Raw genomic sequence first — 71,712 nt, 5'->3', positions numbered from 1 at the left:
GACCAATATAAAACCAACATAAAGCTAATAGAAATGATTAGTCGTTACAATTGTCACAGCCTAACAAGAGTAGAACGAGAACTGTCTTAAAATGCAAATGGTGCATTTGCATTAAGTAAGGGCCCAATAATCCCACAGCTAACTGAGAGACTGAAGGTCTTGAGAGAGCTTGTACAGAGAAGATCCGTGAAAGAAGGAAAACATCACGTGGCAAATGAGATTTGAGAAACTAGGCTGTAGCAATCGGTACCATATTAATGTTGGAGCGAAGAATTCTTCAGTAAAGAAATATCGTGCATTACATTAAACTACTGCTGTTATTTCTAACGTTATTGGAACAGTAGAGCTTTAAGCTCTACAAGAGTTTATACTTCATTTTCTGTTTCATATATATTTACTTTTAAGCCAACACGGCGAGTTCTCAAAAAATATCTTTTCCACCTGGGCATGGTGGCCCACGCCTGTAATCCCAGCTCTTCGGGAGGCCAAGGCAGGTGGATCATCTGAGGTCAGGAGTTCAAGACCAGCCTGGGCAACATGGTGAAACTTCGTCTCTGCTAAAAATACAAAAATTAGCCAGGCGTGGTGGTGCATGCCTGTAATCCCAGCTACTCAGAGGCTGAGGAAGGAGAATCACTTGAACCCAGGAGGTGGAGGTTGCAGTGAGCCGAGATTGCACCACTGGACTCCAGCCTGGGCGACAGAGTGAGACTCTGTCTCGAAAATATATGTATGTCTTTTCCTTTAAAGGGGCTTATCACATAATTCTGAGAAACATCAGTTTAATATTTATTTAATCCAATTTTTTCACTTTAATATTTTAATTTATTGTTCTGTGTTTCTGACTCTGTATCATAATAGTACAATTCCATTATTTAACACTGGCGGTGATGCTGCTCATAGTTATCAGTAGTGAGTAAACAATAATCAACTGTCTTCAAATATCTTTGATTCTTTGGTTTTTGTGCTGAACTTCTCACAGAGCTGTTATATCCAATGCCCTGGCCTTGTCTATGGTCTTAGCCATCATTCACAGGTGCATGAATATGGTGCATTTGCATTAAGTAAGGACAAATCTCTTCTTTCAGGCAGGACTTTTCTCTTACTCAGAGATTAGGTCTGGACTTCGTGTCCTCATTTCACACCGCGATTGATTAAGAAGAGACTCGTTTATTTGCTACGGTGGCCAGTCCCAGACAGGTGCTCATAGATATTTTCTGAATGACCAGTTGACTACAACCTGTAAATGTGACCCTTTGGCCTGCGTGGTAGGAGAATGCAGGTATAGTCCTCTTAAGAGATAAGTTGTATCCTTCAGCTTACAGGTAGACTGAAATAGACAGACTGGGAGACACAGAGTGTTGAGCTCATGCTAGGCACTTAATAAATATTTTGTTAAGGCCGAGCGCGGTGGCTCATGCTTGTAATCCTAGCACTTCGGGAGGCCAAGGTGGGTGGATCACCTGAGGTCAAGAGTTCGAGACCAGCCTGGCCAACACAGTGAAACCCCTGTCTCTACTATAAATATAAAAATTAGCCAGGCGTGGTGGCGTGCGCCTGTAATCCCAGCTACTCCCGAGTTTTTTTGTTGTTGTTAAATGAATGAATGTAGAGATATGACCCAGACAAAAATAGATAAAATTTGCTTTATTGATTTTTTTTTTTTTTTTTTTTTTTTTGAGACGGAGTCTCACTCTGTCGCCCAGGCTGGAGTACAGTGGCCGGATCTCAGCTCACTGCAAGCTCCGCCTCCCGGGTTTACGCCATTCTCCTGCCTCAGCCTCCCGAGTAGCTGGGACTACAGGCGCCCGCCACCTCGCCCGGCTAGTTTTTTGTATTTTTTAGTAGAGACGGGGTTTCACCGTGTTAGCCAGGATGGTCTCGATCTCCTGACCTCGTGATCCGCCCGTCTCGGCCTCCCAAAGTGCTGGGATTACAGGTTTGAGCCACCGCGCCCGGCCTGCTTTATTGATTTGATCAGACTTAATGGATATCTCTTATATCTGAGCTGTGTATAATTCCTCGAAACCTGGCAGATAGGTAAAGGCGATTGTCCGGAGGAAGTAAACAAGGCCAGGCAGAATTAGGAGACACTCAGAGCAGATGAGCATCCTTCTGGGTGTCCTCCACATGCTATTCCAGGGGCCAGCTGCCTTCCTCATGTGGTGGTCCCAGGGCTCCAGACTGGGGTGGAGAAGGGGAGGCCTGAGGACACATCATGCTGCATGGTCTTGCAGAGGCGGACAAGGGGTCTGCTTTTTCTAGAACCAACTGTAGTCACTGCTGGGGTCCTCTTTATGGTGTACTCTAGTCCATGACCTGGGGATGATAAATAACCCTGGTGGATGGATTTAATGGAGGCAGGAAACACTCTTTCTAGGGAGGAAGAAAATGGTTTGCTTTTAAGACTCTGTTCTTCTCTTAACCCTGGTGGTTTGTAATTTATCACTGCTGCCCAGCCTGTTTCCCCGGCTCTGGGAGTCTGCTAGATATCACTGTTTTCTTCAGATTCTGACACTGATGATTAGAGATTAATACTTTCTTTTTTGTTGTTGTTGTTTTTTGTTTTTTGTTTTCTTGTGTTTTTTTTTGAGACAGAGTCTCGCTCTGTCGCCCAGGCTGGAGTCCAGTGGCCGGATCTCAGCTCACTGCAAGCTCCGCCTCCCGGGTTTACGCCATTCTCCTGGCTCAGCCTCCCAAGTAGCTGGGACTACAGGCGCCCGCCACCTCGCCCGGCTAGTTTTTTTTGTATTTTTTAGTAGAGACGGGGTTTCACCGGGTTAGCCAGGAAGGTCTTGATCTCCTGACTTCGTGATCCGCCCATCTCGGCCTCCCAAAGTGCTGGGATTACAGGCTTGAGCCACTGCGCCCAGCCGAGATTAATACTTTCCAAAAATGTGGACATCATTTAGAGGGGAAGAAAAGCCTTTTTTTTTTTTTTTTTTAGATGGAGTCTCGCTCTGTTGCCCAGGCTGGAGTGCAATGGCACCATCTCAGCTCACTGCAACCTCTGCCTCCTGGGTTCAAGCAATTCTCTGCCTCAGCCTCCCGAGTAGCTGGGATTACAGGCGCCCACTACCACGGCTGGCTAATTTTTTTGCAGTTTTAGTAGAGATGGAGTTTCACCATCTTGGCCAGGCTGGTCTTGAAGTCCCGACCTCATGATGCACCCACCTCGGCCTCCCAAAGTGCTGGGATTACAGGCGTGAGCCACCGCACCCTGCCAAAAACAGCCTTAAAAAAACAAAAACAAAAAAAACTTAAACAATTGAAGTTTAAACAAAAACGCATTTTGATAAATGGAACTTGGGAGGAATAGTAATATAGTTCTTATTTTTAAAACTTTTCGAGTTAAAGGTTTAAAAGTCAAAAATTTAGCAAGTTTGGGAGCACAGACTTTCCTCTTCCCACACCCTGAGCCTTTTGAGCCATCTCTTGTTTTAAGTCTCTACACGAAATTAAGAAGGTGTTAACACTAGTGACCTCTCTGGGCCAATGCCTGGTTTGGAGGAAGGAAAGCATCTTTCGTTCTAGAGCAAGAGTGACGGACTTTTCATGGTGATCCACATGATCAGAAATCCAATTTTTTATGACAACAGCGAAGTCCAGAAAGTCCTCCCTCTACTGGTGAATATGAACATGACTCATGCATGAGTCAGGTACATGTGGATGCTTTCATTCCATTTTTCTCTTGTCAGCATCCTTCAGAATGCTCTAGTTTCATGGTGTCATTTTAGCAGAATTAAATGTGAACACCTCAGCTGTATCACGCATTACTTTCGGCTTTACTCACACTTACAAACTGACCCAAAGCTGTGGATTTGCATCTTAGACCGGGGTCAGCGCACAATGGCATCAATGACCGGCAAGAATTAACGAGGCTTTAATGACCTGCCCAAGTTGACTAACCCTGCAAGCCGCCACTTGTTAAAATTTCAATATGCACTTAATCCTTAGGTCAGGATGGCCAAAAAGGACCAGCCCTTCCCCCTCAAGCAGCAGGTCAGAAGCAGAAAGCTTGGGTTTTAGATCAGATGTCAGTGAGAAGAAGCCACAATGTGGGGTCCCCCAGATGACCTCCTTTTCTTTCTGATCAGACTGACCAAAAATCACAGATTGCCTTGACCATTCTGTGACCCAGCCAGCTGCAGGTTTTCCCCAGCAGGCTTGAACTCAAACCAGGGCCTTGAACACTCCCAGGCACTAACAAAGGTATCTAGGTTGTTGCCCAAAACATTGAAAGAAACTGGCTCCAGCCCTGAGTCAAATTCCCTAAACCCTCATATAAAGTCCATCCCCTGACCCCCTTGCTACAGACATGCCGAGGCAGAACAGCCCTTTTCCCTCCCTGCCGGCAGGGAGGACTGCTGCAGCCCTCTGTAAGTTCCCCTAATAGATGCTTTGAATTGATCACCCTGACATCTGAGCTTCTTTCTTTGGAATCCCAATTGGCCCCATCTCTGGAGGGTTTGGGCCTCTCCCTGGGGGAATTCCCCTGCTGCTGCTTTTGTGATGATTCCAGCTGCGAGTTTGGTGAGATGAAACACGCAGGGCTGGCGTGGAATTCTTTTGTCTCCTCTCGTAGAAACAGCAGGGACCCTCAGAGACAGAAAAATACCCAGAGCTCCTCTTTGAGAGCTGGTACAAACTGTCTCTTTGGTATAGAGTAGTGGCGGCTCATAAAAACCCACTCGATTTTGGTTTTAAAAAAATCTTCTGCAGAACTTCAGAGTGGGTAGTAATTAACACAAGAATGTGTAATTTCCGATATGAGTGGACCACCCAGAAGGTTTCGAATTCATCCACTCCTGTGGTCCCCAGTTCCTTGTTTTCTTAGGAAAATTTCCTCTTTTACATCCATCTGTACCTAACAGTTCATGCTTTGCTCTGACTCCCACTGTGTCTTACCATGTTTGTGTTCTTATGTTTCTCACTCTCAGCCTCTCTTCCCTTTCTCTCCTTCCCGTCTCTCACAGCTTCCTCTGTCCCCGGTGCTTTCTGCATCTTTTGTGCCAGGTACTCTTTTCCTTTCTCTCCACTTCTGAGCCTTTGCAGAGCTCTCTCTGTGTTGGCTTCCTCACGCCTGACGATTTCTTGGGCCTCTGTGCCTCAGCTCTCCATGCCCGCCCCTCATCCTCAGATGGCTTCGTTCCTGTGATGCCCTGAATATTCCTAGAACAAATACTCACCACAATGAAGCCCAATCCAACAGAGTGCAACAGTAACTGTGGTTGCGGTCAGGGATATGAGGATAATTCCCATGGGTGTCAGGAGCCTGGTAGGTTTCACTGCTGTGACTGAAGTAGTTCGCAGAAGGTGAATGTCACCATGTTTAGTGATTTCATCTTCTGTGGTCCAAGAGCCTGCAGTGACAGAGTCCTCAGTTGTCCCTGGGTCTGCAGTGATGGAGTCCTCGGTGGTCCCTGGGTCTGCAGTGACGGAGTCCTCGGTGGTCCCTGGGTCTGCAGTGATGTGGTCCTCAGTGGTCCTTCCATCTGCAGTTACATCATTTTCTCTTATTCTTGAGTCTTTAGGACTGGTCTCTGGGTGCTTAGTGGAAATGCTTTGACTTAGTCCTACTAAAAAGTAATTCCATTGAATGTGAATTGTTGATGGCCTCTCCTCATCTGCTCTGCTCAGTATTTTCATAACTATCCTCACATCCAAATGATACATCTCCTCAGGTAATGTGGTGAGGTTTATTCGAGTTAGGGACCATTTGGCACTTTTGGTTTAATTCCGGTAAAACATATTCCACAAAGAATCCTCTTGCACTACAATATGGATTATCTTTGCTTAGCCACGCCCTTGGAAGGCCTGCTCACCCAGCTTTGACTCTGTCTTTTCCAGGTCTGGTCTCTTTCCATGGGACACTAAACCTGACTCTTTCTCGAGCTCACTCCTCTCTGAGCTGGGGTTTCCGCCACTGGGGTATTCTGGCTCCATGTTCATAGGTGTCTCCTCTCATCCAGTTGTGCCTGGGGTTCCGGCAAACCAATGAGGCAGAAGTGGTGATTCATGTTAGAGATTACACTCAGGTCATGCTTGGTGTATGATTAAAAATGAGACAGCTGGCCGGGCACTCTATCTCAAAAAAGAAAAAAAAAAAAAGAATGAGACAGCTTCTGGGTCAGATCTGGGGCTAACGTGGTAGGCTTGGAGGCAGGGAAGATTCAAGGTGGTATGGGGGCAGGTTTAGGGGAGGAGTCATGGGAGGTGTGGGTGTGATCTAGTTGGACTGAGGGCAACACTGAGTCAGGTACAAGTACAAAGAAGAGATGAGTCTTCTTCGTCTCCAGCCCTCACTGCCATAGGCAGTCTTCAGGACTTGGGAGTATTTATTCTTAGGAATACATGTAGCCTACATGGCATAAATTTTGAAATTTTGGGACTCTGCCCAAATCTAGTCATCTCTCCCTACTGCTGATGCTCCACATTTTTGTAATAGGGTTCAAGTCTTCCTTCCTTTGTTCCTTCCTTCCTTTCCCTCTCTCTCTCTCTCTCTTTTTTTCTTTTTTTCTTTTTTTTCTTGAGACGGAGTCTCCCTCTGTCTTCCAGGCTGGAGTGCAATAGTGTGATCTCCACTCACTGCAACCTCCGCCTCCCGGGTTCAAGCGATTCTCCTGCCTCAGTTTCTCAAGTAGCTGGGATTACAGGTGTGCGCCACCAGACCCGACTACGTTTTGTATTTTTAGTAGAAACTGGTTTTCATCATGCTGGCCAGGATGGCTTCAAACACCTGACCTCAGATGATCCACCCGCCTCAGCCTCCCAAAGTGCTGAGATTACAGGCATGAGCCACTGCACCTGTTACTTTTTTTTTTCTTTTTTTCTTCTCTTTTTTTTTTATTTTTTGAGACGGAGTCTTGCTCTGTGGCCCAGGCTGGAGTGCAGAGGCGTGATCTCACTCACTGCAAGCTCCACTTCCCTGGTTCACGCCATTCTCCTGCCCCTGTCTCCTGAGTAGCTGGGACTACAGGCGCCCACAACCACACCCGGCTAATTTTTTGTATTTTTAGTAGAGACAGGGTTTCACCATGTTAGCCAGCCAGGATGGTCTTGATCTCCTGACCTTGTGATCAAGTCACTTTGGAAAGCAGGGTGGCCTCTGCCTTCCAAAGTGCTGGGATTACAGGCATGAGCAACCGCGCCTGGCCCTTTTTTTTTTTTTTTTTTTTTGGACACAGGGTCTTGTTCTGGTTCAGGCTAGAGTTCAGTAGCGCAAACATGGCTCAATGCAGCCTTGAACTCCTGGCCTCAAGTGATCCTCCCACCTCAGCCTCCCAAGTAGATAAGACTATAGGCATGGACTACCAAGCCTGGCTGATTTGTTTGGTTTTTGTAGAGATGGTGTCTCACCGTGTTACCCAGGCTTGTCTCAAACTCCTGGACTCAAGGGATCCCACTCCTTCCCAGCCTCCCAAAGTGCTAAGCGCTGGCATTACAGGAGTGCCAAATCTTTCATTTCTCAAGGAAAGTTGAAACAAAGAAACTGAAATAAAATGCACAAAATCAAAAGCAGCACATTTCCTTAAAAGGGGATATGAGAAAGATGCTGGGGTCCCTGCTTCCCTGTGGCAGGTGATTGAAGGCAGATAGCAGGGTCCAGAGCTTCCCGAGGTTCACTCACCTATTCCTTACCTTAGCTCAGGACTGGCCCTGTCTGAGTCCCAAGAGGTTCCTTCTCCAGGGACCCTGACTCCATCTCTCCAGGCCCTGGAAACTTTTGCATCCTTCTCACCAAAATTAACTCCCCCACCCCGTTCTGAACACCTCAGGAGAAGCTGGAGCAGCAGAAGGGGGGATGTAGCCGGGCATTTTCTTCTCATCTCAAGAGAATCCACGCAGTGCTAGCCAGGACAACTTTTCCTCCCTCCCTCTCTCAACCTTCTTCCACCCTGCCCTTCTCCTTCCGCCCACAGTGGCTGTGGGTTTAGATGTGCTTTGCCGAGGGAAGCCAGGGCTCCACGTCTTACTTCTTGGAGGGAGGAGCAGCTTCTCGATGACCCCCTGTCACTCAAAGGAGTGGTTGGGCCGGGCAGAAGCGGCTGTCACGAGGGGGACAGGGGCTCTCAGCTTTGGACCAGAGCCCGAAGTCGAGCAGTCACAGGGGATCAAGCCTGTCAGTGTGAGTGCGCTGCTTTCTGATGTGGAGCCTAGTTGAAAACAGTCCTCCACCTGGTGTTTCAGTGCTCAGGGAGGGCCTCGGCCTTCCTTCCCACAGGTGGCCACAGTAAAGTCAGGATGACCAAGGAGGCCATAGGCCAGGCCTGCCTGGGGGACGATGCTTGGCAAGAGGAGAGCTGGGTGTCAGAAGGTAGAGGACATTTGGTAAGGACCAAGAGGAGGTCCCCCAACAGAAGGAGAGGAACACTCATAAGGGGGCTATAAACACCCAATCTCTCTCTCTCTTAAAGCCCGCTCTTCGCTCAATCATCCACCCAAATCCTCTTCCTTGGCTTCTCTCCAGCCCACAGATCTCTCTCGTTGCTCCCCCTACTCGAGTGCCCTCACCCCAGGGAGCTTTCTCAATTACTGCATGTATTAGTCTGTTTTCACGCTGCTAATAAAGACATACCCAAGACTGGGAAGAAAAGAGGTTTAATTGGACTTAACAGTTCCACATGGCTGGGGAAGCCTCAGAATCATGGAGGGAGGCAAAAGGCACTTCTTACCTGGTGGTGGCAACAGAAAATGAGAAAGAAGCAAAAGCAGAAACCCCTGATAAACCTATCAGATCTCATGAGACTTATTCACTATCACGAGAACAGCAAGGGAAAGACTGGCCCCCATGATTCAACTACCTCCCCCTGGGTCCCTCCCACAACACGAGGGGAATTCTGGGAGCTACAATTCAAGCTGAGATTTGGATGGGGACACAGCCAAGCCATTTCACTGCACAAAATTAGTCTGCTTGTGGTGAAGTCAGGCCTGAATGAGAATACCCACATCTTTTCCTTCTTCTCTGACCCTCATCTCTGCCTCGCCCGCCCACTCTTTAGAAGATCATTGTTGGTTCCCATCTTCATTCAGAGGTGTCTCTCACCATTTGTGGGGCCTCTCTCTTTCCCAGTGTCCTTCTAACTAAAAGAGAAGTGTGAAATTGCAGGTGGGCCAGGAACTGTCCCCCTCTTAGAAGGCAGCTGATTTCCTGAAAATCAATTTAATGAGTGGCTAATTTACCAAATTTAATTGATTATGTTAACTACTAGTATTATTTGAATGTATTAAATATTTTCTTCCTCCCTCCCTCCCTTCCTTCCTTCCTTCCTTCCTTCCTTCCTTCCTTCCTTCCTTCCTTCCTTCCTTCCTTTCTCTCTCTCTCTCTCTTTCTTTTTGACAGAGTCTTGCTGTATTGCCCATGTTGGAGTGCAGTGGTGCTATCATGGCTCACTGCAGCCTTGATCTCCCAGGCTCAAGTGATCCTTCCACCTCAGCCTCCTGAGTAGATGGGACTATACGCGTGCACCACCACACCCAGCTGATTGTTTTTTCATTTTTAGTAAAGACAGAGTCTCACTATGTTGCCCAGGCTGGTCTCAAACTCCTGAGCTGAAGAGATCCTCCCTCGTCAGCCTCCCAAAGTGCTGGGATTACAGGTGTGAGCCACGTCGCCCAGCAACATTTTCAAACATAATATTTAAACACATTCAAAAGTATTTGTATATATTTAGTATAACTCATGAATAGATTTCAAAAGAATATAGTAAGGAAAATATATGATTTTCTAAGTCAAGAGGTATAATTTGCATATGATAAAATTCACCCTTTTTCATGTACAAGTCAATAGAATTATTTTGGTTTGGTTTGATGTTAGAATTTTTAAAACTTCATTTTGAGATAATTTTAGACTTACAGAGAATTACAAAAGTAGTTATAGAGTTCCCATATATTTTTCCCCTAGCTTTTCCTCATGTCAATATCTCATATAGTACAATTATATTTATAGAAACTGAGAAATTATATATACAATTATAGAAGCTAAGAAGTTATTGCTGGTAAAATACTTTGTTGTTGTTGTTGCTGCTGCTGCTGCCCAGGCTGGAGTGCAATGGCATGACCTCAGCTCACAGCAACCTCCACCTCCCAGGTTCAAGTAATTCTACTGCCTCAGCCTTCTGAGCAGCTGGGATTACAGGTGTGTAATCCTAATGGTGATAGATTGGATTCCTTCTACATTTATTAATTGAAATTCTTCTGTAAGAAAAAGTTGTGCCCTTTCCCCATTTTATTTATTCAACTATTTGTTTATATCAGTATAGACTCATAAATGTTCATTTTGTTCTGTGAGTTATGATCCAATACTATCGCTATTTATTTTGTTGCTCAAACTTTGGCCACTGGGAGCTCTTTCAGATGGGCTCCAGTGCTGTTTTAATATCCTCCATCCTTTTTTTGTTTTGTTTTATTTTTGAGACAAGACTTCACTGTGCTTCCTAGGCTGAATTACGGTGGCCCCATCATACAGCCTCAGACTCCTGGGTTCAAGGGATCCTCCTGCCTCAGCCTCCTACAAGTAGCTAGGACTACAGGTGTGAACCAGCCCACCCAGCTGATATCTCCATTGCTATTTTGTTTTGTTTTTTGAGACAGGGTCTCATTCTGTTGCCCATGCTATAGTTCAGTGGTACAATATTGGCTCACTGTAATCTCTGTATCCTGAACTCAACTAATCCTCCCATCACAGCCTTCCAAGTAGCTGGGACAACAGGTGTGTGCCACCACACCCAGCTAATTTTTTTTTTTTTTTTTTGTAGAGACAAAGTTTTGTCATATTGCTCAGGCTGGTCTTAAACTTCTGGGCTCAAGCAATCCACTTGCCTTGGCCTCCCGGAGTGCTGGGATTACAGGTTCAAGCCACTGTGCCCAGCCTTTCCATCCGTGTGTGTGTGTGTGTGTGTGTTTGTGTGAGATGGAGTTTTGCTCTTGTTGCGTAGGCTGGAGCACAATGGTGCGATCTCAGCTCACTGCAACCTCTGCTTCCCGGGTTCAAGCCTCAGCCTCCCAAGTAGCTGGGATTACAGGCACGCACTACCATGCCCAACCAATTTTGTACTATTTTAGTAGAGATAGGTTTCTTCATGTCGGTTAGGCTGGTCTTCAACTTACGAACCTCAGGTCATCCCCCTGCCTGGGCCTCCCAAAGTGTTGGGATTACAGGCATGAGCCACTGTGCCTGGCCCTCTCCATCCCTTTTAAAAACATTTTCTTGCGTTCTGGTATTACAAGATGCTTCATGCTCATTTTGCATTTCTTCTATCCGGGCCTTGGAATCAACTATTTCTCCACAGAGCTCTGGCTCTTCTTTGTATTAGAGAATAATATTTAGAAACCAAGATTTGGGTACTAGGTGTGCTCATTCATAATGGGTGTCACTGCTTCTTGCCCCCACGGAAGTTAGAGCTAGGAAATGTATGTATGTATACTAACTCATGCATAAACACGTCTGTATTTATTTCTGTAATTATCTGTCTGCGTATATAGGTTGAATCCCTTATCTGAAATGCTTGAGACCATAAGTGTTTTGGATTTTCGATTTCTTGGATTTCAAAATATTTGTATATATACAATGAGATATCTTGGGGATGAGACCCAAGTCTAAATATGAAATTTATTTATGTTTTATGTATACCTTATACATGTAGCCTGAAGGTAGCTTTATGCAATATTTTAAATAATTTTGTGCATGAAACAAAGTTCGTGTATGTTGACTTGTGGTGTCATGTTGGTGCTCAGCAAGTTTTGGACTTTGAAGCATTTTGGGTTTCAGATGAGCATTGCTCAACCTGTGTGTTAAACACAAGTGCGGGTGCATTTTGACACCTCCAGTTTTAATCCAGCAATGTGGGGTTCATTCTAGTCTTTCCCTTTTCTTTATTTGTAACTCCTTTCTCTGACATGGTTATGAATACCTATAAAAATATTTTTTATTTATTTTTTCAGCCTTAATAAACAAACAGTAGTTTCAGAACTGCTAATTCATACCCTTGCCAGAAACACATTTACCAACTACAGTACAGTACAGGTTTTCTGTATTATTATTATTATTTTTGTCTTTAGCTTTATGGTCAAAACACAGTTTTTCTTTTTTAAATTTGAGACAGGGTCTTGCTCTCTTACCCTGTCTGGAGTGCAGTGGCACTGCAGCCTTGATCTCCTGGACTCAAGCTATCCTCCCATCTCAGCCTCCTGAGCAGCTAGGACTACAGGCACACCATCATGCCCAGCTAATTTTTAAATCTTTTGTAGAGGCGGGGGTCTTGCTGTGTTGCCCAGGCTGATCTCAAACTCCTGGACTCAAATAAGCCTCCTGCCTTGGTCTCCCAAAGTGCTAGGATTATAGGCATGAGCCACCATGCCTGACTCAAAACACAGTTTTTCAAAGTTACTTAGGCCAGCTCCTTCTTCTCCATCCCCTTCACTATGTTTACATGAGTCATTTGTCAGAGTCTGCATTCCATCTTTCCCTCCACATCCTGGTTGATTTGCTGACTTTCCATACCTTAAAAATCACTTTTTGTAGTGTACAGTTCTATGGATTTTGATAAATGATAGAGTCACATATTCGGCATACTGAATCCCTTCATCCTCCTCAATCTCCCACAGTGCTGTTCCTTTAGAACCAACCTTTACTCAACTCCCAAGCCCTGGCAACGTGGATCTTGTTTCTTTCCCTATAATTTTGTCATTTTCAGAATGTCATATTAAGGGAATCATATAGTCTAGCCTTATAGCTTTGGATATAATTTATATATTATTCATAAGAATACTATTTGCAATTATTCATCAGAGTCAAGAAAAAATTTTTTCTTGCACGTATTTTTGAATAAAGTCTTTCATGTGAAAATTATTATAAATAAATATGTTTATCTTGAGTATTTTCTTAACTAGAAAACATGCTATTAATCAAGAAGACATTCTTCAGTCTCCCTGTGTCTCCCAGCCTGCAGCAGGAAGGAATCACATTGAATATGATTTAAAGAAAATTAAAAAATTCAAAGAATTAGTCATTTGATGAATTAGTTTTAAGAAAATTGCCCAGATAGAGCTTGTTAGATGAAGACCTCCCTGAAACAGGACTTTTAACAAAAGTCACCAATCGTTCTGGCGCTGGGGATTTTTTTAAAAGTGCTAGGCAGAAATCTCTTGAAATCCGCATTTCTTCTCTTTTTTTTTTAAAAGACAGGGTCTCACTCTGTTACCCAAGCTGGAGTGCAGTGGCGCAATCACAACTCACTGAAGCCTTGACCCCAGGGGTTCAAGTTATCCTCTCACCTCAGCTGGGACTACAGGTGTGCACCACCACACCTGGCTAATCTTTTTAACTTTTTGTAGAGACAGGACCTCACTCTGTTGCCCAGGCTGGTTTCAAACTCCTGGGCTCCAGCAATTTTCCCACTTTGGCCTCCCAAAGTGTTAGGATTACAGGCATGGGCTACCGTGCCCAGCCTCCACTTCTTTTCTTCATTCCCATTTCCATGTTTTGTGGTCTTAGATTTGTCTATTTGCTTCTTTCTTTGCTGGGACATTACAACACCCTTTTTGGTTTCCAGCCTCTATTTTCTACTTACTCAGCTGATTGAAGTGTTCTTCTTTGGGAAAAAACTGTGTCCCACTACACCTTAAAGTGATCTGTTGGCTTTGTGCTGTTAAAGGATGAAATCTGGCCTCCTTGGGGCGGCGTTCAAAGGCACGCATTAGCCCTCAGCCCCAGCTCCCTCTGCTGTGCTCTCCAGCCCCACGGGTCTTCTGACCTTCGCTGGCCGTGCCACGCCTGGTCTTGTACAAGCTGTTCGTTTGCCTGGCGTTTCCTCTTCTGCTCCTCATAAATGCCTGCTAACTCCTCAAAATCCGAATGTCATCTTCTATGTGAGTCAGCCTCTCCTCCCCTCATCAAGTTAGGTGTTTCCTCCTGTGGTGCTTCCATTTGTACTACTTGACGCGTTGGCCTGTAATTTATGTGTCTCCCTCACCCGACTGTGACCTACAGGGTCATCCTTGTTGCCCCAGCTCCTTGAGACCTCATGCCAAGCAGGTGTCCAGTAAATATGGTGAATAAATGAATGAAAAAATGAGTGCAAAAATGATAATTATTTTACGAAAAAGGTCTGGGGGCTCTTAAAGCTGAAGAGGAGACAATGGATACACGATAAATACCTTCAAGATATTATTTTAAAACCCTAATGTAAAAATAAAAATTAAAAAACCCTAATGTATATTTTTTATTCCTATTGAGGTACAATTTACAAAAAGTGAAATGCACAGATCTTAAGAATTCAGTTAGTGGAGTTTCCTCGTTTTGTTTTGTTTTTTTGAGACAGGGTCTCACTCTGTTGCCCAGGTTGGAGTGCGGTGGCACCATCACGGCTCACTACAGCCTCGACCTCCTGGGCTCAAGCTATCCTCCCGCCTCAGCCTCCCAAGTAGCTATAACTACAGGTGCACACTACCACACCCGACTAATATGTGTATTTTTTGTAGAGATGAGGTCTTGCCAAGTTGCCCAGGCTGGCCTCAAACTCTTGGGCTGAAGCAATTCTTTCACCTCAGCCTCCCAAAGTGCTGGAATTACAAGCGTCAGCCACCACACCCAGCTGTTAGCTGAGTTTTGACAAATGTATTTACCTGTGTAACCAACAGACCAGTTGTTACAGAAAACATTCCTATCACCCAGAAAGTGCCCCTTCCTAAAAATCCTCACCCTCATAGGAGATCTGATCTCCGCCACCATAGATTAGTTTTGCCTTTCTTGAATTTCATGCAAATAAATTGTACAGAAAATACTCTCTTGCATCTGTTAAAAACAGATTTTGTTGTTGTTGTTGTGTTTTTTGTTTGTTTTGTTTTGGAGACAGAGTCTTTCTCTGTTGCCCAGGCTGGAGTGCAGTAGCGCAATCTCTGCTCACTGCAACCTCTGCTTCCCAGGTTCAAGCAACTATCCCACCTCAGCCTCCCGAGTAGCTGAAACTACAGGCATGTGCCACCACACCTGGCTAATTTTTGTATTTTTAATAGAGATGGGGTTTTGCCATGTTGGCAGGGCTGATCTTGAACTCCTGACCTCAGGTGATCCACCCACCTCAGCCTCCCAAAATGCTAAGATTACAGGCATCATGAGCCACCGCACCCAGCCCAAAAACAGCTTTGTTCATCATATTGTAAAATGTTGTTAGAGAAATGGCTTGGTCCTGTTAAGGCTCTCCCAAAGACCCAGGAGAATCCCAGAAGCTGAAGAGACTTAGCACAGGGTGAAGTTGATAAAGCAGAGGCGAGTGATTCACAAGGAGGAAGAATCAGTGGGGTGTGTGTGTGAGAGCAAGTTGCACTAGAAGCCTGGGCGGGACCAGGCCTAAGCATGGTGCTGACACTCGCATGTGTGCCATCTGAGGCCTGGTTTTGCAGGGGCTGCTGAGGATCTAGACTGTAGCAGGGCAAGCCAGTCCTGCCCTTGCAAAAACTGGGAGTACATTCTCCCTGCCCAGGAGAGCTGCTGGGCTGGGAGCCCACAGGAGAGAAATGAAGGGGTTGCCTGCCCCTCCACACCTCTGGGCGTTTCTCGTTAGGTGGAACGAGAGACTTGAGGAAAGAAATGAGACACAGAGACAAAGTATAGAGAAAGAAAAGGTGGGCCCGGAGACCGGCGCTCAGCATACAGAGGACCCGCGCCGGCACCAGTCTCTGAGTTCCCTCAGGATTTATTGATCATTATCTTTACCATCTTAGAAAAAGGGAAGTGGCAGGATAATAGGATCATCGTAGGGAGAAGGTCAGCAGTAAGACATATGAATAAAGATCTCTGTGACATAAATTTAAGGAAAAGTGCTGTGCCTTGATATGCATATGCAAACATCTTCATAAACCTTTTTAGTGCATAAAGAGCAGCATTGCGCTAGCAAGTCCCACCTTTCGCCCTAAGGCGGTTTTCTCCTTTCTCAGTAAACAGAACATACAATCGGGTTTTACACCGAGATGTTCCATTGCCGAGGGACGGGCAGGAGACAGATGCTTTTCTCTGTCTCAACCGCCAAGAGGCCTTCTTTCCTCTTGTACTAGTCCTCCTCAGCACAGACCCTTCACGGGTGTCAGGCTGGGGGACGATCAGGTCTTTCCCTTCCCACGAGGCCATATTTCAGACCATCACATGGGGAGAAACCTTGGACAATACCTAGCTTTCCTAGGCAGAGGTCCCTGCGACCTTTGGCAGTGTACTTGTCCCTGGGTACTTGAGATTAAGAGAATGGTGATGACTTTTAACCAGCAAGCTGCCTTCAGGCACTTGTTTAACAAAGCACACCCTGCACAGCCCAAAATCCTTTAAACCTTGAGTCACCACAGCACAAGTCCTCTTGCAAGGACAAGGTTGGGGGTAGGGTCACAGATTAATAGCATCTAAAACACAGAACAAAATGGAGTCTCTTATGTCTACTTCTTTCTATATAGACACAGTAAGAGTCTGATCTTTCTTTCTTTTCCCCACAAGAAAGGTGGCAACTCACACCTAAAGCCCAGAGCAGACATGAGTGGCCAGGAAAAGTGGTCATGTCTAGGGTGGCCCCAATAGCAAGCTCTTTCCTACCTCACAACATGAAAACAGGATCACTTTCCTCCAGTTCATGTTCTAGGCTCACACACAGGCTGTTTTCCCGCCATGCAACACGCATCTGTAAAGACCAGCACCTGCCTTCCCCCATGTCTCCTGACTCCATTCTTCCGTCAGCCCAGAGGCCTCAGGGAGTAGGGAAGGAGTGGGGAAGAAAATGGGACAGATGTGAGGTCTCTGGATTTCACGCTAGGGATTTGAGAACTGGGAGTACAAATGAAAGAGTGTCTTCATGATATAGGAAACCTGTCTTCACAGCAATATACAAGCACACACCCACAGTCTGGCTGTCACAGAGCAGGTGCACTCATTTAAACATTCAGCCCCATCGATAGCCTCCTATTTCAGGTCTGGGAGAACTTAGCAGAAGGGAAGAGTGTCAGAGTCTGGAGCAGAGCTGGGAGGAGCAGCCCTGGGGGCAAGCGAGGAAAATGGAGAACCCTGGTCTTCCCCACCCTGAGGACGGTGAAGTGCCTGCCTTTAGGGACACTGTGTCTCCTCATCAGCTCTATGCCTGAGGGAGAACACTGGTCTCTAAAATCCATTTCAGTCTCACTTGACCCATCTTGGACTCCATGATATTCTTGAGGGCATGGACCAAGGTTTGGGATGTGAAGATCTTCGGTGAAGAGGTTTCTTAGGCACAGAGAGTTTCTCTAGAAAACAAAAGGATGGATCGTTCATAGTTACGCCCCTTGTCCAGTGCTCTCCCATCCCATGTATTCCCCACTCCCCCCACCTGGCCTCCCCGGCCTCTGTACTTCCTTTGGCCCCTTCTCTCCTCATCAGTTTCCTCTGAACTTGTACCAGCGTTTCTAGCCCTCTCGCTTGCTGGTTCTCACCTGCTGTCTGTCTTGCTTTGTCCCTCTCCTGATTTCTCATTCCCTATTAGCCACACAATGACCCTACTCTCTCTACCCTGCTTCCCTCCTCAGTTCCCTGCACTCCCTCCCTCAGAAAAAGGATTTCCTACACATCAGGCACTCACGAAATAAAAGAGACCTGTGAAGAGAATCACAGCCATTGCAACCAAGGCCAGAGTGACTAGGACCACTTCCCACAGCCTCAGCTGTCCATTAGACCTTCTCTCATTCCCTGGAGGGGCTGCACTTGTGCTGGTGACACTGGAGGTTGCAGTTGTTGTGTTAGTTCCACTGGAAGGTATAGTGGACCCAGGGCAGGGGGGTTGTAGTGATTTCACTGGGAGGTGTGGTTGGTCCAGGAGGGGTAGTCACAGTAATTCCACTGGCAGGTATAGTTGGTCCAGGGGGCATGGTTACGGTGATTCTGCTGGATAATGTGGTTGATCCTGGAGGGGTGGTCACGGTGATTCCACTGGAAGGTGGGGTTGATCTAGGGGAGATGGCCATGGTGATTTCACTGGAAGTTACAGCTAATTAAGAAAGGGTTGCTGGGCCGGGCGCGGTGGCTCAAGCCTGTAATCCCAGCACTTCGGGAGGCCGAGACGGGCGGATCACGAGGTCAGGAGATCGAGACCATCCTGACTCACATGGTGAAACCCCGTCCCTACTAAAAAAATACAAAAACCTAGCCGGGCGAGATGACGGGCGCCTGTAGTCCCAGGTACTCGGGAGGCTGAGGCAGGAGAATGGTGTAAACTAGGGAGGCAGAGCTTGCAGTGAGCTGAGATCCGGCCACTGCACTCCAGCCTGGGCCACAGAGCGAGACTCCGTCTCAAAAAAAAAAAAAAAAAAAAAAAAAAGAAAGGGTGGCTGGTTGGCTCCATCGGAAATTTGGTTTTGTTCACCGCTACGGCTACTATGAGTAATACTGATGCTAATAATAATGGCTGTCATTTAAGAATGCTCACTATATTCCAGGCACTGTGCTAAGTACCACATATAAATTAGTACTCAAATCCTTACAATACATCCTTGAGATAGAAACTAATATTACCCCCATTTTATAGATAGGTAAATTGAGGTTTAGAGAAGTTAAGCAGCTAGTTCCAGGTCAGACAGTTAGTAGGTAGTGGAACAAGGATTTAAATCAAGGCAGTCTGACCCCAGAGCCAGCCCCTAAAGCCCTTAATCCATGCACTATTCCACATCCCAGGTATGGGGGAGTTACAAGACCAAGGTTTACAAGGGATGCTGTTATTCCTTCAACTATTCATGATACTCTCTGACTAAAGAATGTAAGAGAAAAGTTGAAGGCCCATCATCCTCCTCTCCCAACAGTATTGTGCCCTTCCTCTAGGGGGCAGATAATCAAGGGGAATCGGTTTGGGAGGGGACCATGATGTGCATTTTTACTACATCGGGTAATTCTTCTGAACACAAAAGCTTGGGGCCGGGTGCAATGGTTCACACCTGTAATCCTAGCATTTTGGGAGGTCAAGGCAGGAGGATCACTTGAGGCCAGGAGTTCGAGACCAGCCTGGCCAACATGGTGAAACCCCATCTCTACTACAAATACAAAAAAATTAGCCAAGCATGGTAGTGCACGCCTGTAATCCCAGCTACTCAGGAGGTTGAGGCATGAGAATCGCTTGAGCCGGGGAGGTGGAGGTTGCAATGAGCTGAGAGCATGCCACTGCACTCCAGCCTGGACGATGGAGCAAAACTCTGTCTAAAAAAAAAAAAGTCTGGGAGCCACTAGTTTAAGGGACCCCAGATGGCCTTGACACGTGGACTAGTAAAGAACCAATCGGCCGGGCGCGGTGGCTCAAGCCTGTAATCCCAGCACTTTGGGAGGCCGAGACGGGCGGATCACGAGGTCGGGAGATCGAGACCATCCTGGCTGACACGGTGAAACCCCGTCTCTACTAAAAAATACAAAAAAACTAGCCAGGCGAGGTGGCGGGCGCCTGTAGTCCCAGCTACTCGGGAGGCTGAGGCCGGAGAATGGCGTAAACCCGGGAGGCGGAGCTTGCAGTGAGCTGAGATCCGGCCACTGCACTCCAGCCTGGGCGACAGAGCCAGACTCCGTCTCAAAAAAAAAAAAAAAAAAAAAAAAGAACCAATCACGTGTAGCTTGAAGATATAAGATCTTCTGGGATTTGGGGAAGGGGCTCAGCTTCCTTGTTGGATCAGTTAGAGTTAAGCTGAGACTGGGCTTCTTTCCCTGTCATGCCTATTTTCTACCCTGTCTGATTTTCCATCCCATTAACAACCAAGCGCTTGGCCTCCTAGATCCCTGTAGACCCTCTCCTCATCAATGGTCTTGTTCTCTCCCTGGATGTAGGTGCTGCCCTTTACCCTCCACATGTGTTCTTGCCTTGGCGTTGTCTGGACTAACATAAGGATTGCCAATTTAGATTTGAGGGAAGAATTCCAAAACCTTGTGTCGATGCCTTAGGTTAGGGTCAGAGCCAAGAGAGAAACAAGTGAGAAGTTGAGATGAAAAGCTGGCCTGTGGAGAGGGAATAGACTGGGTTTGTGTTGTTCAGGGGCATAAAACACAGGAGTCAAAGTCATGCTGGGGCAGATTCTAGAGAGAAGTAAATCTGTGTGAGTGTGGAACAGCAATGTCTCATGAAGTGTTTAATTAGAGGCTAGATGACTGCTGTCAGAGATGCTGGAAATAGATTCCTGCCTACTATGGGTGGTCAGACACTAATTCAAGTTCCCTTCCAACGCTAATGCGCCTATATCTGGGAATGATATATTATAGAAGAAATAGGTCCATCTTCAGGGCAGAAGAGTTGCCACTGAGAACAGAACGGAGGACAGATGCTGGGTTGCATTGGAGAGAAAAAAGCAAAATAATCATCCCTCCTCCCTTGATGAGAATGGGAGCAACGAGGGCAGAGCGTGCATCCCAGAAGTTGTCAACACTTTTCCCAAACTCTACTCAAACTCCAAGATTATTCTCTTTTAAAGAAAATCACTCACCATTTCCTAAAAGTAGAAGGAAGTGAAACAGCCAGCATGCAAGGGAAAATGATTTTCTCTTCCTTTTGAGATAGTCGGCCTGTGTGAGGCTGGAAGGGAGGGCTCCTCCCTTAGTCCCGATGGGATTAAGCCTTAGAAGGGAAAGGCAGGAAATGAGAATCTTGAGGGTGGAGTCTCAAGGTGGAGATCTGAGGGCTGGACTACTAGGAATTCGGATCTCCAAAGAATAGGTCCTCAATCTGAAGAGAAGCACCGATAAGGGGTCCTGGGCTGCAGGGCTGGATGTCTGGTCTTTGAGGTTCCCTCACAGAATGCCACCTCTTCTTTTTCTCTTTCATAGAAGGCCTGTAGGCTGGGTACAGTGGCTTATGCCTGTAATCCCAGAACTTTGGGAGGCCAAGATAGGCAGATCACGAGGTCAGGAGTTCGAGACCAGCCTGGCCAACATAGTGAAACCCCGTCACTACTAAAAATACAAAAATTAGCTGAGTGTGGTGGCACTTGCCTGTAGTCCCAATTGCTTGGGAGGCTGAGGCAGGAGAATTGCTTGAACCCGGGAGGCAGAGGTTGCAGTGAGCTGAGACCACACCATTGCACTCCAGCCTGGGCAACAGAGTGGGACTCCATCTAAAAAAAAAAAAAGAAGAAGAAGAAGGCCTTTAAAGCATCATCTGGGTGGGCAAGTTCTGGACATGTAGCCTGTTGTTCTTCCAGCTGTGAGCAGTGGCAGAATCCCCAAGCTTTGAGAGGAGGGTATAGCAGCCAGAAGGTAGGTGAGGATGGAGGATGACTTAGTCCCATTAGGAAGGGCCTGGGGAGGCGGAAGTGGAATAGTTCAAGGGGATCAAGGCTGTCAAAGTGGAGGGGATCCACCCTCTGAGGCAGGGATGGGGCAGAAAACCTGCTCTAGCTGAAGGCCTCCTTTCCTGGACAAGAAGTCCTGAGAACCCAGGATAGCTGGGCATGAGCAGGGGTGTGAGAAGGAAGCCCCTGCAAACAGAGCTTAGCAGGTAGGACACAGGAAGTGAGATCCCTATGAATGGGCACTGGAGACTGGACCTCTGGGCATTGCTGAGTGAGTAGTAAGCCTGCAAAGCATACCTTGAATGAGGTGGGGAAGAGAGACCTGGGGGAGGGAAATAGACTCTGGGGTCTCTGCAGTGTGGAAGCTCGGGGTGGGAGAGTTGCGAGGGCAGTGGGAGCTGTTGAGGAGATGGAACCACAGATCAGTGCCTACCTGTGATCTAGAGCTCATTGCTGAATTTTCAGGATTTTTGGCAACACAGCCATTATTAAAAATTAACTTGTATTAACAGTGAACTAAATTATATTTAAAACAAAGGTAAACATGCTCCAAACTCATTACTTCTAATTGCTTTACTACATTTTATTATTATCTCTGCGCACGAAGTTACGTACACCTATCACATCTGCCTGGTATGGTGGGAATGGTATGGAACGGTGTGCCACCCATCGCTTGCCATTCCACACACAGTGATTCACGCTGGTCACATGCAGTCAGCCCTGGTGGGTGCATTTGCACCACAAGAAGTGGGTTGTGAAACATTTACCAGCACACACGCTGCAGGGGACCTAAGGAGAACGATGGCACTGAAGAGGAATGCGCCTGCCTCTAACCCTCCTTGACAGAGGCGCTCCCCTTTTGTTTCTGAAGAATTTATAGAAGCTTTTCCAACTGGGAGCCTCAGCTAGGTCTTCTCATCAGTGTTGCGTGCCAGACAAGCTGGATGATCAAGGAAGTACCTACCCTTTGGACATTGTCAGTTTGCCTGGAGACTGAGAGCTTACAGTCCAAGCTTGCTTCAACTCTGGATGAGGCCAACAGAGAGAGCCCAAAGACAACTGAAGGAGTGGCAGAAAACAAAGATGGGAATGGGGTAATTGGCTTCCAGTTTCTTCATTCGCAGGTCATGAAAAAAACCTGGGGCTAGACTCCATGAGATTTTTTTGTTTTCTGTTTTGTTTTTGTTTTTTTTTTTGAGACGAATTCTCGGAGTCTCACTCTGTCGTCCAGGCTGGAGTGCAGTGACGCAATCTCGGCTCACTGCAAGCTCCACTTCCCAGGTTCACGCCGTTCTCCTGCCTCAGCCCCCGAGTAGCTGGGACTACAGGTGCCCACCACCACGCCTGGCTAATGTTTTGCATTTTCAGTAGAGACGGGGTTTCACTGTGTTAGCCAGGATGGTGTTGATCTTCTGACCTCGTGATCCGTCCGCCTCAGCCTCCCAAAGTGCTGGGATTACAGGCGTGAGCCACCGTGCCCAGCCTGTTTTCTGTTTTTTTGAGACAGGGTCTTGCTCTGTTGCACAGACTGGAGTGCAGTGGCACAATCTTGACTCACTGCAACCTCCCAGGCTTAAGCGATCCTCCTACCTCAGCCTCCTAAGTAGCTGGGACATAGGCATGTGTCACCACGCCTGGCTAATTTTTGTATTTTTTTGTAGAGCTGGGTTTTCACTATGTCGTTCATGCCTGTCTTGAACTCCTGGGCTCAAGTAATCCTCCTGCCTCAGCCTCCCAAAGTGCTGGGATTACAGGTGTGAGCCACCGCACCTGGCCAGGAGGGGACTTCTTAAGCATCAAATCATTTCCCTCCAGCTTTTGGCTGAGTTTGAAACTGGAAAAGTTGCAGAGGAAAAACATCAAATTACCTAGAGGGGAAAATAAATTGGGGTATGTTCTAACAATATGATCCTAATTACTTGTATCTACAAAAATGTTTAAATGGCCCTGATACAACATCTTTGGGAAGGGACAGCAGCACTTGGAGGGGCTAAAAAGGGATTTGCCCTACCTCCTCCAATCTCCATCTGCCCCCTTCAAAGCCACTTGAATATATATAAAACCTAATTTGAACCAATATGGTTGCTATACAAATACAGCTTTTACAAAAGACCCCTAAAAAGTATTTCCTTCCCTCCTTTGTAAGATATCCACAAATGAACAATCTAATGATAGCTAATAATAGTTAGCTTTTATTGAATATTCCATGTGCTATATATTATTCAAAGTGTTTTACAGATATTAGTTTATTTAGTATTTATAGTACTCTATGCCTAAGTACCACAATCCCCGTTTTACAAATTTGGAAACTGAGGCATAAAGATGCCTCAGTTCATCTTGCTCGGACTTGTAAAGCTAACAAGTGGCAGAATCAGGATTCATACCCAGGCAGTCTGACTCTTGTGCCACGTTCTTTTTTTTTTTTGAGACAGAGTCTCGCTCCATCACCCAGGCTGGAGTGCAGTGGCACGATCTCGGCTCACTGCAACCTCTGCCGCCCAGGTTCAAGCTATTCTCCTGCCTTAGCCTCTCAAGTAGCTGTGATTACAGATGCACGCCACCACAGTCAGCTAATGTTTGCATTTTTAGTAGAGATGGGGTTTCACTTTGTTGGTCAAGCTGGTCTCAAACTCCTGACCTCAGGTGATCCACCCACCTTGGCCTCCCAAAGTGCTGGGATTACAGGCGTGAGCCACCATGCCTGGTCCGCCATGTTCTCAATCACTATAAAAAGAAGGCATCAATTACAAACATTGGTCCCAGCTGCCCCCTTGAAACTATTGCATGTTCCTAAACCCCTCCCCCAGAGAAATTCTGGAGCTTCCACAGAGGCAGCAAAGGTTCAGCCAGGTTAAGTTTAAAATAAAACAGATGCAATATTTATCAGAAGGGGCATTCCATTAGAATGAGTAAGTTAGAAGCAGGTTCTCCAGGCAAAGCTGACTGGAAAGACATCGTATTTTGATACATGTTTGGAGGGTCAGTTCTGACAAATGTGAAGGGACAGGATGCAGCGGCTAAGAACTTAGAACTTCTGTCTTGTTTACAAAATGAGAGATTAATTTACCTCAGTACTAGAAATGTTAGGATGCAAACAATTGCATGCATACAAACAGAAAAATCACAGAGACACAGAGTAATTTTGGAATTGTATTAGTCTAACCTAGGGAAAAAAAAAAAGAAAGGAGTCCTATTTAGGAACTGCCTGAACTCCAGATTCTCTCTGCTCTGTCCTTTAATTTTAGCATGTCCTAATTCAGATCGCTTTCAGATGTCTAGACAAGTCGTCTGCTTTCTCTTTCTAGTTTTCATCTCCGATCTCCAGTTCCACTGCAGCTCTCCCCAGTGCCAAACTTATTGGCACTTAGCACATTCAACGTCTTTCCATGCGCTGCCCTGGATGGCAGGGACCTCGATCCTGGGAACTACCTTTTCCAGGCTCCCTTGCCAGGAGGCTCCAGGCATATTTTACCTTCCTCCAGTGAGATGAACTCTCATGAGACTCAGTTCTGTGGCAGCAATGGCTGCATGTGTGCACGGCTTCCTGGGGGAGGATTTTGTGGTGGTCTCCGCATTTCCCTGCCTCTGGCACATTGTGGGACTGTGGAGGAGTGGAGGAGCCTCAGCAGTTGCCTGCACGTCCTTGCCTCCAGTGACAGCAGATCTCTCCTCTAGGTGGCAGTGAACCTGAACCTGAAAGCTATTGGCTGTCATCCTTTCACTCCTCCAGCTTTTCGAGTGGTTTTATAAGCACCTACTCCTTGTACTAAATCCTTTTATGCTTGAAATATCCAAAGTGGTTTCTGTTTTCATAAGTGAACTCTGACTGTTACACTATTTGGTATAACAAGAGGTTTCAGAAAATTGACCTTCAAAGGTGGGAATCCGGGATTAGTTCCCTGACCCATTAGGCTTGAGGGCAGGGGTGACCTCACACTAGCATAAAATGAAGTCTTGGTATTCTACAGCAAAAGATAGAAAAAGTGACTGAAGTTATCACCTGTGGTGGTGCCTAGAATAAAGCGGTTGTTGAAGAGGAGGGCCGGGAGCCCAGGTGGTCGCTATGACAGATTGTGAAGCTGGGAGTGTTGACTACTGGGACTGTGGGTGGCTGTACTGGGAGATTACAGGAAAAAAATGACCCCTGTGCTGCATCCTCGGTCAAGGCATTGCCAGGGAACACAGAGCTTTCTCTGAATATCCTAAAAGGCATGCTTATCTCTCAAAGCCGTAGGGACTACCTATGAAAAAACCAGACCCGCAGTTTGATTCTACAGATTAGAGAATTATATTCAATTTGCATTTATATCTTTGGCAGTCTCATGTGTGACACTTGGAATATTTGTTAAACGGAAGCCCAGAATTGGGGTGGAGACACCTGGGTAGATTTTGATGAATCTGAAAAACTTTGAACCTCCAAATCACATGGAGCTTTCCTTGCCAGCAGAAGTAGTCCCTCCTCCCCTCTGTGAGGAAGTCACTTTCTCCGGCCTGAAGACCCTGTGGTGACGCCCCACAGCACTCCCTTGGCAAGAGGATGCAGATTTTCCTCAGACGCTGTATTAGTTTCCTATTGCTACGTGACAAATTACCACAAATTCAGGCTGAAGACAGCACAAGTATATTCTCTTGCAGTTCTGGAAATAGGAAGTTTAAAATAGGTTTTACTGGGCTAAAGTCAAGGTGTCAGCTGGGCTGTGATCCTTCTGGAGGCTCTGGAGGAGAATCTGTTTACTCACCTTTTCCACTCCTAGAGGCTTCCAGCACTCCTTGGCTTGTGGCCCCTTCCTTTATCTTCGAAGCTTGCCTTGCAGCATCTTCAAATCTCTGACTCTGACTCCCATCTCCCTCCTTTTTTTTTTTTTTTTGAGGCAGAGTCTCGCTCTGTCGCCCAGGCTAGAGTGTAGTGGCACAATCTTGGCTCACTGCAACTTCCATCTCCTGGGTTCAAGCCATTCTTCTGCCTCAGTCTTCCGAGTAGCTGGGATAACAGGCGCCCACCACTATACCCAGCTAAATTTTGTACTTTTATTAGAGATGGGGTTTCACTATGTTGGCCAGGCTGGTCTCAAACTCCTGACCTCGTGATCTATCTGCCTTGGCCTCCCAAAGTGCTGGGATTACGGGTATGAGCCACTGTGCCTGGCCTCTCATCTCCCTCTTATAAGGATCTTTGTGATCACATTGGGGCCACACAGATAATCCAGGATAATCTCCCTATTACAAGATCCTTAATGCAATCATGCATGCAAAGTCCCTTTTACCATATAAAGTAACATATTTCCAGGTTCTGGGAATTAAAACATGGATGTTTTTGAGAGGCTGTTATTCTGCCTACCATAGGCACTATTACAATGCCCCTTGTGGCCTCCAGCTCCATGCATCGAGTCAGATCTAGGGGCTGAGAGCAACCGCAGTTGGCAGTGAGCAAAGAAACAGGGGCCTCAACTCTAAACACCAGAAACTGGACTCTGCCACAACCACGTGAGCTTGAAAGAGATGCCGGCCTCCAGATGAGGATGCAGCTGAACTAACATCTTTATTTTAACCCGTGAGACTGAGCAAAGGAGCCAGTCATGCTGATCCCAGACCTGCCTCATAGAACTGTGGTCTGATAAATGGGTGTTGGTTTAAGCTGGTACATTTGTAGTAAGTTATCACTGATAGAAAACAAACACATGGGTGAACTTAATGCACGTTCTAGATTCAATTATTAGCTCAAGTAGGTGTGAGTTGCCCTAACAGTTCTTTTGGTTGCTTGAAATGTGGACTTACTGGTGGCCTACACTAAATGAAGTTGAGATCCCAGTAGTTCATTAGTATAATTGGAAGAAAAAAATCGAAAGACTTAGGAAGAGAGTTATGTTGGAATGGATTTAATATGTGCAACTTGCTCACCCACTCCTTCATTATGTCCTCCCAGAAGGTTCCACTGAAACTGTCTTCATTAAGGCATTAGAAAGGAGAGGACCAGCATCATTGAAAAGCTCTGTAGCAGCACTTTGCTAAATGCGATAGTGGATGATATGACCAGTGAAATGAGTTTCCTGATTTCAGTGGGCACGGTGGAATCTTCAGGAAATAGTAGATGGGTGCTAGGGCTTTCCCTCTAGAGAAAAGACAGGCATGATTATTGATGTGGGCATCACGACGAGAGCTATAATCAGGGATCTTTGGCCATGGCTAATTAATCATGGTGTTACTAGGAATGAAATGTCTATTCAGCCCACTAAAATCTTACGTGATCTACGTAAGTGAAAACGTCTAGGTGGTTGAACAGAGAGCTGACTTGAGTTGCCACAGTGGAGAGTCTCAGATTCTCACCTAATTCCCAGACCCGAACCTGTTCACAGACCTAGAAATGAAGGCAAGGCAGCAAGATCCACCACCAGCACAACGATGTGCCACGAATCTTCCTCCTACCTTTCAAAAGGAATCTCAGCCGTTTATCATCGTGACAGTGCAATGGGGAAAATGAAAACACCCAAACCTTTAGGGTAATATACAAGATATCATTGTGATCTACAAGTCAGGGTGGAGTTTATGGGGGTTAGAACACAAATGACGTGGCAGGGTGCGGTGGCTCACGCCTATAATCCTAGCACTTTGAGGGGCCAAGGCAAGTGGATCACTTGAGGTCAGGAGTTCGAGACTAGCCTGACCAACAAGGTGAAACGCTGGCTCTACTAAAGATACGAAAATTAGCCAGGCATGGTGGCAGGTGCCTGTAGTCCCACCTACTCTAGAGGCTGAGACAGGAGAATCGCTTGAACCCAGGAGGCGGGAGGCGGAGGTTGCAGTGAGCCAAGATCACGCCACTGTATTTCAGCCTGGGCGATGGAGCAAGACTCCGTCTCAAAAAAAAAAAGAAAGAAAAAGAACATAAATGACATCTTACTCCAAGTTCATCTCTAGGCTCTATCCACGCGTATTTCCCCACTTTCAAGTGGGAACCAAAGCAAGGCCATAAGGCTGCTTGAGACATTGCTGAATAGATCCAATGTTGCCTAAAATGTCTGTGGTACGTCAGAAAGCTGTGTAGAGACACTGGGTAGCTAGTAGAAGAACCACGGCACAGGTGCCCAGAGCTTTGGAGCAAAAGCATACCCTCTTCCACATCCTGGCATCTGACTTGATCTTGGGTTCTCAGCATGCAAGAGTTCATGAAACATGAGCTGCCCTTTATGAACTGGGTGTTGTCTGCACCACCACACTAGACTGGGCATACTTAGCAGCGCTCACCTCCTTGAATGGAAGTGGTGCCTGTGAATTTGGCCAAGTTAAGTCCTCAAGGCACAAGTAAGAGGCATGAGTAGGGAGCTGTAACTCCAATGGCATCTCTAGCTACATTCCTAACCTCTCCCTCCATAATCATAGTCACATGAAGGGTTTCCTATGTCTAGTTGACTGAGAAAGGAAAGATTTGGTTTCCTCTGGTGTGTGGGTGGTTCTGCCTGCTATTCTAACACCACAGAGAGTAGGCTGCTGCAGCATTACTGCCCCACTCAGGACAGCCCTGCAGGACAGTGGGGAAGGAAAATCCTCCCAGTGATTCGAATTGTAAAGAATGCATCTGTTTTGTTTACTTTGTCTGGACAAAGAGATGACCAGAGTTACGTTAACCCTGATCAATAGACAGTGGCTAACAGTTTGGCTAGATAACTCGGGATGTGGAAAGATATAGTGAGTTGATGACAAGGAAGTCTGGGAAAGAGGAAGGTGGATGAGTCTCTTGGGAAGGGCACAGATGGTGAGAGTATGTGTGTCCCATGTGACTGTTCACCAATGGGCATTCACTGCAGAGGAAATCTTCCATGATCAGGTTGACCAGGATATGATAATATGCTGAGGAAATAGCTTCAGAATATTTTTTTCATTTTTCAAACTGAGGCATAACTTACATACCATAAAGTGCACAGATCTCATGTGCACATTTTAATGAAGTTTTACATATCTATACACCCTTGTAATCACCACCCAGATCATATATAGAACATTCTCAGCTTCCCCTGTCTGTCCCTGCAGGCAGGCTTTTTCTCTCGGTCAGCCTTTTCCCCCAAAGGCATCCTCAACTCTGACCTTTATTACAACAGGTTTATGTCACATGTTCTTGAACTGTATGTGAATGGAATTATACAGTAGGTACTTTTGTTTTGACTTCTTTTACTCAGCATTGACTATGAGATTCATTAATGTTACTGCATGATTTCATAGGGGTTTTTCACTACTGGGTAGCATTCTGCTGTATGAATATGTCACAATTTACTTACCCATTCTAATGTTAGTGGACTTTGGGGGTCAATTTCCACCCTGCAGTGGTGTGAATGAAGCTGGCATGGTACATGTCTTTTGGTGGACACAGGCATTCATTTCTGCTGGATATTTACTCTTAGGAGTGGAAGTACCGAGTCACAGGGTATGTGTGTTTAATTTTAGCATTGCCAAACATTTTCCCAAGATAATTGTATCAATTTACAGTCCCACTAACAATGTGTGAGAGTTCCAGTTGTTCAATGTCCTTTCCAATACTTGGTATTTTAAATGCTAGTCTTTTAAATGTGTGTATGTAGTGATATCTTATTGCGGTTTTACATTCCACTTCTCTGATAAGCAGTGATATGGGGTACCTTTTCAAACATTCACCGGCTGTTTTGATATCCTCTTTTGTTAACTATTTGTCAAATATTTTGCCCATTTTAAAATTGCATCATCTTTTTCTTATTGTAGTTCTTTCTGCATTCTAGATATGAGTCTTTTGTTAGTTATATGTGTTGCAATATCTTCTCCCATCTTTGACTTTCCTTTTATAGTTAAGAATATACCTCTTAAAGGTATATGCTGATACTAGGCTTTAATGAAGTCCACATCCTCACACTTCCCTTTAATAGCTAGTGCTTTCTGTGTCTTGCTTAAGTATCTAAGTATCTTTGCCTACCTCAAGATCACCAAGATATTTGCTGAGGATTAAATGATGATCTTTTTTTTTTTTTTTGAGACAGTCTTCCTCTGTTGCCCAGGCTGGAGTGCAGTGGCACAATCTTGGCTCACTGCAACCTCCACCTCCCAGATTCAACCGATTCTCCTGCCTCAGCATCCCAAGTAGCTGGGATTACAAGCACTCGCCACCACGCCCGGCTAATTTTTGTATTTTTTTAGTAGAGATGGGGTTTCACCATGTTGGCCAGGCTGGTCTCAAACTCCTGACCTCAAGTGATCCACCCGCACTGGCCCCCCAAAATGCTGGGATTACAGGCATAAGCCACTGTACCCAGCCAAATGATGACATATTTAAAGGCTCCCGGGATAGTGATTGGTACATAATAAGCACTCGAAAAAAAAAAAACTGAAAGAACAAACAGGAAAACAAATAAGTGTGTGGCCCTGATAATACATTCATTACGTGCTTTTGTTTCTTAGACATGTCCTGGTAATATTTATAGCACCATGAGGAAACAGGGATGAGAAACGTTGACCCTGATGTGGCGGGAAACAGGAGAGAAGATGTCCTGAGGGTGGTCGTCGTGACTCCCCACAATAGAGGCGGAGACTCAGGAAAAACTCACAGAAGGTTTGACTCGAAGTCACCTCCAAGCCGGCCAAAGTCCCTGTGTCCTTTTGCTGTTTCTTTTCTTGACCTAGTCCATGTCCATCTCCACAGATCACATCCTGGGAACCTTCCGATGCTCCATTTTAATTATTTCATTATCATTATTTTTTTCTCCTCAGTGACTCCCTCCCACCCATAATATGTTTTGATATCCAATCTATGGCCACAGCCATCTTGTCCTGCCATGGCCTTCTTGGTGGCTTCCTCTGTGATCCACTCCATGGTCTCCTCCGTGGCCTCCTCCATGTCCATAACGCCCGCCATGATTCACTCCGTAGCCATCTCCATGGATGTGGCTCAGTCCATGGCCCACTCCATGTCCAAAGCCACATGTTCCTCCATGTCCCATTTCAAGTTCTCCTCCATGAACCAGAGCATTTCCCAGGCTGTGGAATGTCCCAGAGCCCAGGCCCAAGTCCAGGTCCAGACCAAGGCCATGGCTGTGGCCATGGGGGTAATAAACACAATTCCTCAGGGGGAAGAAAAGGTCTCTCTAAAAGAAAAAAATATGTATATTGATCAATGAAAATTAAGTCTCCTCTCCCTAATCACCATGCATGCCTATTTCACCGATGTCAGATTTTCGCTTTTCCAAACCGCCTATTTTCTCTCCTCTTTACCACCATCCTTACTATGATCTCTGTCTCTGTCTCTGTCTCTCTTTCTCCTTGTTCTTTTACTCTTTCTCTCTCTGAGAAAATAAGCTTCCCTGTTACCTTATTAACATATTCTCTTTATGTGACTACTCAGGCCCTTGTTCTGCAGATCCTAAGGTTAGGTGTTTTTGGAATTTCAAGACAAAGGTAAATCCATACCCCTACGTGAAAGGCACAGAGACTCACTTGACAGTCTTTCTCTTTGTTAGTTAACTAAGGAAGCTGAGGACAGGTATGTGGAATTGAGAGCCCTCGAAAGCTGTTTACACAGAGCCTTGAGATTATAGGCATGAACTCCAGAATCTAACCAACCTGGGTTAGAGTCTTAGATCTGTCACTCACTACATGTGCTGGGGCAAATAGCTAAGATCATGGAGCTCCAGATCTCTCACTTATAAGATGAATATAATATGGCCACGGGATTGTAGACCAGATTAAATGACATCATGCATTTTAAACACTCAGCCTTGAGCCTAGCATGTAGTAAAAACTCAGTGTCCACTTTCGTTATTCTCTCTTGATCTTGCAAATGAAATAATAAAGTAATTTAGGGAGTAATTCTTAGATGCTGGTATTTATTATGTAGCCCACATATGGAGAGAGGCTGAGAATTCTAAAATAAAGAACCTCAGCAAATTGACTATATTATCCAAACCTTTTGTGGCTTCCGTAAGTATTTTTTATTTGTCCATTTTTACCAGTGGTATGTTGTCCAACACTTAATAACAGGCTCTCCGAAGGAAAAGTGCTGATTTGCAGTGTTTGACAATTGCTGTGGTGTAAATATTTCCAGTACAGCATATTTTAAGCTACCAGTGTCACTCCACTCAGCTCAGAATTGGGAAGAACTGCACAATCTCTTGTGGGCTAGGATGAGCCAGCTCCAGCACACCACTGATTTATACTCTGCTTCACTCTTCAAATGGGAACTTACCCACAGGATCACAAGAACACAGGAAGAACACAAATAAATGTGAAATCAAGGTAAGAAAAATATGTATTCAAAGAACAATCAAGACCAGAGAGCAGAGATGGAGTGGGAGGCCAGAGGGTAACATTCACAGGTCGCACAAGGAATTGCAGAGTACTGTGAGGACCAGAAATTTGTTATACATGAGACAATCAGAAGCCTGCATTTTGGATGGCTGAGCATTTTTATGTTTCTTTCTTTCCTTTCTCTATTTCTCTCTTTCTTTCCTTCTTTCTTTGGTCTTTCTCTTTCTTTCTTTCTTTCTTTCTTTCTTTCTTTCTTTCTTTCTTTCTTTCTTTCTTTCTCTTTCTTTTTCTTTCTCTTTCCTTCTCTTTCTTTTCTCCCTCTCTCCCTCTTTCTTCCTCTCTTTCTTCCTTTCTTTCTCTTTCTCTCTCCTTCCTTCCTTCCTTCCTTCCTTCCTTCCTTCCTTCATTCCTTCCTTCCTTCTCTTTCTTTCGAGACAGGGTCTTGCTCTGTCACCCAGGCTGGAGTGCAGTGGCGTGATCTCTGCTCACTGCAACCTCCATCTCCCGGGTTCAAGCGATTCTCGTGCCTCAGCCTCCCAAGTAGCTGGGACTACAGGTACATGCCACCACTTTTGGCTAATTTCTGTATTTTTAGTAGAGACAAGTTTCACCATGTTGGCCAAGCTGGTCCCAAATGCCTGGACTCAAGTGATTTGTCCACTTTGGGCTTCCAAAGTGCTGGGATTACAGGCGTGAGCCACTGCGCCCAGCTGCTTCTTGCTTTCTTTATGTTTATGTCCTCCTTGTTCTCTCTCAGTATTTCCTTTGTTCTCTCAGTATTTCCCTTCACTTTGGCCCCAACTTCATCTTTTCCCTCCTCTTTGTCTACTTTGCTTCTCACTTTCTCTGACTTAAGGATTCGCTGTGATCCTTATATCAGGCTAGGTGATTCTTTCCTTCTGAGTGCACCAACTTACTCCCCTTTCTCATTCTGGATTTTTCCAAAGCACTGCTGACATGATTTCCCCCACCATTAAGACCTGCCTTCTCTCCAGGCTCCCCTATGAACCCACCCTGGGTACTCACCAGACAAAAACTCAGTCCTACTGACAATCCAACACCAGCCACGACTGTAGCCAGGGAAATGAGGATGATAGCCCAGGGCTGTAAATATCCACTTGGTTTGATCACGTTTGTGGGCATGTGGCTCATGCTAACTGTGTTCGTGCCTGTGGACACTGGGCCTGTTTCCTGGGAGGTGCTGCTAGTTGGCTCACGGGTGGATCCTGTGGTGGTCCTGACGCCAGGGGCTGAGGTGGTAGATGATGCTCCCCTAGTAGATGTATCCAGGCCAGAGGTGTTTGGGACTATTCCTGGCACAATATGGCTGGCAGCAGAGGCCGTGGAGTCCATTCCAGAGGTCATGGTGACAGAGCTGGAGGCGGTGGGTCTGGTTCCAGTGGTCTTGATGCCTATGAAACAGGTCACACAAGATGATGCATTTGTAGCAGAGATGATTAAAGAGGAATGGGGGTGCTTAGAGCAGAGGAGTGTGAATCTAACAAACCTATGGTGGAGATGGCTCAGGAGAGGGGTGATGGGGGAGGAGAGATGGTAGAAAGCGATTCTGCTGTGCCCATGTCCCCAGAATGGAGGTGGGTGTCGTACAGAGAAGGAAGTAGAATGTGTCACCTGGTGGGGTTGGTGATGGAGGAGGCAGAAGGTTGAGGAAATGTGATTGTGATGGGTTCAGAAGTGGAAGATCTATTTGACTTCCGAAGCTGCCACCCCAATAGAAGACAGCGAGCTGTTTAAAAGGAATGAATTAACAGCATTTGCAGTGTCCTGGATGAGACTGGAGACTATTATTCTAAGTGAAGTAACTCAGGAATGGAAAACCGAACATCGTATGTTCTCACTGATATGTGGGAGCTAAGCTTCGAAAATAGGAAGACATAAGAATGATGCAATGGACTATGGGGACTTTGGAGGAAGAGTGGGAGGGGCGAGGGATAAAATACTTCAAATATGGTGCAGTGTATACTACTCGGGTCATGGGTGCACCAAAATCTCACAAATCACCACTAAAGAACTTACTCATGTAACCAAATACCACCTGTATCCCAATAACTTATGGAAAAAAATTAAAAATAAATAAATAAAATAAAATAAGTGGGCAGGCTGGTATACAAAGCAGCAGGCCCTGCTTCCCTTGTGACTGTGATCACTGGGCATAAGGAGGGAGCTGGAGGAGGAGATGACAGAATTGGATTCACTCACGGGCATGCCAGTGGCCAGGGCTGGGACAGAGGTGACATCATCTACCACACTGTGGTGGCCAGCAAAGGTGGGGTGAGTGTTCCTGGGCAGATGTGGGAGGACCTGACCCAAGTGGAGAAGCTGCTCACAGGGACAGGAGAGGGGGGGCTCAGACAGGTGCGAGTGAGAATCAACACAGCAGAGGCGGTGGTGGCAGCTTAGGTAGCGAGGGGTGTGCCTAGGTCAGAAGTGGTTAAAATGGGATCACAACAGCACCAGTCATGAGAATAGAGGTGAGTGCGCTCAGAACCAAGAGACTAGAATCAGATGCAATTGGCTTGCTGATGGCAAGTGCCAGAGAACGAACAAAGTTGTTTGGTCTCAGACTGGAGCAAAGGTTGTCAAATATTTTCTGTAAAGGTTCAGACAGCAAATACTTTAGGCTTTTGGGCCAGGCAGTCTCTGTTGCAAATACACTGAAAAGCGGAAAAGTAGGTGGAGACAAATGTAAATGAATGGGCATGACTATCTTCCAATAAAACTTTACAAAACCAGGTAACAGGTGAGACGTGACCCATGACATGTGGTCTGCCAGCCTCTGGACTAGGGTCAATATATTGATAGGAGGTGGCGGTGTTGCAGATGATAGGTTGAATAGAGATAATCTACTTGGCACCAAAGTGGGAGCATTTCACAAAACTGTGATGGGCCAGCAGAGTTGAGGCGGGCTTGCTGGAGGAAGATGTGACAGATATAATGCACTTGTGGTTTATTATATTTTGTGGTTCTGATTGCAGTGGAAGTGGTGGGCAGTTAAAAAAAAAGAAAAAAGAAAAAAAAAGGTGAGACCAGAGTAGAGGCAATTAGGATTGTAGAAGAGGAAATTTTTTTTTTCTTTTTTTTTTTTTGAGATAGAGTCTCACTCTTGTCGCCCAGGCTGGAGTGCAGTGGTGTGATCTCTGCTTACTGCAAGATCTGCCTCCTGGATTCACACCATTCTCCTGCCTCAGCCTCCTGAGTAGCTGGGACTACAGGTGCCCACCACCACACCCGGCTAATTTTTTGTATTTTTAGTAGAGACACGGTTTCACCATGTTAGCCGGGATGGTCTCAATCTCCTGACCTTGTGATTTGCTCGCCTCGGCCTCCCAGTGTGCTGGGATTACAGGTATGAGCCCCTGTGCCCAGCCTAGAAGAGGAAATTATATCTAACTGTGTGGTGGCTTGATTTGAACCAGGGCAGAGATGATAGAAACAGGTGAACAGCTGGTGGTTGCCACTGGAGTTAAAATGTGTGGGCTCAAAGAGGACCTGGGGGTTAGTACCTGACACAGCTGTGTTGGTGATGGGCTGAATAGAAACGTCAGTGGCCTTGGTGGATACAAAAGTGGTGGCAGAGACAGTGGTGGAGGCTGCAGTGGCCCCAGAAGCTGTGATAGAGACTGTGGCGGTCTCAGAGCCTGCGAGGGAAGTTGCAATGGGCTCAAAGCTTGCAGTGGAAGCTATGGTGGTCTCAGAGCCTATGATGAAGGCAGTGTTGGTCTGAGAGCCTGCACTGGAGGATGTGGAGGTCTCAGAACCTGTGGTACAGGCTGTGCTGATCTCTGAGCCTGCTGTGGAGGCCATGGTGGTCTCAGAGCCTTCAGTAGAGGTGGTGGTGGCATCAGAGCCTGCAGCAGAGGATGTGGTGGTCTCAGAGCCTATGGTAGAGACCATGGTGGTCTCAGAGACTGTGGTAGCTATTGCAGTCATCACAGAGCCTGTGGTAGAGGTTGTGGTGGTCTCAGAGCCTGTGGTAGAAACTGTAGTGGTCTCAGAGCCTTCAGTAGAGGTGGTGGTAGTCTCAGAGCCTGTGGTATAGACTGTTGTGGTCTCAGAGCCTGCAGTAGAGGCTGTGGTGGTCCCAGAGCCTGTGGTGGAGACTGTGGTGGTCTCCAAACCTGCGGGAGAGGCTGTGGTGGTCTCAGAGCCCATGGTAGAGACTGTGGTAGTCTCAGAGCCTTCAGTAGAGATGGTGGTAGTCTCAGAGCCTGTGGTATAGACTGTTGTGGACTCAGAGCCTGCAGTAGTGACTGTAGTGGTCTCAGAACCCTCAGTAGGGGTGATGGTAGTCTCAGAGCCTGTGGTAGAGACCATAGTGGTCTCCAAGCCTGTGGTGGAGATTGTAGTGGTCTCAGAGCCTGTGGTAGAATCGGTGGTGGTCTCAGAGCCTGCAGTAGAGGCCGTGGTGGTCTCAGAGCCCATAGTAGTGACTGTAGTGGTCTCAGAGCCTTCAGCAGAGACTGTGGTGGTCTCAGAGCCTTCAGTAGAGGTGGCAGTTGTCTCAGAGCCTGCAGTAGAGGCTGTGGTGGTCTCAGAACCTGTGTTATAGATTGTTGGGGTCTCAGAGCCTGTGGTAGTGACTGTAGTGGTCTCAGAGCCTTCAGTAGAGGCTGTGGTGGTCTCAGAGCCTGTGGTAGAGACTGTAGTGGCATCAGAGCCTTCAGTAGAGGTGATGGTGGTCTCAGAGCCTGCTGTAGAGGCTGGGATGGTCTCAAAGCCTGGAGTGGAGACTGTGGTGGTCTCAGAGCCTGTGGTAGAGGCTATGGTGGTCTCAGAGTTTTCGGTGAAGACTGTGGTCATTTTAGAGCTTGCAGTGGAGACCTTGGTGGTCTCAGAGCCTATGGTAGAGACCATAATGGTCTCAGAGCCCATGGTGGATGCCATAGTGGTCTCAGAGCTTGTAGTAGAGGATGTGGTGGTCTCAGAGCCTGTAGTAGAGGTTGAGGTGGTCTCGGAGCCTTCAGTAGAGGCTGTGGTGGTCTCAGAGCCTGTGATGGAGACTGTAGTTATCTCAGAGCCTTCAGTAGAAGTGGTAGTGGTCTCTGAGCCAGTGATAGAAATTTTAGTGGTCTCAGAGCCTGTGATGGAGACTGTAGTCATCTCAGAGCTTTCAGTAGAAGTGGTAGTGGTCTCTGAGCCAGTGACAGAAACTTTAGTGGTCTCAGAGCCTGTGCTGGAGACTGTAGTTGTCTCAGAGCCTTCAATAGAGACTGTGGTGGTCTCAGAGCCTGTGGCAGATACTGTAGTAGTCTCAGAGCCTTCAGTAGAGGTGATGGTAGTCACAGAGCCTGTGGTAGAGATCATGGTGGTCTCAAAGCCTGTGGTGGAGACTGTAGTGGTCTCAGAGCCTTCAGTAGAGGCTGTGGTGGTTTCAGAGCTTGTAGTAGAGGCCATGGTGGTCTCAAAATATGCAGTCGATGCTGTGGTGTTCTCAGAATCTGCAGTAGAGACTGTGGTGGTCTCAGAGCCTGCAGTGGAGGCTGCAGTGGTCCCAGAACCTCCAGTAGAGGCTGTGGTGGTCTCAGCGCCTGTGGTGGAGACTATAGTCATCTCAGAGCCTTCAATGGTAGTGATGGTGGTCTCCAAGCCTGTGGTTGAAACTGTAGTGGTCTCAGAGCCTGTGGTAGAGACTGTAGTGGTCTCAGAGCCTGTGGCAGAGACTGNTGCAGTAGAGGCTGTTGTGGTATCAGAATGTGCAGTAGAGGCTGTTGTGGTCTCAGAGTCTGCAGTAGAGGCTGTTGTGGTCTCAGAGCCTATGGTAGAGACTCCAGTGGTCTCATAGTTTATGGTGGATGCCATGGTTGTCTCAGAGCCCATGGTAGAGGCTGTGATGGTCTCTGAGCCTGCAGTGAAGACTGTGGTCATCTCAGAGCTTGCGTTGGAGATCTTGGTGGTCTCAGAGCCTGTGGTAGAGGCTGCAGTGGTCTCAGAGCTCATGATGATGGATGCCATGGTGGTCTCAGAGCCTGTAGTAGAGGCTGCAGTGGTCTCAGAATCTGCAGTAGAGGCTGTGGTGGTCTCAGAGCCTGTGGTAGAAGCCATGGTGGTTCCAGAGCCTGAAGTTGAGACCGTGGTGGTCTCAGAGCCTGAAGTAGAGGTTACGGTGGTCTCAGAGCCCACGGTGGAGACTGTGGTGGTCTCAGAGCTTGCAGTAGAGTTTGTGGTGATCTCTGAGCCCATGGTGGAGACCATGGTGGTCTCAGTGCCTGTGGTAGAGACTGTAGTGGTCTCAGAGCCTGCAGTGAAGATGGTGGTTGTCTCAGAGCCTGCACTAGAGACTGTGGTAGTCTCAGATCCTGCCGTGGAGGTGGTGGTGATCTCAGAACCTGAAATAGAGACTATGGTGGTCTGAGAGCCTGTGGGAGTGGAGGTGGTGGTCTCAGAACCTGCTGTAGAGGCTGTAGTGGTCTCAGAGGCTTTAATAGGGACTGTAGTGGTCTCAGAGCCTGTGGTAGAGGCTGTGGTGGTGTTAGAGCCTGCAGTGGAGGCCATAGTGGTCTCAGAGCTCATGCTGGATGCCGTGATTACCTTGGAGTCTGCAGTTGAGGTTGTGGTGGCCTCAGAGCCTGCCGTGGAGGTGGAGGAGGTGGTCTCAGAACCTGCAGTAGATGCTGTGGTGGTTTCAGAGCCTGTGGTAGAGACTTTAGTGGCCCCAGGGCCTGCAGTGGAGGTGGTGGTGGTCTCAGAGCCTGTGGTAGAGACGGTGGCAGTCTCAGAACTTGTGGTGGAGGCCATGGTGGTTTCAGAAGTTATGGTGGAGGCCATCGTTGTCTCAGAGCCTGCAGTGGAGGTTGTGCTGGAGGCCATGGTAGTCTCAGGGACTGTAGTAGAGGCTATAGAAGAGGATGTTGTGGTCTCAGAGACTGCGGTGGAGGCCACGATAGTTTCAGAGCCTGCAGTGGAGGCTGTGGTTGTGTCAGAGCCTGTGGTGAAGGTCCTAGTGGAGGCTCTAGCAGTCCCTAAGTCTGTGGTGGAGGCCGTGTTGGTCTCAGAGCCTGTGGTAGAGTCTGTGGTGATCTTAGAGCCTGCAGTTAAGGCCATAGTAGAGGCCATGGTGGAGGCTGTGGTGGTCTCAGAGCCTGTGATGGAGGCTGTGGTGGTGTCAGAGCCTTCTGTGAAGTCTGTGGTATTCTCAGAACCTGAGGTGGAGGACAAATAAGGTGGGGAATGGATTAAGGATGAATTTGCAGGTTTAGTATAGCATTACTTTAACATATACTCAGTACTGCTTGCTCATTTATTTATTCAGATATTGAGGGCTTAATATGTACCTGGTATTTTACTAAACTCTGGGCATACTCCTGTTAGCAAAAGAGATATGGGCTTATAATTTAGTAAAGAAGAGAGATACAAAATAAAAACATATAAATACACATTGGCTCAGGTGCTGTTAAAGAAAGCAGTGGTGCTGCTTTAGGTACTAGAGTCAGAAAAGGTCTCTCTGAGGAACTGACATATGAACTGAGATCTGAAGGCTAAGAAGGCAGCCATCTGGGCCAGGCGCGGTGGCTCGTGCCTGTAATCCCAGCACTTTGGGAGGCCGAGGCGGGCGGATCACCTGAGGTCAGGAATTCGATACCAGCCTGACCAACGTGGAAAAACCCCACCTCTACTAAAAATACAAAATTAGCCGGGCATGGTGGCGCATGCCTGTAATCCCAGCTACTCGGGAGGCTGAGGCAGGATGATCGCTTGAACCCGGGAGGCAGAGGTTGCAGTGAGCCAAGATCGCGCCACTGCACTCCAGCTTGGGCAACAAGACCAAAACTCCATATCAAAAACAAACAAACAAACAAACAAAAGTCAGTCTCCGGGAGATAAAGTCTTCCAGTTTTTGCTTGTCTAGAAAAGCCTTCATTTCATCTTCATATTGAAAATATTTTTACTCCGTGTAATTCTAGGTTGATAGAATATTTTTTGTTTCAGTATTTTAATGATGTTGCTTCTTGAGCTTCTGGTTGTCACAGTTTCTCACAGGAAGTCAGTTATCATGCTTGTCTTTGCTCCTCTCTACATAATGTGTCTTTTCTTTTCTAGCTGGTTCTAGGATTTCCCATTTATCACTGATTTTTAGTTATTTGATTACATTGTACTTTGGTATGATTTTTTAAAGTTTATTTTGCTTGATATTTGTTGAGGTCTTGGGATCTGTGAGTTTATAGTTTTCATCAAATTTAATTTTTTCAGCTACCATTTCTTTAAACATTTTTTCGGTTCCTTTTCTGGAACTTCAATTACACTTATTGTAGACAGAATATTGTCTCACAAAATCACTGGTATTCTATTCATTTATTTTCAGCCCATACTCCCTCCACCCCATACTCCCTCTCACCCTCACAAGATTCTGACAACACATGCCAGGCTGCCACTCTGTGGAGAAGTCCACTTCACCCAATTTAGTTTGTTTTTTTCTTTCTTTCTTTTTTTTTTTTTTTTGAGATGGAGTCTGGCTCAGTCACCCAGGCTGGAGTGCAGTGGTGCGATCTCAGCTCACTGCAACCTCTGCCTCCTGGGCTCAAGGGATTCTCCTGCCTCAGCCTCCTGAGTAGCTGGAAATACAGGCGTGCATCACCATGCCTGGCTAATTTTTGTATTTTTAGTAAAAACAGACTTTCACCATGTTGGCCAGGCTGGCCTCTAACTCCTGACCTCAGGTGATCTGCCCACCTCAGCCTCCCAAAGTGCTGGGATTACAGGTGTGAGCCACCGCACCTAGCCCCAGTTTAGTTTCTTACATCCTTCTCTGGGCCACTGCTGTCTCCCCTCCTGTCCAACCCTGATATCTGCTTTCCTCTTCCTCACCTGATGATCTGGGGCTCAATCATTCAGAAAGGGAAGAGAAAGTAGAAAACAAAACTGATTTGTGTTTTTAAAAAATCACACTCAGCATGCTGTGTGAAAACTGGCATGTAGGAGGGCAAGAGTGATAACAGAAGATTGGTTAAGAGTAGTAATCATTGCTTGGACTAGGATGGTAGCAGGGGAGATACATTTCGGTGGATGAATACAAGCTATGTTTTGAAATTAGAAAAGTAGAACCAATAGGAAGTGTTGAAAGGCTGCATGTAGTGGATGACAGGAAAGGAAGTCAAGAACAACTTCTGGCTTTGGGGCTTACACAGAGAGTTGGAAATTTGTTTTATTTATCTGAACGAATAGGGATGAAGTGGAGGTTGGAAATATTAGAGATTTTGAACTTTTTGTGCCCATTAGATATCCAGGAGACTGTTTGTTGGCAGTTAGAAACCTGCACTTAGTTCTCAGAGGAGAAATCAAAACAAAAGATATAAAACTGGAAGTCATTTAAATATACATGGTATTTAAAGCCTTGAGGCTGACTGAGATCATTTGTCTGGGAGAGTATAGTTGGAGAAGAGGGCGCTAGACCAAGCTCTGGCTGCTGCGTCATTCAGATAGAGGAGGAGAGGCGAATGAATGAGACTGAGAAGGAGTATCCAGTAAGATAGAAGGAAAACTCTAAAAAGTGAATCAAGGAAGTCAAGAGAATAGAGAGGCTCTAGAAAAATACGGTAGTTAGCTGAATTGATTTTTGCAGAGAGATCAAGTAAGATATGGCCTGGGCCACGTCCACTGGATTCAGAGACAATATGGAAGTGAGTGTTTAGTTTATTGAAAACAGATTTTCATGATGGGATAGCCCCCAACTGGAATGAATAAAAGTATAAATAAGTATATATGGAGGGTTACGGATTTCACAGAAGAATAAAAAGTAGAGAAATAACAAAAGACATACCTCCACAAGGACAAAGGATGGAGAGATGACAACAGCAGAGGAGATAAATTATTTTTTTAAAGATAATAGCAGAAGGATGAGTGGTAAACCTCCAAAGAGAAAGCTTCAACATACAGGCCTCCACTGGGGGTGAGAGTAAGTCAACTACTGGTAAATTATTAATTCTATGGAATCCTGGAAAGATTCAGGAGTTGCAGCCAGGTTCCTCTGAAGCTTTGGGTGTGGCATTTGACTAAATACAGGAAAGATGGTTGAAATACAACGTAGCTAGGGACTGTCTCTCAGCTCCAGATCCCTCCTTCCACTCAAGGAGTTGGATGACTACACCTCTCTCCCTTATAACAGCTTAGGATTTTATCTCTGGAGATATTGAAACCAAAGAAATTCTAGACCAGTGATCTCAGGCACTGCTGAGGGCAGAAGTCAGTTTTACTGAAACTGTGCAATTAAGGAAATGCTTACACCCTGAACTGTAAAACCCTCATTACCTCTTCCCTTACTCAGCTTCCAGCACTTCAGCAGCTTTGCTACTATGCTCTAGACAGGATCTGGAGAATTCTTCTTGTGGAAAGAAATTAGACAACACTAGATACTGAAATTTCAAGGATCTTCCCAATCAAAACTGCCACGTCTCTGCTAAGTTACCCTAAAGCTAAGTTCGCCAGCTGACAGGCCCTACCTCTGCACGCAAAGCTTCCAGGCATCATATTGTTGCCTCACTTTCAAATGCAAAGGACATTCTGGGATTACCAGATATTTGAAGAAAATCTCTAGCTTGAAATATAGAGACCAAAACAAATATCCCTATGAAGCAAAGTCAGAGAGAACTGAGACAGTGCAAATAGTAGAACCAACTTCAAATGTCCTCAGCAATATAAGAGAAAGTATAGCACCACAAGGTCAGTAATCTAAATGATATTCAGCTAACTACCACATTTTTCTAGAGCCTCTCTATTCTCTTGACTTCCTTGATTCACCTTTTAGAGTTTTCTTTCTACCTTACTGGATGCTCCTTCATGGGAAGGAGTGAAAACAAACAAACAAACAACAACAAACAAACAAATAAAAGATGCCATTTTAAAAATGATTGTAGACAAAAAAAGATCTCTTTGAAATTAAAAAAAAAAAACTCTCAAAATTCACTAGAAGGATTTGAAGACTTTAGAAGCTGAGGAAATCTCCCCAAAAGAAAAATAAAATGACAGAATTGGAAGACAGAAGAAGAAATGTAAGAAAATTAGAGTGTCAGTCCAGGAGGTCAAATATCCAAATCATAAGATTTTTCAGAAAGACAGAACAGAGAAAATGGATGAGAGGCAATTATCAAAGAAAAAAAAAGCAAGAAAATTTTCCAGACCTGACTGATATAACTTTGTACTGTACAAGTTCCTAACACAATGAAAGAAGAATCCATACTATGGCACCATATCATGAGATTTTAGAACAGTAATTTTAAAAATCTGAAATCATGCAGAAGAAAAAAATATGGGTCTCTTGCAAGAGGTCAGTAAACTAAATGATATCAGTCTTCACAATCTAGAATCTAGAAACAGTGGATCAATCCCTTCAAAATCCTGAGGAAAGATCGTATCCATCCTAGAATTCTATAACCAGTTAAACTATGAGTCAAATGTGAGGGTGGAATAAGACATTTTCAGACATATAAGGTCTATGGACAGCTAGGCCCATTTTTCTCTTCTTCTTGGGCACATGGCTAAGTTACATTTCTCAACCTCTCTTGTAGCTAGGTAGGGCTACATGTCTAAGCCCTAGTCAGAGGACCCTAAAGGGAAGGAATACATACTAATTTCCATTTCATTTCTTTAAGAGTAAATACCTATTCCTTGATTTCTGCTTGTATATATATTTTTATTTTCTGTATGTTATCATGTTTTCACATCTTAACAAACTTTTCTAGCTAGGGAGAGATAGCACCTTCCAGGCTAGCCAATTCTTAGAAGCAGCAAAGGGCCCAGCCAGGAGCATGAGCTGATATGCAAACTAACCATTCCAGAGCCATAGCTCCTCTATCTGGCCCATATACTCCAGAAAACAATATTTATCTGCCTTAGTCATTCCAAAGCCAAGTACCAGGCAACTAGGTAGTAATCAGCTATATAGCTCAAAGAACACAGGAATTATTCAAACCAGCCAATCCTAAACTGTTCGCCCTGCCTTTCCTTGCCTTTCCCACAGAAACCCCAATAAAAGGAAAGACCTAAATAAACCTTTCCTTCACTCCTGTCTTCTGCCTCCTGACTATCTTGGTGTCTTTCTCAGGTGGTCCAGTATGGCAGTGCCATGCCTCCTGTCTCTAGGGCCTGTGAGCCTCTCCTCTTGTGGCTACACCTTGACTGACTGTATCATAAAATAATACAAAATACTGTTCTTCTGCCCTCTCCTTGGGCTGAAATGATGATGACACTGGAAATCATATGTTGAAGATGGAACAGTCATATTCACCCAGGATCCCTGAATGACTACATGGAGCAGAGCTCCAACCATCCTATAATACTTATCTTAGGACTGGTACAAGGGAGAAAAATAAACTTGTTTATTTTTCAAAGTCACTTTCAGGATCTCCTTGTTACAGCAGCTTAGCATTACCCTAACATTGCATAAGGTTTTAAAATAATTTTCCACCATAAACTCTCTCTCAAGAAGCTTCTAGAGAAAGTGCTGCCCTGAGATGGAAAAATAAATCCAGAAAAAAAATAGGAATTTACAAGGGAAAAAAGGGAATTTCCAGAACATTGCTGAATACAAATTGCAGGAAGGACAAGAGACCTAGCAAGCAACCAATACTGGTTGGACAGAGGCTTCCAAATGGGATTGCTCAAGGGAAAAAAGTGAAACTGATAGATTGCCTCATGTGTATTGAAAAGGCAGGGATAATTCTGGTAGAGGTTTGGGGATAAATTAATGGTATATATGAAGAAAACTATGGAAATTTTAAAAATGAGGCTATTGTTAATATCTAGAAAAACAAAAATTACAAGAACGGATGGTCATCACAATGCAATTATATGATCCAGTTATAAATGTTACTAGAGGTAACATTTATAGTTATTATAATGTCATCACAATGCAATTATATGACCCAGTTATAAATGTTACTAGAGGTAACATTTATAGTTATCATAATGTAAATGCTAAATGCAAATTTAACACCAAAAATTTGGTACAATCATTTGGGAAGAATTGTGAGCAGGAAGGTGAGACATAAGTGTTCAGAGGGAGTAGTCTAACCTAAATCTTCCTTTTCATTAGAAGGAAGACAATAAATCATTCCCGAAGCAGGGAAAAAAAAAAACCTCAACCAACAAAGAAGTAATGGTAGTAAGAGAATTTATGACTGGGTGTAATGGCTCAGGCCTGCAATCCCAGTGCTTTGAAAAGCTGAGGTGAGAGGATTCCTTAAGCCCAGGAGTACCAGGCTGCAGTGAGCTATGATGGTGTCACTGCACTCCAGCCTGGGTGACAGAGTGAGACCCTGTCTCTAAATAAATAGATAAATGCAGTATGAAGGTAAATGCCAACAGGAACCCTGGGAAGCAGGACTCAGAGTAAGAAGCAGTTGGGGAAAGGGAGTCAGGGGCTGAAGTTTTATGAGAAGCCTCGTAGGACTACAAGTTTTTCTTTTTCGGAACTACTTACATGCACTACCTAATATAATAAAATAAAATCAACAAGTGAATGGGAAGTGAGAAGTGACATAGCAAATGTGGGGAAGGCCTTCAAGAATGGGGTGAGAGGCTGGGCATGGTGGCTCACACCTGTAATCCCAGCACTTTGGAAGGATGAGGCAGGTAGACTGCCTGAGCTCAGGAGTTCAAGACCAGCCTGGACAACACAGTGAAACCCCATCTCTATTAAAGTACAAAAAATTAGCTGGGTGTGGCAGTGTGCGCCTGTAGTCCCAGCTACTCGGGAGGCTGAAGCAGGAGAATCGCTTGAACCCAGGAGAAGGAGGTTGCAGTGAGCCAAGATTGTGCCACTGTACTCTAGCCTGGGTGACAGAGCGAGACTCTATCTCCAAAAAAAAAAAAAAAAAGAATGGGAGTGAGGAAGGAGAGCGGAGGGAGAGGCGGTGGCTGAGGAGTGAAGCAGGGACGTTAGGATGGACATCATTCAAACAGTGTTTGGTCCAGGGACCTCTGGGGTCACACTGTCTGAGGAACCCACACCATCCCACCAAGCCTACTGAATCAAGATCTTGCTTGGTGGGGTGTCAGGACCTGGAAACTCAAGTTTTTAATCATCTCCTTGGATGATACTTGTGCATACAGAACTGAGCTTGTTCGGATGCTGATGAAAAGGACTCAAGAAAAAGACAGGAGGGAAAGGAGAAATGCACTGAGCAAAGCCCCTGAGACGGCAGGAGGATGAGAAGGCACCCAGCATTCAAATGGAGGAGTTGGTCCTTGTTAATCCAATGTAATGGGGCTACAGGAGAGACAGTGGGTCACTTTATAGACCTAGTTGTGGGAAAAGAGGAGGTGCCTGTCAGCACTTGCATGCTTGTTCCCTTTTGTAAGGGAATATTATTTAAGTCTATGTTTTACAGTACGCCAAGAGTTCCACGGGGGCCAAGACCATGGCATTTCCTACTCCATTCCTCACCGTGGCCTAGCACGCAGCAGTGCCTGGCCCAGAGGAGGAGCTCTATACATGTTTGTTGAATGACTACATGAATGACAGTTTCTTCTGAGGTAAGGGGACTCTTGCTTAAAATCAGACAGATAGGACTGGAGTTCGGGATTAGGACAGGCGACGGGTGGATCTGGAAGGCATGGGTAGGTAGAGAATAGCTGAAGCATTCAGGATGAAGGCAACAGGAAAGGGAAGAAAAAGAAGTGCTGAAGTGTGTGAGGGAGCGAATCCACAGTAGGGTGCAGGAAACAGACGCATACTGAGGAAGAAGGGGGAAGCACCCTAAATCCTCCACATCATCCAACCTAGACCTTCTCTTTCAACCACACCTCCCGCTTCTTGAAGTGCTATCCTACAGTAAAGGCAATGGAACGGATAAGCTGATTAACCTGGTATCTTATAATTAGGGAAGATACTTTGATGTAAGAAATCAAAGACAGGAGTGAACGGAACTTTCTCAGACAGTCCGTTGGAATCACACGGAGCCCAGGACGGAGCCCAGTTCACTTCTCCCCTGGGCTATTTCCTTTCACAGTCATCCCTGATCCAGTGCCAGAGCCAACCCCTCAGTGGCTGACCTCCAATTTGTTCCTACCAAGGAAATTCTCAGGGGATTAGACATGGATTTGGACTCAGGCAGCATCCAAAGGATTGAAGCAAAAAAAAAAGTAGATGTTAGCGTAGATGCGGTGATCAGGGAACACTTCTACACTGCTAGTGGGAATGTAAACTTGTACAGTCACTATGGAAAACAGTGTGGAGATTTCTTAAAGAACTAAAAGTAGAGCTACCATTTGATCCAGCAATCCCACTACTGGGTATCTACCCAGAGGAAAAGAAGTCATTATACGAAAAAGATACTTGCACACACATGTTTATAGCAGCACAATTCACAATTGCAAAGTCATGGAACCCAAATGCCCATCAATCAACAGGTGGATAAAGAAACTGGCATATATATATGAAGGAATACTACTCAGCCATAAAAAGGAATGAATTAACGGCATTTGCAGCGACCTGGATGACATTGGAGACTATTATTCTAAGTGAAGTAACTCAGGAAAGGAAAACCAAACATCGTATGTTCTCACTGATATGTGGGAGCTAAGCTATGAGGACTCAAAGACATAAGAATGATACAATGGACTTTGGGCACTAGGGAGGAAGGACAGGGGAGGGACGAGAGATGAAACACTACCAATAGGGTGGGTGCAATGTATACTGCTCAGTGATGGGTGAACCAAAATCTCACAAATCACTACTAAAGAACTTACTCATGTAAGCAAATATCACCTGTACCCCGATAACCTATGGGAAACAAACAAAGAAGGATTGAAGGATTTTTACTTGACTTTAGACTGAGATCCTGGTTTTAATTTGGAATTAAGAATGCCATTGGAACTAGAATTTTCCAGTTAAAAACAAAACTTTTATCCAAGATACAAAGGAAAGTAAAAGTCTCACCCCCACCTCATTTCCCCAGCACCGCCCCTCACCGCCCCACAACTTGTGCTCGCAGTCACAACTCGGGGAGACTAATACAGATTTGCTTCTAAGATAGCATCAGAGTCATAGTCAATGGAATTGGGATCAGTATTGGCTTTTGCAGAAATGGGCAAAAAAAAAAAAAAAGAAAAAGAATCATCATCGTTTCTGGAAGAAGAGTCATGCCTAGACAGGGGATCCCCCTTCTCCTTCAGGCTGTATGTGGCCTCCATGCCCCTCTCCTTCCTTAACTGCTAAGTAACTTACTGGGTCCCAGAAGTCCAAAGAGAAGCAGCCACAGGAACCAGAAGGCTGGAGAAATGTTTCCTCTTCTCATCTCTAAATGATGCACATAGAAGTTGTCATTTAGATGCCTGGGTTCCAAAGGAAGAATAGGTCAAAGAGGCAGAGAGACAAGGGGCAAACCCCCTGGGCCTTGATAGAAAATAAAGTTGCACAAAAAGACCCAAAGGCCAGCCACTGCCAGGGTAAGCCTTGTAGGCAGGTGGGATGGTTGCAGGGAGCCCCCAGATTGCTCCACAGTTTGGCTTCTTGTTTTTCTTCTTTTTTCCTCGCAAGCGTATCTGTGGCATTTATAGCTGATACTGAGTAGGAGAGGCCAGAGCTTTGGGTCCTCCCTCCCCAGGGAGGAGCATCTCCGCACTGTGCTTTCTGCAGGGCCATTTGGAAAAATGTACCCTACAGGAATCAAGGCGGAGGAGAGAGCCGAGTCGGTAAGACCAGAGGGCGCACACACGAGGAGGGGCAGGGAGAGAGGCAGAATGAGGGGATCAAACTTGTCGGAGTGGAAGGGACCCACCCTTTGAACCAGAGCTGACCTGAAACCTGTTTTCCCTGGGTATGCCTCATTTTCAAAGCAGGAGGCCTTTGTAGAAGAAAAAAGGAGGAAAAGAAAAGGAAACAAATGGATGGTAAAGGTCAACAGCAGTCTATCTGGGGGACACTGGGGATTTGGAGGGTGAGAAGAGCATCAGGACACACGCCCAGTTTTCTCCAGAGTGCTCCTTCCCAGCTGCAGAGCAGCACGTGGCTGTGTGAGTGACACACTCCATTCCCCGTGAGCTCTCCCAGGGTGGGAAACCGGACATTGAGTGAGTCTCACTTCTAGTATCAAGCGGAAGTGAGTAGGGAAGAGGATGGGGCACGGAACTGCCCATTTCCCTGAGTCAATCTTTGGCAATGGCTCTTAAGCATAGGGCAGGGACCCTAACTCACCTGGGTCCCTATTTCTAGGCTCACAACTAGCAGTTGATTGAAAGTGACCCCGTGTGACTCAGATATGCAAGGAAAAATGTAGTTTGACTTGCTATAACTCACCCAATTCAGTTTTCGAACTCTTTCCCACCAATGGCAGGGAAGGCTGGGCTTGGAAATGAGGATATGGGTTTAAGCTTGCCAAATATTGGTGATTAAATTTCATTTTCTTTTAAAAGTGTCTCTTTCGGAGGACATACTGTATGGTTCTGATTATATGAAAGTCAAGTACAGGGAAAAATCAACTGATGATGATTGAAGTCAAAATACTGGCTACCTCTGGGGTGGCACTGATGGGGAGGAGGCAGGGGAGGCTTCTGGGGTGAAGCCTTGACACATCTTGATCTGGAAAGTGGGTAGGTGAGTGTATGCATGTATTAAGATTCAACAATTGGGCCGGGCGCGGTGGCTCAAGCCTGTAATCCCAGCACTTTGGGAGGCCGAGACGGGCGGATCACGAGGTCAGGAGATCGAGACCATCCTGGCTAATACGGTGAAACCCCGTCTCTACTAAAAATACAAAAAACTAGCCGGGCGAGGTGGCGGGCGCCTGTAGTCCCAGCTACTCGGGAGGCTGAGGCAGGAGAATGGCGTAAACCCGGGAAGCGGAGCTTGCAGTGAGCTCAGATCCGGCCACTGCATTCCAGCCTGGGTGACAGAGCGAGACTCCGTCTCAAAAAAAAAAAAAAAAAAAAAAAACAAGATTCAACAATTGGCCAGGCACAGTGGCTCATGCTTGTAATCCCAACACCTTGAGAGGCCGAAGTGGGAGGATTGTGTGAGCCCAGGAGTTCAAGACCAGCCTGGGCAACATAGCAAGACCCTGTCTCTATTTATTTAAAATAAATATGTTAAATAATTAAATAAAATTCAACGACTTGAGCACTTATGTGTCCACTCTGCACATTTTACTGCATATATTTTAAGCCTCAATTTAAAGATTAAAAACAACAGTCAAGGGTACAAACTTTCAGTTATAAGATGAATGAGTTCTGGGACTTTAATCACATGGAGACTATAATTAACAATATTGTATTGTCTATCTGAAATTTGCTAACACACACAGAAAAAAATGGTAAATATGTGTTGATGATGTGTTCATTAGTTCAACAGTGGTAATTATTTCGCAGTGTATACTCATCAAATCAACACATTGTACACCCTGAAAACACAATTTTTATTTGTCAATTATACCTCAATAAGCTTGGGGGGGAGAATTTAGAACAATAAAAAAGAAAAAACATTTGGTGGCTCATGCCTGTAATCCCAGAGCTTTGGGAAGCCAAGGTGGGCGGGTTTAGAGTTCGAAACCAGCCTGATCAACATGGTGAAACCCCGTCTCTACTAAAAATACAAAAAAAAAAAAAAAAAAAAAAAATTAGCTGGGCGTAGTGGCGGGCGCCTGTAATCCCAGCTACTTGGGAGGCTGAGGCAGGAGAATTGCTTGAACCTGGGAGGCAGAGGTTGCAGTGAGTCAAGATCATGCCACTGCACTCCAGCCTGGGTGACAGAGTGAGACTCCGTCTCAAAAAAAAAAAAAAAAAAAAAAAAGAAAGAAAGAAAAAAAAGAAAAGAAAACAAAAACAATGTTTCAGGTCTCTTTTGGGTAAACACTTGGCCATACGAAATTTAATGTCCCTCTCGGGACTGTTTTTCCCATTTCAAGGACTCTCTCCTCCTCCTCTTCTTTCCTGCACGTCCTCTGAGGGGGAATTTGTGCCTCCTACTGGCAGTGTGGGAACAGGACTTGGGCCCTTCAAGCTGGTATCTCCTGAGCTTCCTCTCATCCCATCTGGTCACCGGGATCCTGCACTGGCGTCCGACGACTCGGAGACACAGTACTACCATTGTCTTCATTTTATAAATAAGGAAACTAAATCATGGAGAAGTCAAGTAATTTGGCCAAACTCACAAAGTTAGTAAGTGATGCAGTCAGGAATTAAACTATCAGTCCAGCTGCAGAGCCTGTGCTCTTCGTCATAATAAAAGGAGGGTGTCATGTCCAAACAGGACTTTGAGTCTGGTCCCTGAATATCTTCCTCCAACCAGACTGCCTGTTCCCAACCTCATCTGATGTAGAAATTCTGGAGCTGTCACTGTTAGAAAATACGCAGAATGTAAAACCACAAAGCTACAGAGGCCCAGCTACGTGGAATTTGCAAAACAGATGGACGAGTCATCATAAGGGACATGTCAGGAAAATTAATGAGTTAGAAGCAGGTTGCTCGAGTGGAGCTGACTCGTCCGAGATCATTTTTTAAACGCTTCCTTGAAGAGGCTGAGTCATTAGGGTTCTGATGACTACGAAGGAAAGAGCACACAGGGGTTGAGGGCTTAGGACTTGGGTTTGTTTTAGAGAGTAAGAGATTAGTTTCGCACAGTGTAGGGAATTCCAGGGACCCGGCAACTATGTAGAGTACACAATTTATAAACATGGCATAGATTTGAAATTCGCTCTTGAATGACCTGTGCTGAAAGTTTGATTTAGGAAATGCCTGTGTTCCAGATTCTCGCTGCCGTCTCTCTCAACCTCACCCTGTCCCAGCTTAGATTTTCTTCAGCCTGGCTGGACAACGTGTCTGCTTTCCCTTCTAATTTTAGTTTATCCCCAATTCAAGTAGAGTTCTTTTCATCACAAGGAGTCTCAATGGTACCTTCCATATAGCATATGGTTTATCAGAAAGTAACAAAAAGAAGCAAGATTTTCTGTGAAATACAGCCTGATATGGTCTATATCTGTGACCCATTTTCGCACAAATGGACCATTCTGATGGTGGCCACCATCCCTGGATTTGGAGATCTCTCCTACAGCTGCTTAGGCTTCTTCAGCTATCTGGAGCCACCATTTGTGTAGAAATGTACTATGTGCTTGAGTGCCCATCTTCAAATTTTTTGTCGTGTATACACTCAAAAACAATTTTGAAAAGTGTTTTCCTTCCTCTGTTTATGTTTAATCTAAATTTTTATCATACATTTAATTATTGCACAGAATATAATTTCTACCATGTTGTAAATATAGATATTGAAATAATAAAAGTTTTACTACTCTTTAAAATGTTTCCAATAGACTCTAAACACTAGCAGCATCTCAATACTCATCATTATCCTTTTTTAAATTTTATTTTACTTTAAGAGATGGGGGTCTCAGTATATTGCTCAGGCTGGTCTTGAACTCTTGGGCTCAAGCGATCCTCCCACCTCAGCCTCCCAAAGTGCTGGGATTACAAATGTGAGCCACTGCACCTAGCCTCCATTATCCTTTTGAATAACATATAAGCAAGCTCTTCCTCAATAGTCTAGGTTTTTAAATGGTTCCTCCTGCTCTATGAACTTATAGTTCCATTTTACTTGCCCCATATTATTCTACTGGTCTCTCTCCATATATAATATTAAATACCAGTAATATAAATATTCTACTGCTATATATGTATATGTATATAACAGTATATCTAATTAATAAACCTTATCTCTTAGAGCAGTTTTAGGTTCACAGCAAAATTAAGTGGAAAGTACAGAGGTCCCATAGACTCCCTGCCCCTACGCAAGCACAACCTCCCCGCCTCATTGACATCAGGGTTTACTCTTCTATATTCTATGGGTTTTGACAAATGTACAATGACATGCATTCACCATTGTAGTACCATATACAGTAGTTTCACGCCCTAAGAATCCTCTATGCTCCACCTATTCATCACCCAACCCTCGTAACCCCTGGCAACTATTGACTCTTGACTGTCTTTTTAGTTTTGTCTTTTCCGGGATGTCATATGATCTGTAACATTTTTTTGCGTGAAAGGCTTTTATTGATCACCCTATCATACTCCTCTGCATCAAAAGATATGTTTATACACTTCTTAAAAATTTCCTTTGCCTTGTAAGACTCTGTGTTCAATTTATAGCCCCCCAATAACGTTTTGGTGAATTAAACAAAAATGCTTCTCTTATGATATGTTTTTCCATATTTTCAAGAAAATATGAATCATTAACTTACCTAACTTTTTTCTCTTTTTTTTTTTTTTTTGAGACGGAGTCTCGCTCTGTCGACCAAGCTGGAGTGCAATGATGCGATCTTGGCTCACTGCAACCTCCACTTCCCAGGTTCAAGCTATTCTCTTGCCTCAGCTTCCCATGTAGCTGGGACTACAGGTACCCGCCGCCACACCAGCTAGTTTTTGTATTTTTAGTAGAGATGAGGTTTCGCCATGTTGGTCAGACTGGTCTCAAATGCCTGACCTCAGGTGATCCACCTGCCTCAGCCTCCCAAACTGCTGGAATTGCAGGCATGAGCCACCTCGCCTGGCCAACTTACCTAACATTTAAAAAATAACACAACTTTCAGAGCGCGTACGAAATGCAGGACTATTCTAAACCTTCACAATAACCCAGTGAAGTGGGTACTATTTTCACTGTCATGTTTACAAATATGGAAACCGAGACCCAGAAGAGTTAAGGAATTTGTGCAAAGTCACAATGAAATTGGATTTGAAACCAGAAATTCAATCTCCACAATCTGTGCTCTTAGCTGACATGCCATATGGCCTCTCTATGTGTCTTTTATCTTAAGATGTAACATTAATCAGTTGGAACTTACAACATCTTTCTTCTTGAAATCATGCAAAATACACAATTGTTACCTAAACCAAGAAACCAGTGAACAGGGAGCTCTTTCCCCTTACAGAAAATGGTGTACAATTCAGGGAAGTATGCTTCATAGCACATTGCTGTGTCTCAGCAAGTTGTTGACAAATCTTGAATGTTCTAAAATAGGCAGGCAGACAGATAAGGTGAGTTGGCTGCCATGGGATTTTTCTCCTTGGTTAAATAAACCACTGCCTCCTGTATGCTTTCTGCTGATTCTGCTCTTGCTTCAATCTCATGAGATACTCCCTCAAGAGCGATGCCTTTTTAAAGAATGGATGGGGCCGGGCGCGGTGGCTCAAGCCTGTAATCCCAGCACTTTGGGAGGCCGAGACAGGCAGATCACGAGGTCAGGAGATCGAGACCATCCTGGCTGACACGGTGAAACCCCGTCTCTACTAAAAAATACAAAAAAACTAGCTGGGCGAGGTGGCGGGCGCCTGTAGTCCCAGCTACTTGGGAGGCTGAGGCAGAATGGCGTGAACCCGGGAGGCGGAGCTTGCAGTGAGCTGAGATCCGGCCACTGCACTCCAGCCTGGGCGGCAGAGCGAGACTCAGTCTCAAAAAAAAAAAAAAAAAAAAAAAAAGAAAAAAAAAAAAAAAAGAATGGATGGAAGAGAAGAGACTGTTAAAAAAAGAAAGAAAGAAAAGAAAAAAATAAGTTTTTATTACTCCTGTTACTTCATTCTACAGTGTATCTGTGTAAATAACATCTTAACACATGCCAAAATTACCAGTTCCTTACACTCCACGTAGCCCTTCACAGGAATTTATATGAGCCAGGAGAAAACAAGAAGTCCTACTCTGGGTATATGATCCCTAAATTAGAGGTGGTTTTTTAGGTATCCCTTTATTAAAGGGATTATTTGTCAAGTAAAGGCTTTATTTGACACCCTGAAATGTTCTACACCCTGCAGAAATGTGGTAATAATAATATGAGAGCTACAGAGGAAATGTTGGATGATCATCAAAGAGGAGTCAGAAAAGTGTAGCCCTGACCACAGAGGTGCTCTCAAGACAGATCAGTTCTAGGCAACAAGCGTATACGGAAGTTGAAGGTCTGGAAAATGGTTTCCATCAAACAACCAACACCTGCATAATACTCTTCAGGAAGTCTTTATGTACGTCCAAGACGTGGGGGCACAGATGCTACGTGAAGATCATTGTGCTAAATCCACAGTGCAAAGGCACAGGTCTAGATGGGCAGCCCTTTAACCCTGCCCACTTCCTGGACTTTTGCTTGGGTCATACATGCTTGGTGGGCTGGGGCTTTGTCACATTACAGGAGTAGGTGTATTCCGTGACGAAAGCTGGGTAATGATGCTTCCAAACTCTACCCACACGCCCCAGTTGCTGGGAGTAATGAGATACTCACAGCATAACTATGTGAATCAATCACAAGTTAAGTTGCTCACCAGGGATTGCCCCCTTTTCTCCTTCCTCTAGCTCAAAATGCCCATTCGAGTCATTTGTTGTTTATCTTTGGAAATATATGTGTGTGTGTGTGTGTGTGTGTGTGTGTGTGTGTGTGTGTGTGTATATATATATATATATTTTTTTTTTTTTTTTTAATTTGAGACAGAGCCTCACTCTGTCGCCCAGGCTGGAGTACAGTGACACGATCTCAGCTCACTGCAATGTCCACCACCCAGGCTCAAGTGATTTTCATTCCTCAGACTTCCAAGTAGCTGGGACTACAGGCACACATCATGCCTGGCTAATTTTTCTATTTTTAGTAGAGACAGGGTTTTGTCATGTTGGCCAGGTTGGTCTCGAACTCCTGGCCTCAAGTGATCTGCCTGCCTCAGCCTTCCAAAATGCTGGGATCACAGGTGTGAGCCACCACGCCCGGCCAGGAAATAAAAATTTTTATTTCCATAATGTGCCTGGTAATAACTTAAGAGCTTTATTGAGCTATAATTTACATACCATATAGTTCACCTGTTTAAAGTATATAAACCTGGGCAAGGTGGCTCACACCTCTAATCCCAGCACTTTGGGAGGCCAAGGCGGGTGGATCACCTGAGGTTAGGAGTTCAAGACCAGCCTGGCCAACAGTGGGGAAACCCTGTCTCTACTAAAAATACAGAAATTAGCCAGGCATCGTGGCACTCGCCTATAATCCCAGCTACCTGGGAGGCTGAGGGAGGAGAATCTCTTAAACCTAGGAAGCAGAGGTTTCAGTGAGCCAAGATCGTGCCACTGCACTCCAGCCTTGGTGACAGAGTGAGAGTTCATCTCAAATTAAAATAGTAATAATTAAAAAAAACAAAGTTTATAAACCAATGGTTTTAGGCCGCGTGCAGTGGCTCACACCTGTAATCTCAGCACTTTGGGAGGACGGGTGGATCACCTGAGGTCAGGAGTTCATGACCAGCCTGGCCAACATGGTGAAACCCCATCTCTACTAAAAATACAAAAAAAAAAAAAAACTTCGCTGGGCATGGTGGCACACACCTGTAATCCCAGCTACTTGGGAGGCTGAAGCAGGAGACTCACTTGAACCTGGGAGGCGGAGCTTGCAGTGGTCTGAGATCACACCACTGCACTCCAACCTGGGCAACAGAGCAAGACTCCGTCTAAAATAAATAAATAAATAAACCAATGGTTTTTAGTATATTTACAGAGTCGTACTTGGTGAACCTTTTCATTGATAGACAAATCTTTTTTCTCTATTCTGTCTCTTCTTTTTTCCTTCCAATTCTTCTCTTCCAACTCTTCTCTTTTTCTCTGTTTTGAGCCTTATTACTTGCATTTTCGTCTTCCTGGATCTGTCCTCCAAATGTATTATATTTGCAGGGTGATTTTCATTCCTATATAATTGTGTTTGTTATTTTTCCCACTTGCTCTTCCAGATTACTAACATAATTCTCTACAGTGGCCAGCCTCTTTCAATTTGTCTATTAAAATTTGAAAATACATGTTTTACTCTTTTTAAAAAAAAGATCTAGTTGGACGCTCTTGCCTGATCTTCTTTCTTTTCATGTTTTTCACATAAGGTTTTCAACAGTTCCCATCAGTGGGAGGCACCTTTTCAGGGTGTTCAACGTGTCTTCCCCTTCTAGTTTCTGGATCTCTTTAAGTGAGCAGATGATGCTGATTGCCTGCGTATGGCTCAGCGTGGCCTCTCTGTTCCTCAGTGAGTGGCTGTATGCAAACCTCCCCCAAAGACGGAGGGAGCTGAGAGGCTGTGGAGACAAAGTGACTCCATCTTGGATGCTAATCTGCCATGTTAACTTCTGATTAACCCAGGTCCCATGAGTCACATGGGCCTCCTCATTCCTACTTTATTTACTGTTCTTGGTGTAAGGACATGGATTTACTGTAAATCCTGTCTTCGTTTTTTGCTGTTTGTTGTTTGTTTTGTTTTTAGAGACAGATTCTTGCTCTGTCACCTAGGCTGGAGTTCAGTGGTGCAGTCTCAGCTCACTGCAGCCTCTGACTCCTGGGCTCTAATGATCCTCCTGCCTCAGCCTCCCAAATAGCTGGGACCACAGGCACATGCTACCACTCCCAGCTAATTTTGATTTTCTTTTTTGTAGAGATAGGGTGTTGTTTTGTTTCCCAGGTTGCTCTCAAACTCCTGTCCCCAAGCAATCCTTCCTCCTCTCCCTCCCAAAGCTCTGGGATTACAGGCATTAGCCACCATATCCAGCCTTGCCTTTAGATCAAAGCAACCTTGATATTATGGCATAAATGATAGGCTACAATGCACATAGCATTCTTGCCTGTTCTGAAGGGTTGATTTTAATCGTCTCTATAGGGAATATACACCCTTTCTGGGGTAAGCCCTGGGTCTGGAGGTAACAGGTGTGGAGATCTACCTGACTTGCTGCCACCTAAGACTGTGCTTCTGTCTGTAAATTCCCCAGCAAATCGCCATTTACTGACAAACTGGATCTGTATGCCTTGTTTTTGGTTTATTGGTTCCTTGGTTCCTTTAGTGTTTGGGAGCCACTTTACATGTATGACCCTTCCGTGGAACAAAGGCTGAAATAAGAGGCTGACAAATCCAGTTTCTCAGAAAGAAATATTTAACAAGGACTAATGAACAGAAGCCACATCTTGGGCAGCTGCGAGATGATGGATACTTGTACCCATTCTCCAGAAAATATCCTTTCTATAGCAAGCTTTTAGGGCAAAATATATGCAGCCGGTCACATCTCAGACTTTCTTGCCAAAACCCATAACCACTGGGGAAGTTAAATAAGCATGTTTGTGAAGGGTTATTTATGCAACAGGCATTGTTTGAAGACTTTGCTGCAGTGCACTTTGCTATGCACGTGTGGCCCACTGGTCATCATGGCAGTCTTGCTTCAAAATGTGGCGTCCCTGTTGCCATGCAACAGGTTGTATTCCTACACTCCACCTCTCAAAATTGGCCCTGACAATTTTACATGCTCATCTCTTCCGTGATAGTCCCTGGGCCTAAAGGGAGGATGCTTGATAGTGCGTAGCTTTAGCAGCAGTGTGTTGGCTCCACTGGAGGTAGATGCCACAGCAGCAGTAAAGGCTAAAACAAGACAGTAAGGAATGTATGAGTACAGCACCTAAACCAAGAAACAGCTCCTGCCACCAGGTGCCCCAGAACCCAAACCAGCTGTGAAGCCAGTTATTCAAAGTAGGGGTTCGGTCTGAGAGCTTGGTTAGGTGGGCTTTTATATCAGTCATTAATTCAGTGATATTATCTGATTCATCAGGAATATAAACACAGCAGTTTTTCCAATTGCACTAGTCCCCCGTTGTGCAGTGTGAGCATATCTGAAGCCTGGTAATTTGGGAGGACAGATGTTTTCATGACAGTGACTTCCATGTTTAAAAGAGAGATTCCCATGCAGCTATCATTTAAAGTTTTCTTTGCATACTTTGTAGAGTTTCTTTCTTTCTTTTTTTTTTTTTTTTGAGTTGGAGTCTCGCTCTGTCACCCAGCGGGGAGTGCAGTAGCACCATCTTGGCTCACTGTAACGTCCACCTCCCAGGTTCAAGCAATTCTCCTACCTCAGCCTCCCAAGTAACTGGGATTACAGGCATGTGCCACAATGCCCAGCTAATTTTGTATTTTTTGTGAAGATGGGGTTTCACCATGTTGGCCAGGCTGGTCTCGAACTCCCAACCTCAACTGATCCACCCGCCTTGGCCTCCCAAAGCGCAGAGATTACAGGCTTTGTAGAGTTTCTATATGCCAGATAATATCTTCAATAACCAGATGAGGAAGAAAAATGGGGGCCAAACAATCATACCAATACAAAACAGATGAGGACCAGTGGGATTTCAAATGAGGGAGATTGATAGGCTTTGTAGTGTGTGAACTATTCAGCCTGAGCCCATGTATAATCCAAAGAACATCTTCCTAAACATGCAGGGTGTAACCAAGGCCATAAATTGGTGCCACATATCCAGGAAGTTCCATTTGGGGCCAACCAAAAGATTCCTGGACACAGTGTCTGTTCTGTAACATGCCCAGTGAGTGTGTTATTATATTATAGCATAGTATATAAACATCAGTCTCTTGCTATCCATCACAGATCCTTTGTGCAATTTGGCCAAGTATCTTTAGAATGATTCATTTGCTCCCAACACTGAGGAGCAAGTTGACTAACATGGCCAAAAGATGGAATTAACCAAATAAACCCAGCCTGTATTTGGGTATCAGGTTATTTTGTTCTTTATTTAGGGTGTTGTCACTCTCTGGCAGGAAATAGCCTATCCAGCCTGGGCGTGTTTGTCGTTCCAAGCCCGGTGTGTTTCCTCCTCGGTAGTATATGTGCTGGCATCTTCATGTGCAAAACGCACTGGTTGTCAATGAGGTCTGGGAGCAAGCAAAGCAATCATCTCAATTACCCCTGTGGGAACAGTGGTAGGCTTGGGAGATGGTTGTCCTAGCCAGTCACATGGGGCAGGCGTCCCCGCTTTGGCTGAATTTAAAGAAATAAAGGCTGCAGATAACACATTCATCTAACTATGCAAGGTAGGTTTCCCAAATTAAAGTTTGAATTTGTGCTTTCAGCAGACTGGTATTTCTTTCAATTAACCCTGCTGCTTGGAGGTTCTATGGGAGATAAAAGTGCCATACTGTATCATGTTTCCTGGCCCAGTCCTGCATGTTATATCCAGCAAAATGGGTCTCTCAGTCACTGTCGATGTGCCACGGATATCCATACACAGTACTGAGAGCCTCTAAGCCTTCAATAGTACTGGCTTGATTAGCTTGCTTATAGGGAGAATCTCGCAGCAGTCCAGTAGTGGGGTCCATGCAGGTTAACACATATTTATTTCCTTGGCTTACAGGGACAGAGTCTAAATAATCCACTTGCCAATCTGTTACATGGTGGACAGCCTTCTGAATATCTGAATATGTCCTGCTTGATATGATCTACAATAAAGAACATGGTAAACGATTTGTAAGAGCTGTTGGGAGGGCACTATATATATATTTTTGTTGTTGTTGTAGAGATGGGATCTTGCTATGTTGCTCAGGCTGGTCTGAAACTCCTGGCCCCAAGCAATCATCCCACCATGGCCTCCCCATGTGCAAGCCACTGTACCGGGACTCTGTATGTGTGTGTGTGTGTGTGTGTGTGTGTGTATATATATATATATATATATATATATATATATATATATTTTTTTTTTTTTTTTTTAGACAGAGTTTTGCTCTTGTTGCCCAGGCTGGAGTGCAATGGCATGATCTTGGCTCACTACAACTTCCACCTCCCGGGTTCAAGCGATTTTCCTGCCTCAGCCTCCTGAGTAGCTGGGATCACAGGCAGGCACCACCACGCCCAGCTAATTTTGTGTTTTTAGTAGAGATGGGGTTTCTCCATGTTGGTCAAGCTGGTCTCGAACTCCTGACCTCAGGTGATTTGCCTACCCCGGCCTCCCAAAGTGCTAGGATTACAGGCGTGAGCCATCATGCCCAGCCTGGTCACTGTAGTTTAATAGCAATCCTGCTCTCTTGCCTGTCTCCCAGCCTACTCTTGCACTTCTGTGACCCCTTTTGTTATGTACCCAGGTCGATAGTTCAGCGGCCTGAGCTGGCATGATGCTTCTAATTTTTTTTAGGGTTTTAGCTTCTATATTTTGTGGAACTGAGTGGTTTTTATGTGCAGTCACCCGAAATACAGTTAAATCAGCTACAAGGCTTTGCAGCTTTTTCCATATGTCTTGCCACATGTTCATGCCCCATATAGGTTTGTGCATAATCATCCACTTTTCTTGCTGCTGTTGAACCAGCCACATAATTAGGCCTTTGAGCACAGCTCAGCTATCAGTGCAAAGAACCAGGGGCCAGGCTCATATGTGACTATTAACCAGGCCTCTTGCAACTCATCCCACTGGCTCCTCTGATGCCTACCTGTATCAAACCAGATTGTATCAGTTTGTGGCTATATAGCAACAGCAGTCCAAGAACAGCAGTGTCCCTGCTGGAGTCCTCTGTACACCAAGCATTATCTGGATGCTTTACTGTGTCAGGTGCTGGAGTTGGAGAGGGTCAAGTAGTAGCCTTTGGTTGTTCAAATCGTAACAGAGCCTAATGCAGTATGTAATTCTGGGCTTCAGGGAACTCATTGCTAGAATTCTTCCTTGTTGCAAATAACCATGCCATTTATTCAAGGTAGGTGTTGGGGCTACAGTGGAGGTGGGTTGTTTAAAAATCCTTCTAACCATCCCTTGATTGGTAGACCTATTCTCACAGGCATGGGAAGGGTCTTTGTTAGCCGTTCCACCTGCTGTAAAGCATTCTCTACTACTAATACTTCTTGTTCAACAGGAAAGTATCTGGTTTCAGCTCCTTTCTTAAAGGGACTGATTTCCTAGACAGCGGTTGCATAAGGCCCCACTCATATCCTCAGGAGTAGCAGTAACATCCAAAGTCCTAGCTGTACCCTCCAAAGGGGTGCATAAGGCCTGTGCCTGCTGTACCAGCACTTCAGCCTGTTCAAAGCTTCCTGCTGTGGTGTGTCCCAGGCCCAATGTGCCCTTTCTCTAATAAGTCTGTGTAGGGATCTCAGAAACTGGGCTAAGTGTGGGATGAATACTCTCCAGTAATCCAAAAGACCCACAAATGTTTGGATTTCTTTTACTGTTTCTGGAGTTGACATTGTTGGGCTTTGTCAGTTATTGCACCCGGTATCAAAGGAGTCTTACCCAACCATGTAGTCCCTAAAAACTTCACTGTGGGCCAGGTGCAATGGCTCACGCCTGTAATCCCAGCACTTTGGGAGACCAAGGTGGGCGGATCACAAGGTCAGGAGTTTGAGACCAGCCTGGCCAATATGGTGAAACCCCATCTCTACTAAAAATACAAAAGTTAGCCGGGCATGGTGGCAGGTGCCTGTAGTCCCAGTTACTGGGAAGGCTGAGGCAGGAGAATCGCTTGGATCCGGGAGGCGGAGGTGGCAGTGAGACAAGATTGCACCATTGCACTCCAGCCTCGGTGACAGAGCGAGACTCCATCTAAAAAAAAACAAAAAAACACTTCACTGTGGGCCCTGGGCCTTGCATCTTCTGAAGACTGATGGCCCATCTGCATTCCACAGATGAGCACCCAATGTCATAAGACATTACTGCAAACCAAAACAGCATGGTACTAGTACAAGAACAGACACATAGACCAGTGGAACAGAACAGAAAACCCAGAAGTAAGACCACGTACCCACGACTATCTGATCTTCAACAAACCTGACAAAAGTAAGCAATGGGGAAAGAATTCCCTGTTCAATAAATGGTGCTGGGATAATGGGCTAGCCATATGGAAACAATTGAAACTGGACCCCTTCTTTACACCTTACACAAAAATTAACTCACGATGGATTAAAGACTTAAATGTAAAACCCAAAACTGTAAAACCCTGGAAGACAACCTAGGCAATACCATTCAGGACATAGGCATGGGCAAAAATTTCATGACAAAGATTCCAAAAGCAATTGCAACAAAAGGAAAAACTGACAAATGGGATCTAACTAAACTAAAAAGCTTCTGCACAGCATAAGAAACTATCAATAAACAACCTACAGAATGGGAGAAAATGTTTACAAACTATGCATCTGACAAAGGTCTCATATTTAGCGTCTATAAGGAACTTAAACAAATTTATTTTTAAAAACAAACAGTTCCATCAAAAAGTGGACAAAGGACATTAGCAGATACTTCTCAAAAGAAGACATACACATGGCCAACAAACATATTTTAAAAAGCTAAACATCATTGATTATTAGAGAAATGCAAATCAAAACCACAATGATATCGCGCCGTTGCACTCCAGCCTGGGCAATAAGAGCGAAACTCCATCTCAAAACAAAAAACAAAAAACAAACAAACAACAACAACAACAAACCCACAATGAGATATCATCTTACACCAGTCAGAACAGCTATTATTAAAAAATCAAAAAATAAAAGATGCTGGAGAGGTGTGGAGAAAAAAGAATGCTTATACACTGTTGGTGTAAATTAGTTCAGCCATTGTGGAAGATACTGTGGTGATTCTTCAAAGACTTAAAGACAGATACCATTTGACCCAGCAATTCCATGACTGGGTATATACCCAAAGGAATAGAAATCATTCTGTTATAAAAACACATGTACGTGGCTGGGCGCAGTGGCTCATGCCTGTAATCCCAGCACTTTGGGAGGCTAAGGAAGGTGGATCACCTGAGGTTGGGAGTTCGAGACCAGGCTGACCAACATGGAGAAACCCCTGTCTCTACTAAAAATACAAGATTAGCCGGGCGTGGTGCCGCACGCCTGTAATCCCAGCTACTCGGGAGACTGAGGCAGGAGAATTGCTTGAACCCAGGAGGCAGAGGCTGCAGTGAACCGAGATTGAACCATTGCACTCTAGCCTGGGCAACAAGAGCAAAATGCCATCTCAAAAAAAAAAATGCACGCATGTGTTCATTGCAGTGGTACTCACAATAGCAAAGACATGGAATCAACCTAAATGCACATCAGCGATAGACTGGATAAAGAAAATGTGGTATATATACATCATGGACTACTATGCAGTCATAAAAAAAGAACAAGATCATGTCCTTTGCAGAGACATGGATGGAGCTGGAAGTCATTATTCTTAGCAAACTAATGCAGGAACAGAAAACCAAATACCAAATACCACATGTTCTCACTTATGAGTAGGAGCTAAATGATGAGAACGCATGGACACATAGAGGGGAGCAACACACATTGGGGCCTATCAGAGGGCAGAGGGTAGGAGGAGGGAGAGGATCAGGAAAAATAATGAATGGGTACTAGGCTTAATAGCTGGGTGATGAAATAACCTGTACAAAAAAAAAACAACCCATGACACATATTTACCTATGTAACAAACCTGCATATGAATCCCGAACTTAAAATAAAAGTTAAAAAAAGAAAAGCCATGACAGCAGCACAGTAAAAGCTTCAGTGGCTGACATAATGCCAACAAAATAACAACACTAGAAGAAGAGACAGGAATGAGAACAAAGACAAGACTCTTTCATGGGCTTCGTGCTGGGCGGATAATAGCTGCACTTATTGGGAGGATAATAATTGCACGTACTTCAGCATGCCCCCTGGACAATACAAATTGTTTAATGTTGACAACTCATGTAGGGGCAGGAAGTTGTCACAGGCTCCAGTCTTGCTCCTCTCTCAAGAACAGCCTTCACTACATGCACCTTTGATCTGAATTTTTCCACTGAAGTTTGCGAAGTCTTTCCTCACAGAATACCCATGCCTAAAATGTTTTCTGGAATAAGAAAAATAAACAGCATATACGGGGCAGGGGGAGCTTTCTCAACACCTAGATGTATTAAAGTCCTTCTCATCCAGATCGTTTGTCCCCATAACCATTGATGCCCGGCCATTGACCAGGGTGTGTTTATGGATTTCCATGACTTAAAGTACATTCTGCCCTAGTACCTACTAAGGAAATAGTGTTCTTATTTTTTTGAGAAGAACAGTAAATGGTGAGCTCAGTATAGGGCCTCTGGTCACCTGCAACATGGGGTTGACCTTGGCCCCACTCCTAATCTTGGGGCCAGCGTGGAATCCACCCCTAATAGGCTGGAGTATTAGAATGAGGGGTTGAGTCATCTTCCTCTTCTGCTAGAGGGGCAGAAATGAAGGCACAAAACAGCTCTTCAGTCTGTACTTCCCTCCCTAAGACTGCTAACACAGCATTTTTCATATTTTAGCATTTTTTATATATTTTTTCTCAGAATGTTTCTGCTCCCAATAAGTCATGCCACATGTGCCTGTCCTTGACTCTAATTGGTCACCTTCCCTTATTTCCCCCCTTCTTCCTGTGAAGCTTTTTCTTTCCCCTTTATCAGCCCTTGCCGGGTTACAAAGCACACCCTGCCCCTGGCTTTCTCAGTTGCTCCCAGATCTGTGATGGCTTCTCCTACGTTATATACATCTTTTTTTTTTTTTTTTTGAGACGAAGTTTCACTCTTCTTGCCCAGGCTGGAGTGCAATGGCGCAATCTTGGCTCACTGCAACCTGCAACATCTGCCTCCTGGGTTCAACTGATTCGCCTGCCTCAGCCTCCCGAGTAGTTGGGATTACAGGCGCCTGCCACCACGCCCAGCAAATTTTTGTATTTTTAGTAGAGACGAGGTTTCACCATTCAAGACCAGGCTGGTCTTGAATTCCTGACCTCAGGTGATCTGCCCGCCTCGGCCTCCCAAAGTGCTAGGATTACACATGAGCCACCACGCCCGGTCTTTTTAATTATTTTATTCTATTTTAATTTATTTTTGAGACGGAGTCTCACTCTGTTGCCCAGGCTGGAGTGCAGTGGCACAATCTCAGCTGACTGCAACTTCCGCCTCCTGAGTTCAAGCAATTCTCCTGCCTCAGCCTCCCAAGTAGCTGGGATTACAGGCACACCACCCAGCTAATTTTTGTATTTTTAGTAGCTGTGGAGCTTCACCATGTTGTCCAGGCTGGCCTCGAACTCCTGACCTCAAGTGATCCGCCTGCCTCAGCCTCTCTGTGCCACTGTGCCGGGCCTTCCCACATCATATACATCTCGTCCCATTTCTATGACTTAATAACATCAGCCAAGGGCTGTGCCATTATCCTGGTGCACCCTGCAGCAATATATTTTTCATCCCTGCAGGAAAAAACTTTAAAGTCTTGTAAGAACCCAAACATAGATGACTTGACTCATTCCTAATTCTTAGAGAAGCCCCTGGGCCTTTTCTGTTGACTGCCAGGAGGTCATCCTTCCCCATAAATTTCCCTCATTAGGTCAAGCCTCCCTCATAGCTAGAATGAGCCAGTCCATAAGCTATGACTCCCTTGTGTCTGCCTTGCCTTAACAAAGACGCTGCTGCAGGGCTGCATGGGTGGTGATGTTACTCATTTTTTCTGCTTCTCCTGTTAAGGAAATATCATCAACCCCTGTGTCCCATAGTCAGGCCATCCAAGCAGCCAGGAGATTCCCTAGGTAGTTGTTTAAAGGTCTTTGCAATCTCTAGGAGTTCTGCAGCAGTAGATTCCCTGACAGTGAGAGTCTCCTGTGTCAGCTGACCCCATTTTGCTACAGGTGTTAGATTTTGCTTTCCTTTGCATGAGACAGCGAGCTTGCCAATGATCCCCATGCCCCTCCACACCTGTGACTTCTGTGTCATCAGTCTTCCTCTTCATAACAATCCCAGAGATTCCAAGTTTTCATATCCCAATTGGGCTTTCTTATGAGAGCTCTGATTTTTGGTCATTTCCATGTCCTTCTCCCTAGATAAACAAATCTACATGCTAACGTTTCAATTTTTGTCTCTTGGTCTTCAATTTTGTTTGCTAAGTTGGCTGCGAGGAGAGACGTGGAGAGCTACACATCCTTTTCTAGTTGCAATTCCTTCTCTAGACATGTAATTTTGGCTTCTGCTGCTAGCTGGACCTTCATTGCCAAAAGAAGCAGCCAACCCACTGCAGTGGCTATTGGCCGCCCTTCCGTATCCCGGTGCACTATGCAGCTTTCAGTTAAAACTGCTCCAGGCCACCAGGCATTTTCAAGGCATCCCTGCACTCACACAGAGGTGCACAGGTATCGAACAGCTGTGCCGTCCAACCCTACACAGACGTGGCTGACACCCTGGGATTTCCTTACAGATGCTTCATTCTCCTTACCCATTCCTTGTTCTCCCAGCTCCTGGCTGGGGGATCACCAAATGTTCTACCATGAGCAGGTCTACACAAATCTACCCCTAAAGGTTGAGGGGAAAAGAGATCAAAGAAAGAGACTGACAAACACAGTTTCTCACAGAGAAATATTAATGGAGACTTCCAAACAGAAGTCATGTCTGAGGTGGCCATGAGATGGTGGATTCCTGCACTCCCTCTCCAAAAAATATCCTTTCTAGAGTAAGCTTTTAGGAGAAAACATGTGCAACTGGTCACATCGCAGACTTTCTTGCCGAAACCCATGACTGCTGGGGAAGTTAGATAAGCATCTTTGTGAGACGGTAGTTATGCTACAGGCATTGTTTTAAAGCCTTGATGCAGAACACCTTGGTATGGCAGAAGTCAAACACTCGTCATCTGGCCAGGTGTAGTGGCTCACACCTGTAATCTCAGCACTTTGGGAGGCCAAGGCAGGAGGATCACTTGAGGCCAGGAGTTCAAGACCAGCTTGTGCAATAAAGTGAGGCCCTCTCTCTACAAAAATTTTTAAAAGTTAGCCAGTTGTGGTGGCATACAACTGTAGTCCCAGCTACTCAGGAGGCTAAGGCAGGAGGATTGCCTGAGTCGAGGAGTGGAAGGCTGCAATGAGCTATGATTGCACCACTGCAAGACTCCATCTAAAAAAAAAAAATGGCCATCATGGTGATTTCACTTCAAGATGGTATCACTCTTACCATGCAACAGGCTGTTTTCCTATAGCCGTATTGGTAACATCCAACTCTTTGGTTTGCTGACACTGGAGAAACCCAATAAGTGGTGGAAGATGGAGCAGTTTCTACTGCTGTGAGTTGGGGTGAACCCACCAACAGACTGCTAATTCTCTGCTGAGGGCTCTGTCCCAGGTAGGAGCCCTCCATTACCTTGTGGGCTCAGAGCAACTTAGCCTCCAAAGCAACTCCCCTCTGTCTTCCAAGACCTGGAGGACCCTCTTCCCCGGACTCATGAAAAGGATACATGCAGCTCTTCTGGAAGGGGATTTATGAGAATCTCAGGTCTTTGCCAAGAGCCTCTTGGAAGATTTGACCTTAGCAGACCAGAAAGTCTTTCCTTTGGGAATCCAGGGAACACTGTCTCTCTGCTCCCCAAGGGAGCACTCTTAGAGAGATGAGTGTCACCAGCTCCTCCACCCTGATGGGTAGTCAGGCCTGGAGCACATGGAAATGCCCTGGGAACCTCAACTTCAAGTGAATATGCGCCCCCGCCACCCCTCCACACACACACAGAGCAGGTAGTTGTACCACCTCCACTTCATCCTGCTCTCGGCTCTTCACGTATCACAACCTGATCGCTGTGTACCACAGGCGTCACACACGAGCCCGCAGCATCTTGGCACCCGCCCTCCCTCCTTATCTCTCCCAAGTCAATTTTCCGGCCAACCGCAGTGTCTCAGAGATGCAGGGAACTTGCCTGGGGCAAAAAGGATTAGAAAATGCAGACACACAGATAAGAATGAGGTCTCTGGATTTTACTGTGGAGATTCTGAATGCCAGATGGAGTCCAGCATGGGGGTTTTCTCCTGTAACTGAGAAGTTCATCTCAGAGCTACAGACACCCACCCCGGGGCACGGCACAGCTTCTCTTTGTCATGTGTGTTAAATGAGATGTGTTTATTTCTTAGCTAAACGAGCAATATAGTATTCTCTTTCCAGTGTCTGGTAAAGGCAAGAGAGGCGAGGAATGTCTTCCTCAAGATTTTCAGGATCTCAAACAAAGCTGGGAGGGGTCTCCTGGGATGAATGAAAGGAAACCAGGTCTTGGGTCCCCAGGTCTCTTCCTTCCTGAAGAATGCGGCACTCGCTTCGGGAGCTGCTCAGGGTCCGTTGTTCCTCCCGCTCATCTCCATGGCTATCGAGGATACTGGTCTCCTCCAGAACCAGTTAGGGCTCCACCTGGGCCTGTGGGGGGCTCCACGATTCCCTCCAGGGCCTGGGCCAAGGCCATGGGGGCGGTAGACAGCTGTGTTAAAGATGTTTCTCAGGGACAGGCTGTTTCTCTAGAAAAAGAAGAGTCAATAGTTTCATAATTGTATCCCTGTCTCCCAAGCCTTCACCACAGATGCCTTCTGGAATCTTCTCCCACTTCCAACCACACTCCTTCCTAGTTCTCGTTCCTCCAGTCCTTTCTGTGGCCCCCTTTTCCTGCAGGTCACCAGCTTCCTCTGCTTTGACCTGCCATCTCTCTGTGTTACTCTCTCCTGATCTCCCTTCCTCCCTACCCACCTCTGACTTGAGACCCCTTCTATTCACACCCGTTTCCCTGTGTTTCTGCTGCTCCCTCCCCCAGGCATTTTCTTACATATTAGGCACTCACCACACAGAAGAAGAGCCCAGCAAACAGCCCCACGGCCGCCACAACCGAGACCAGCGTGATGAGGAAGATTTCCCATGGCAGCAGGGACCCCCCGGGCTTCGCCCCACTCACTGCAGTAGAGGCACTTGTGATAACTCTGTGGGACGTTGTGTGCGTCCCAGTCAGAGTGGGTGTTCCAGAGCCTGCGGAGGTCACACTGGACCCAGAGCTGGTGGCTGTGCTGGCCCCAGTGGAGGTTGTGCTGGACTCAGAGCTGGTGGGTGTGCTGGCCCCAGTGGAGTTTGTGCTGGTCCCACTGGAGGTTGTGCTGGACTCAGAGCTGGTGGCTGTGCTGGCCCCACTGGAGGGTGTGCTGGAGTCAGAGCTGGTGGCTGTGCTGGCCCCAGTGGAGGGTGTGCTGAACTCAGAGGTGGTGGCTGTGCTGGCCCCACCGGAGGTTGTGCTGAACTCAGAGTTGGTGGCTGTGCTGGCCCCACTGGAGGTTGTGCTGGACGCAGAGTTGGTGGCTGTGCTGGCCCCACTGGAGGTCACACTGGGCCCAGAGTTCATGACTGTGCTGATCCCACTGGAGGTCACAGTGGGTCCAGTGTTGGCAGAGGTGCTAGTCCCACTGGGATTTATTGCTGAAGAAATCATATCATGACAATTATATATTGTGTATATATGCTTTCTGCTTACTGCTTGGCTAAATTCATTACATAAATAATTTTATTTAATGCTCACTACAGCCCTATAACATAGATACTATTATTATCACCAGCTGAGATGAAGAAATTGAGGCTTAAAAATGTTGACACTGGACCGGGTGCAGTGGCTTATGCCTGTAACCCAAACGCTTTGGGAGGCCGAGGTGGGTGGATCACCTGAGGTCAGGAGTTTGAGACCAGCCTGACCAACATGGAGAAACCCCATCTCTACTAAAAATACAAAATTAGCCAGGCATTAATCCCAGCTACTTGGGAGGCTGAGGCAGGAGAATCACCTGAACCCGGGAGGCAGAGATTGTAGTGAGCCGAGATCGAGCCATTGCATCCAGCCTGGGTGACAAGAACAAAACTCCGTCTCAAAAAAAAAAAAAAAAAATGTTGACACTGGCCCAAGTTTACACAGCTAGTGAGTGGTGGAACAGGGAACTGAACCCAGGCTACTGAATCCGCACTTGTGGAGACTAAGCTAAGTCACCCACCTACCCCCAACACCAGAGTTACATCATCTAGTTTTAGTAGTAGGTAAGCTTATTCCACATTCTGCTATCCAAGATACAATACAGATTAAAAGGATTTTAAAAGAATTATAGGACTAGGTGAAACTAGTATATATTGACCAATTTTTTTCTTAAGTAGTATTGCTTCCTTCTTGGAAAATATTTCTCAGAATAATATTCAGAAAACACTTATATCAGAATTACTTAAGGGAGTATGTTGAAAATATTCTTAAGCAAATCATTTTAGACTAAATGAATTAGAGTTTGAGATGGGGTCCAGGAGCCTGCATCTTCATCAAGAAGCCAGGTGACTATATGCATTCAAGTTCCGGGGCCCTTGATTACTATGGCCAAGGCTAGAGAAGAACAAGTTATATGTAGCTCAAATACATAAGAGCTCCCAGGATTAAGGGCTGTAAACCAATGTATAAAGATAGAGGGAAGGCTTTTAACTTCTTGGAGGCTTGGCTGGAGTTAAGGTTATGTCAAATTTTTGCCCTTTATTTCCCTGAAGGATGAAGACATTCGACCTCCCCAGCCTGTACGTGGGAGGCTGACGTGGAATTAGGTGTAGGGGTAGGAGAGAAATTGAGTTTGTAGAATATAGAAGAGTGACATTTTATTTTATGTTATTGTTTATTTATGTATTTGTTTTTGAGACGGAGTCTCCCTCTGCCGCCCAG

At 45.5% G+C, this 71,712-nt stretch overlaps 2 protein-coding genes across 2 annotated transcripts in view; both read right to left on the bottom strand.

The window, feature by feature from the left end:
- Positions 1 to 31,025: 31,025 nt before the first annotated feature.
- Positions 31,026 to 48,770, bottom strand: LOC112622215 (mucin-22-like). The gene is made up of 5 exons (XM_025381489.1): positions 48,701 to 48,770; positions 37,620 to 39,680; positions 36,045 to 37,559; positions 33,547 to 33,932; positions 31,026 to 31,361 (listed from the first exon to the last, which is right to left on the bottom strand). Exons 1-5 carry the CDS (start codon positions 48,768 to 48,770, stop codon positions 31,026 to 31,028), a joined length of 4,368 nt encoding a protein of 1,455 aa, XP_025237274.1.
- Positions 48,771 to 69,111: 20,341 nt separating this feature from the next.
- Positions 69,112 to 71,712, bottom strand: part of LOC112623175 (mucin-21-like) — a 3,832-nt gene continuing 1,231 nt past the window's right edge. Inside the window, exons 2-3 of the mRNA XM_025383413.1 lie at positions 69,826 to 70,448; positions 69,112 to 69,508 (exon numbers count right to left, since the gene is read on the bottom strand). Coding sequence (XP_025239198.1) covers positions 69,326 to 69,508; positions 69,826 to 70,448 — 806 coding nt within the window. The 3' untranslated portion in view covers positions 69,112 to 69,325. The remainder of the gene's footprint in view (positions 69,509 to 69,825; positions 70,449 to 71,712) is intronic.

The sequence above is a fragment of the Theropithecus gelada genome, chromosome 4, assembly GCF_003255815.1.
Source record: "Theropithecus gelada isolate Dixy chromosome 4, Tgel_1.0, whole genome shotgun sequence".
In the NCBI taxonomy this organism is placed as follows: Eukaryota; Metazoa; Chordata; class Mammalia; order Primates; family Cercopithecidae; genus Theropithecus; species Theropithecus gelada.
This window is presented reverse-complemented; position numbering and strand designations above follow the sequence as displayed.